This window comes from Castor canadensis, chromosome 8 (genome assembly GCF_047511655.1).
Source record: "Castor canadensis chromosome 8, mCasCan1.hap1v2, whole genome shotgun sequence".
NCBI lineage: Eukaryota > Metazoa > Chordata > Mammalia > Rodentia > Castoridae > Castor > Castor canadensis.
This window is the reverse complement of record NC_133393.1, coordinates 73,662,724-73,734,812: the sequence shown is the minus strand read 5'-3', so window position 1 is coordinate 73,734,812 and position 72,089 is coordinate 73,662,724. Positions and strand designations below refer to the sequence as shown.

General features: G+C 44.0%; 1 long non-coding RNA gene across 2 annotated transcripts; it reads right to left on the bottom strand.

Moving 5' to 3' along the window:
- Positions 1-15,225: 15,225 nt before the first annotated feature.
- LOC141425728 (uncharacterized) lies at positions 15,226-62,851 on the bottom strand. 2 transcript variants are annotated; one of them, XR_012450809.1, is made up of 4 exons: positions 62,511-62,851; positions 18,157-18,288; positions 15,624-15,731; positions 15,226-15,427 (listed from the first exon to the last, which is right to left on the bottom strand). It is a non-coding gene; the product is annotated as an uncharacterized lncRNA (long non-coding RNA). The 2 variants fall into 2 exon arrangements; XR_012450810.1 differs by lacking the exon at positions 18,157-18,288 and having other exon boundaries at positions 62,511-62,846.
- Between the last annotated feature and the right edge of the window lie 9,238 nt (positions 62,852-72,089).

The following is a 72,089-nucleotide window of genomic DNA, read 5'->3' as shown; positions in this document are numbered from 1 at the left end:
CAACCAAGACCAGGAGACCCAGAAGGAGGCAGAATGAAAAATGAAGAAAAAGGTAGATCTCCTGGCAGAGGCATTGAATAGACTGGGAGGGCACAGCTCCAGTCAGGGTAGAGGCTGAGGAAGAGGCAAAGGGGGAGGGGGCCCAGGAAACTCCCCACAGGCATGACTCCAGGGATCAGAGCCCCTAAAGAAAAATCAATGTGCTTTCTGTCACCAAGAGGGACACAGGAGAAATGAGTACCCACAATTCCAGTCCAGGAGTGGAGAGACAAGAGAGAAAGGGGACTTTATGGGGCTCACAAGCATAGAGCAGACCAATGATTAGGGCTGACTTGGCTCTATCCTCTTTGGCTCCCAAGAGCCCATGGTCTGTATGTCAGTAGGGGTCCAACCTATAGATTTCATGGTGGACACTGGGCCTGAACATTTGGTGGTGATGCAATGGGTGGTGGCAATTTCTACAAGACATCAATTGTGGGGGCTATGGGGACCCAGACCTGCCACCCATTTCTCCAGCCCTGAAAATGTACTCTGGGAGGGCATCTCATAACTCATGAGTTTCTCTGTATATCTGAATGTCCAGTGGCACTGATAGCCAAGACCTGATAAGCAAACTGTGGGCCCAAATCAGTTTTCAGGAGTATGGACAAGAGGCTTTTAGTTTTGGCTCAGGGCCCCCTATGGTCTTAGCCATCGTCATCCCCCAGGAAGAAGAATGAAGATTACATTCAGTAGAAACTGCCTTAAAGGGGCCAGAGATGCCTTTTAAGGTCCCAGGAGTATGGGCAGAAGACAACCTCCCAGGGCTAGCCACCAATGTTCCGCCAGTGGTAATATAGATGAAGCTGAGAGTCACCCCAATAAGGGTGATACAGTACCCAATCTTGATGAGGGCATGAGAAGGGATATCCCACCACCTCCAGAGGCTCTTAAACTACGGAATTCTGAGACCTTGTCAATCTCCCTGGAACACTCCCTTGCTTCCTGTTCAGAATCCAGGCACCAATGATTACCACCCAGTGCAGGACCTCTGGATAGTCAATCAAGCAGCAATAACTCTGCATCCAATGGTTCCAAACCTGTACACTTTGCTGGCCATGATACCAGCAGAAGCAACCTGTTTCTAACGATTGAACTTAAGAGATGCATTCTTCTGTATCCAGATGGCACCTGGGAGCCAACCCATCTTTGCTTTCCAATGTGAGGACCCCCAGTCAGAGGGGCAACAGCAATTGACCTGGACCTGTCTTCCACAGGGTTCCAAAAACTCCCCAACTATCTTTGAACTGCCCTGGCATCTGATTTGTGGGCATACCCAGCAGAAGAAGCTGGCTGCACTCTCTTACAATGTGTGGATGACCTCCTACTTATGGCAGCTAAACACCAGAACTGTCTTAAAGGGATAGAACTCTTACTCCATCTCTTATGGGAAGGTGGATACAAAGTATCCCAAAAGAAGGCTCAAATCTGCCAAGACCAAGTCAAATATTTGGGGTTCCACACCTCCCAATGCCAGTAGAACCTCAGTGCAGAAAGAAAATAAGCTGTCTGCTTGATCCTGACTCTGACTACAAGAAGACAGATCCATGAGTTCTTGGGAGTGGCTGGGTTCTGCTGGATTTGGATACCTAATTTCTCATTGCTAGCAAAGCCTTTGTATGAAGCCACAAAGTGGGGAGGTGAAAGGGAGCCCCTAATTTGGGAGTCTGAACCACAACAAGATTTTCATGCCATCAAGGAGGCATTAATCAGTGCCCCTTCTCTGGGACTCCCAGATGTGAGAAAGCCTTTCTTTATGTACATTAGAGAAGTGGCATGGCAAATGGAGTCCTGATCCAATACCTGGACTCATGGCATCAGCTGGTGGCTTATTTCTCCAAACAACTGGATTCAGTGGCAAAGGGATGGCCTCCCTGCTTGTGAGCTCTTGCAGCCACAGCCTTGCTGGTGTCAAAGGCAGAAAAATTAACACTGGGAGGGGAGATAACTGTTAGGGTCCCACATTCTGTAGTGACTCTAATGGAATACAAGGGACAGTATTGGCTGACAAATGCCAGGATGGTCAGGTACCAGAGTATACTCTGTGAAAATCCACAAGTGAAGGTAGAAGTTGTCTGGACTTTAAACCTGGCAACACTCCTCCCATCAGCTGTGGGTTCTCCAGACCATGACTGTGTTGAGGTGATTAATGAAGTCTTTTCAAAGAGACTGACCCCTGTGACCAGCCCTTAGTTCAGCCTGATCTTGAGCTGTTCACAGATGGGAGCAGCTTTCTTAAACAAGGAAGAAGATATGCTGGTTATGAAGTAGTGACAGGAGACAGTCTGAAAGGCTCAGACACTGGCTCCAGGCACATAAGCACAAAGGCAGAGCCCATTGTGCTGACACACGCCCTACACCTGGCAGCTAAAAGGACTGTTAACATATACAAAGACTCTAAATATGCTTTTACCACTCTTCATGTACATGCGGCTATTTACAAAGAAAGAGGACTGATTATTTCAGGAGGAAAAGATACAAAATATGGCTCGGAGATTCTCAAGCTCCTGGAGGCAGTACAGGCCCCCAAAAAGGTCTCTGTTATGCATTGTCTGGGGCATCAAAAGGGCAAGACTCCTGTGGCATTGGGAAATTGGAAAGCAGATCAGGACACTCATGCAGCAGCTCTCTGGGATACACCTGCTCAGCCCAGGGCTGTAACTGCTGCACTCTTTCCAACTCCACTGACAGAATGTGTTCTACATTACTCCAGTCATGACTGTGAGTGGTTTACTCAAGAGGAAGGAAAATATTACAAAGGAGGTTAGTATCATCTTGTAGATGAGCAAATAGTAATTCCAGAGACACTAGCCCCCACCTTCATCAAAAAATGCTCATCGGGACTCTCATATGGGGAAGTCAGCCTTGAGCACCTGCTGAGCCAGCATTTCTATGTCCCCCACCTCACCAGCCTAGCCAGCAATATTTGTAAGCAATGTGAAACATGTGCTAAAAATAACTCCAGACAGGGGTCACTGCCTAAACCGGGAGTCCAGTACATGGGTGGTTCCCCTTTTGAAGACTCGGAAACAGTCTTCAAACCAGGGGCTACAAATACTTTCTGGTGGTTGTGTGCACATTTTCTGGGTGGGTAGAGGCTTTCTCCACCTGAATAGAGAAGGCCAAAGAAGTGGTGTGTGCCTCAGTAAAGGAAATAATTCCTAGGTATGGGATCCCTATCTCCATTGGATCAGACAATGGACCAACTTTTGTGGCAGAAGTTGTTAAATGACTAACAAAGGGGCTAAAAATAACCTGGAACCTTCACACAGCATACCAGCCTCAGAGTTCAGGCAAAGGTGAGAAAATAAATCAGACACTAAAAACTCAGAAGAGTAGACTCTGTCAAGAGACATACCTGACTTGGGAACAGGTCTTGCCATTAGTTTTATTGGGTCAGGTATAGCCCCACCAAACAGACTGGGCTCTTGCCCTGTGAGATTCTCTATGGAAGTCTACCCCTACTAATAAGGAACATTAAGGGAAATTTAAAAGAAATAGGAAATCCAGCCATGCTCCAACAAATGTGCAGTTTGGGAGAAGTGCTCAATGACTTACACCACCATGTTTGAGAAAAACTCCCTATCAGCTTAACCACTGATGTACATTCCTTTAAGCCAGTGACCAGGTTTGGATAAAGGAGTGGAATCTTCAGCCTCTCCAGCCTCAGTGGAGAGGGCCCTATTCAGTGATCCTTACTACCTCAATAGCAATCAAGTTGGTGGAGATCACCCTGTGGATCCACCACACCTGAGTAAAGAAAGCAGCTCCTGAGTGGAAGAGTCAACTGGACTCCAGTGATCCACTCAAACTGACTCTGAGGAGGGGATCTTCAGCCTTGCCCTAGTCACAAACCAGAAGCTGACTAGTCAACGCATGGTGGAAGCTTGAAGAGTCAACTGGACAGACAGTTAATGGACTGTTGTTTCTCACAGACAGCGTTCTGTGGTGATGCTTGATTTCTGCCATCCCTTACCTATCTCTCTTTTTGGTATTGTAACCTTGCTTTGGTCAGTAAGGATAACAGTAACTTCCCCAGCAGGATGGAGCCAAATCAAAAGGCTCTTTCTGACAATCCTCCTCCTGCTGACAGGATGTGGTATTGTTTTTGGTTGTTTCTATCCTGGATTCCTCTTGCAAACCTAAACCCCTTGTCCTGCAAATTGTGCTTACTTACTTCTTGGACTAGGGATGCCATTACCAGAAACTTGCTGTTCCATAACAATTACTCTTGTGCAGGTACTGTTATTGGGTCATGTTTGCACAACAGTACAGCTTTCTCAGTGTGCTCTTACAGCAATCAGCATACCTGCTTTGACCCTGTGTATGCTCCCTTGTAAGAATGGCTAGAGGTCCAACATGAGAGGGCCCCTAATTACCTGAACCCAGATTACTAACCACCATCGACCAATGTCAGTCTATTTTGATGCCTGTGTAGTATCTAGGTATAATGGTGATGCCGATGTCTCCAGGTACACAACCCTCTCATGGGTAAGGGGCTATCAAGTACATATGCAAAGAACAGCCAACTGAACATAAATATGTCTATTATGGGAGCACACCTATGTGCCCTATTTGAGAATGTGCAACTTGGACCACATGGGCTGAAGCCCATGAAAACAATAAGTCTGCCATTCTACAAAAGGGAGTTGTCCCTCCTAACTCTTCCTGGGGAGCTTGCAGTTCTGTCAGTTTCACTATCCTTAACTCACCAACCCTAAGTGAAATTGGGAAAAAGGCCACATGATAGGCATCCATATAGATGGCCTATGGAATGACCCAAAGCAACTAGTTCTTAATTTTATTTTAATTAATTAATTTATTTTATTTTTTAAATTATATTCATATGTGCATACAATGTTTGGGTCATTTCTCCCCCCTTCCCCCAGCCCCCTCCCTTACCCTCCCCCCACTCCCTCCCTTGCCCCCCCAACCCCTTGCTACTAGGCAGAAACTATTTTGCCCTTATCTCTAATTTTGTTGAAGAGAGAGTATAAGCAATAATAGGAAGCACCAAGGGTTTTTGCTAGTTGAGATAAGGATAGTTATACAGGGAGTTGACTCGCATTGATTTCCTGTGCATGTGTATTACCTCTTAAGTTAATTCTTCTTGAACTAAACTTTTCTCTACTTCTTGGTCCTCTTCTCCTATTGGCCTCAGTTGCTTGAAAGTATCTGCTTTAGTTTCTCTGCATTGAGGACAACAAATGCTATCTAGTTTTTTTGGTGTCTTACCTATCCTCATCCCTCCCTTGTGTGTTCTCACTTTATCCTGTGATCAAAGTCCAATCCCCTTGTGTTTGCCCTTGATCTAATGTCTGCATATGAGAGAGAACATACGATTTTTGGTATTTTGGGCCAGGCTAACCTCACTCAGAATGATGTTCTCCAGTTCCATCCATTTACCTGCGAATGATAACAAATCATTCTTCTTCATGGCTGCATAAAATTCCATTGAAGCAACTCACACAAGACCACATTCTACTGGGTTTTTCATTCCTTCTATGAGGATCTGGAACAAGGCTTTGCTCCAATTTCCCCCATTACCAGAAATTTGTTCCTAACTTTAGTAGAGACAATAGCTCACTCTCTTAATGCTTCTTCTTGTTATGTGTGCAGGGGAGCATATATGGGAGATCAATGGCCTTCGAGGCCAAAAAGATTAGATCCCCCAACCCTCCCAATGGGATGGGACATCCTCACCTCAAGGCAGGAGCCTGGTTCCTAAAAACTTCCATTATTGGCAAAAACTGTCTTGCCCTGTGAGGAGGGAAGTTCAACAACCCCGTTGGGAGTCTGACATGCCTGGGTCAGAGATTTTATAATGCTACTGCCCAAGAAACCCAGTAGTAGGAGTCTTCGAACCATTCTGAGCCAAACCCTCACCCCATGTCCAGTTTCCACCGCCTTGGACAGGCATGGAACAAGGTTGACACAGACATAGAATGGTGGGTCCAGGAGGATTATACTGGGTATGTGGAAGGGTCACCCATACAAGGCTGCCCTAGTTCTGGGCCAGGGCCTGTGTGCTAGGGACAATACATCCCTCCTTTTTTCTCCTTCCCCTTCCTCAAGATGAACAGCTAGGAATTCCAGTCTATGAGGAAAAAGGGTACCCAATGAGTCAGAGGGCTATACAAAGATGTATACAAATTAGAAACTGGAAAGATCATGAATGGCCTCCAGAGTGCATTATTCAGTGTCATGGGCCAGCCACCTGGGCTGAGGATGGCTCTAGGAGCTACCAGACTCCAATATATATGCTCAACCATAGCATATGGCTCCAGGCAGTAGTAGAGATCATAACCAATGAAACTGCAAAAGCCCTCAATATATAGCTAAGCAAGGCACCAAAATGCGCAATGGAATTTATCAAAACTGCTTGGCTCTGGATTATTAGCCTCAGCAGGAGGAGTTTGTGGCAAATTCAATTTAAGTAACTGTTGTCTTTAGATTGATGATACAGGAAAGGTAACAGAAGAGATCACAGAAAGAATGAGAAAGATTGCTCATGTTCCAGTTCAGACTTGGAAAGGGTGGAATCCTGAGTCTGCTATCATAATAAAATCCCAGATTTCTGCAAAGTGGTCTTGGCGACTTTTTTTCCCTCACTGTTTCCCACAACACCACCATAAAGAATTCATGACAGGACACTTGAGTGGTGTGGTCTGTGATCAGAAGACCTCAAATTCTTCATATCCCACCTGAAAGATTTCATGGCAGGACACATGGGTGTAAAGGGAATTTATTAAAAGTTAGGGAAGAGAAATACAAAGGGAAGCATGTTGGTGCCCAGGTGGAAGGCGGAAGCCAAGAGCACTTGTTCCTGCTCTTCAGGTGTTTTTAAAACCTAACATAATGAGTGAGTGGGATTGGGCATAGGCAGTTCCTGATCGGGTGAGTGTGGTTTCTGAGCTAAAGCATAGTATCTATGAGTCCTGAACTTTCCTTATGTTAGCCTGCCTCAAATTTCCCAAGAGACATATTTAAAAAAAAATTCTTTTTTGGGGATTGTTGAAAGGGGGCAGTCCATCTTCAGTATCTATTTCAAGCTGACAAGGGACAGCAGACATTACCTACAAGGGGAAATTGCCTTTCTTATTCCTTTTCTTTGGAACTCATTTGGACACAAGGTATCTGAATTATTGCCCATTACAATTAGGGTTTCTCATGGAGATCTCATTCATTTGTAGAGATTGATGGCCTTGTTGTCTCATGACTTGGGTCCTAAAGTCTTTCATTCTGGAAGAGATAAATTTGATTTAGAAGGCATGACCTGAATGTTAACATGATAGGAACATCAAAAGGGGCCCTGCCAGGTGTAGCAGGAGGGATAAAGAATCTAACCTTTCATTTTGAAAAGTGACAAAGTCTTATGGTTACTTTGTCTATAGGCATTTATATCTGTAGTTATTTTTAACTCTTAAATGGCCCTCTATTCTGGACTGTCACTATAGTGGGCAATTAAGGACTAACTACATTAGGGAACAGATGTGCCAGGGGGCAGGTGTTAGCTAAATTAGAGGGTAAACATCAATGAGTCACTGTGAGAAAGAAGTCTCACAGTGTCCCTAGGCAGACATTAGATACCATTGAAAGTTATATTGCCTTTGCTTAAACAGAAGGCCTTGGCCAAAGATGTGACTTTGCCTTTTGCCAGAGGCCTGGAAGGCTTAACTATTAGGGCACCTCTGTAAGAACCCTTTTTAAAATCTCTTGGCTTTGGTTACTTTTAGAGGTCTGGCATAATTGACTCCATCTGGATCTGGAGAAGTTCCCTCATTTGTGCAGTCCTTTGGAACTACCTCGGGTGGCTGAACGCCACTTGTTCCTTTCAGAAGTTGGGGGATGCTGACCGCTCAGGGGACATGTCCTCTTAAACTATTTCTCTGAACAATTATCTCTGAAGATTTTGCCAGTTTGGCAGTTTTATCCATCAGTGTGGGAGTGGCTTCCCACAGAAAGTCCAGAAAGTCAGATTTTGTCCCATGGAGGAGAGGAGCAACACATCAAATAGATTAAAAGTCAGTGCCAATGTGACCATTTTAGCCAAATTAAACAATAAAGAGGCTTATTAAAAAGTGGCTCTTAGACTGGGTTTAATTAAATCTAATTGTCCCACAGAGGATGTATTGACACCTTTAAATTGTTGTCTGCAGACAACAGTTATAAAGCTTTGAAAGGAAAATACAAAATGACCCCAATACTTAAGAATATCTATTCTGGTTGACAAATAAACACTTGTCAGAGTCTTTTTCAATGGGCTTGTCTGTAAATGTTCCAGTACAATTAGAACTGTAATGACAAAACTTAAAGTAGCAGTGGTTAATAGTTTAGCAATTAATATAATAGTATAGTACTACTAAACCTCTCTTACTACAATTAGGAACATACACAAAAACTTGTGAAAGAAGCTAAGACCAATATGGTACCTTGTCTTTTTATAACTATTTTAGAAGGCTTATATATTTGAAGAAGACAAAGACACATAGCATACAAAGGAGCCAGCAGCAGCATCACAGTTTAAACCTTGAATTTTGGTTAGGTAAGTACTGTCAATATGGTACTGACAATTAAAAACCCTAAATTTTCCAATGGTTAATAGAAAGTAGTGTCAGTAATTTCAGATAGACCTTGTTTTGATGCTTGATTATATATTATATATACAAAACAATGTTTATCTAGCCAATGTCAGATAAACCAATGTTTAGCTGACAAACAGATGTCGGGCTTAAATGCCTGATAGAACTTTTGGCATTTGTCATAAAGACCAGAAACATCAAAGACCTTATTAGGAAGTACCTCAGATAAAAGAACTATAGCTGTTTATATGTATACCCTTTTAACTCTATAAATGATTTTATGACATTTAGATACACTGTGGGAGACTGATGTAGTGGAAGAAGGTGTTGACATGAGCATGGCTATGTCAAGGGCCTCTTGGCTGATGGACACAGACGCAGCCAAGGGGAGGCAAGGTTCAGCAAGGCTGCCTTACAAGAAAAACAAGACATGCTGACCTGGTTAGGACAGTCTGTACTAAATAACAACATACCACAGCTGCTGTTCCTGTCACCTACGTGACTGGACACATGAGAACTTAACTTGCATTTCGCCCTGCTTCCTCACACATGTTGTATAAATAAATGCACTTGGAGATGGAGGGGGCCAGCATCTCTCATCAAGAGTATCAGACCCACCCAATCCCAGCTTTTCTTTATGTCTGTCTTTGTGTCTTTTTTCTAATCCCCAGTCTCTCCCAGTTAGGTTAAAAGACTTGCTCACTCTGGACATGACACACATAAGGCACTAGGAGTATTAGAACCATTTAAAAGAAATTTTACTTAGTTTAAACTTAGTTCCTTCAATGTTATCAGAAAAATACCTTAGGGTTTTTGTGTCTGGCAAGAGACTAATTTAAGCAGGATGTAAATAATCTTAAATGAGCTATGAAAAGAACTAGTCATCTTATTTTTGCTTATCAGGATCAAAGCATCTCCCAGTACTTAAGGATACAGCCAAGTGAATATGTTGGCTTCCTCTATGCTGGCTGGTGGAAAGAGAGAGAGAGAGAGAAAGGGGAAGAGGAGAATCCTTTCACCCCTCCACTCCTGCACAAGGGCTCCCTATGCTGGCTGGTGGAGAGAGAGAGGGGAAAAAGTGTAGAGAGCAAGATTGATTCCAAGATCTTCAGGGTACTCCCCTTATACCTTGGGGTCCTCTAGACCTGGCTTGCCTTAAAGGCCTTCAGCAGACACCACTGTGAAACAAGCAGCAGGGTTCCCTGACTTCCTACTCTTCCAAAGGGCCAGTCTCTGGCACCCCTGCATGAAAGTTCCTAAATGGGATGCTGATCCTTAATGCCAACCCAACTATTAAAGCATCAGAACTATTATAACCAGTGCAGAATCCAAATTGCACCAAGGTAAGCTTGACTGGTACAAACCCATCACTTGTGGTCAGCTTTTATATCAGGCCATGGAGTTGTAGTCAGTTTGTAAACTGAGAGGAATAGGGAAACAGGTACATTTTTAAAAAAAAGATAATAAACCAACAAGATTCATGTCTCAAATGATTAAATACAGAAACAGAGATAATGTAGTAAGCATAAAGTTAAGAAACCCAATGACTGAGAGTCATGGCTTGGATATTGATAGGAAATAAAGTCCAATATCCCAACTGGAGGGTGAAGTTTCTTTGGTAAAATTTTGTATCAGCCTATAACCCCAAAAGATCTTAATAGTTATTTTAATAAAATAGAAACCCATTTTAAAATTGGTACCTTAACTTTTAATCTTAGAAAACTTTTAGGCAAACTTTAAATTATAAACTTATAAGCTTTAAGACCTTAATTTGTATATTGAAGTAACCTTTGTAAAAAACTAAATTTAGATAACATGTTTTAAATAAAACTCTTAGTTTAGTAACCTTACACTTTAAAAGACTTAGAAAGAAAATTAAATTAAACCATCTGTTAATAATCACAATCTATGAGAAGATATGGGTTAATAAACCTAATTGTAAAAGAGTTAAATGTAAATTACACTCATGATAGAATGAAACAGAGATTATTGTTTACAAATTTTCTTAGTTCTAAGGTGGAGAACAATTAGGCCTGATTGGGATTAGAACTTTAAATAACCTTTGAGATAATTGTGCATATTAATTTTATAAAAGTAGCTTAAGAACCATCCTAAAGACATCTAAACACACACACATATACAGAGATGTTTTGATATAGGGATGCCAAAGAATATAAGTATGTATAATAAGCTCAAAAAGTAAAAATTAAGTGGCCACAATTGGTATAGACAAAGATATACACAGAAAACACACAATGACACACAAAGCATTTACATTAATTCAGAGTGTACTCTTAAACAATTTCTTTGTCACTATCATTAGAAGATTAGTCAGCTAGATTCCTAAGTAATTTATAAAAGATTTTTAACATAAATACTCTATTCTTGGCCCAATCCTTAACAGATTGATAACAAATGTATCAAGAACAATATGTATAAAAATTATATTAATTTAGAGAATTTTAATCATAAGTTAGTTATATTTTTTTCTAGAAGATGGCAAGATGGCATCACCCATGAGTTTCCCATCCCTAGGGAGGGGCAAGATGGCGCTGGACACATGGTGGCTCTATTATGGTGGCAGCATTTCCTGTGACCGCATGGTCTTTCTAAAGGGTCTCTTCAATGGAACACAAAGACATGTTACATGCAATATACAGGCTCAAAATAGCAATCTGTTATAGGAGTAAAAGACCTTTCCCCCAGAGAGACAGGTGTCCATGAGTTAGTCATCCTAATGAAAAGACAAGATAAATTTTCTATTTAAAATACTCATATATAAAGACCCAATCTTTGTAACCTCTTGGCTGTAAGTAAGCCTCATTTTTCTCTCTGTAGGTAATGGGGCATTTTTAAAAAAATGCGTTATTTATGTTGTACTTTGTAAAATATCAACAGAGAATGTCAAAGTTTTGTAAGGAAAATACAAAAGAAAACCAATGATTAATTAGTACCATTAAGTTCTCCTTATCTCAAGTATATATTTAAAGCTCACATTCTAGTGTCCTGCCATGAATTCTTTCTAGTGGGATATGAAGAATTTGGAAATTGCTGATCACAGACGGCACCAGCGACATTAACAAACTGACCAGACACTTCTCAAATGAGGAAGTCCAAATGGCCAATAAATACATGAAAAAAATGGTCAACATTTTTACCCATAAAGGAAATGCAAATCAAAACTATACTGAAATTCAATCTTACCTCGGCCAGATTGGCAATCATCAATAAACAAATAACAACAAATGCTGATGAGGGTGCAGGGGAAAAGGAACTCTGCTGATGGGAATGTAAATTATTGCAGCCACTATGGAAATCAGTATGGAGGTTCCTCAAAAAACTAAAAACAGGGCCAGGCTCCACCCCTGTAATCCTAATTATTCAGAAGGCAGAGATCAGGAGGATCACAGTTCAAAACCAGCTCCAGGCAAATAGTTCAAGAGACCCTGTCTTGAAAAAAACCCATCACAAAAGGGACTGGTGGAGTGGCTCAACTTGTAGAGTGCCTACATAGCAAGCATGAGGCCCTGAGTTCAAACCCCACTACCAACAAATAAATAAATAAAGACAGAATTTACATGTGATCCAACCATAGCTTTTTTGGGTATATACACCAAAGTATCAAAGTCAATTTATTATAGTAATACCTGAATGTTCATGTTTATCACAGCACTACTCACAACAGCCAAATTGTGGACTCTGCCTAGGTGCCCATCCACAGATGAATGGATGAAGAAAATGTGATGTATGTACTCAATGGAGTTTTGCTCAGTTATTAAAAAGCATGATATTATGTCATTTGCTGGAAAATGGATGGAGATGGAGATCATCATGTTTAGTGAAATAACCAGTCCCACAAAGACAAATAGTGCATATTTTCTCTCATTTGTACAAGTTAGGGGAAAAACAAAAACAAAAACAAGGTCCTGAAAATAAAAAGGGGACTACATGAGAGGTGTAAGGGAAAAGGGGGAGAGGGAGGGCATAAAAGAGAGCAACAGAAGGCTGAAAATGATCAAAGCACATCACATACTTGTAGGAAAATGTCATAATGAAACCTCTTACTATGTACAATTAATATACACCAATCAATATTGCTTGCCCTTGCTTATCTATTTTTGAATTTTTTTGGCATGTTGTACTGTGGTTGAACCCAGGGTCTCAGTAGGTAGGGACTCTCTGGCTATACCCCCAACCAGTTTTTTGCCTTTGACACATTCTTGATTTCTCTTTTGAGCATCTTCACTGTCTCCAAATCCAAGTGAGATGGACAGATTGCTACTTACTTGCACAGTGTCTCCTAGGTAAACCCTCTCTCCCCCAAGTAAATACCTCTTCATTTTTTAATACTGAAACTCTTTTTGGGGGTAGTACTGAGGTTTGAACTCAGGACCTCATGCTTGCTAGGCATCATTTGAGCCACTCTGCCAGTCGTAATACCCAAACTCTATAGAACATGTGTATTTCTATACATAACATCTCCAGATAACATTTACACAAAAAATCTTATATTTACATTATAATCATAAGACAGTATTTTTTTACCAAATGAAATGCAAGAGAAGTCTTTCATTCCAAACACTATTGCTGTTTCTTCAGAATCTATTGAGGGTTGCACTTTATCTCTCTTCAAAAAGATCAGTTGAGGTCATAACCCCAGCTCCTGTGAATGTAACCTCATTTTGAAAAACAGTTTTTGCTGATGTGTTATGATGTAAATTAAGAGGCAATCATACTGGGGTAGTGTGGACCTTTAATCTAATAGGATCACTTAGCTGTGGTAAGTTCTTGTTCCCACCAGGGAAACAATTCAGAGATGGACACCCAAAGGAGTTTCACAAGCGAGGTTTATTAAGGAAAAGTGAAAGTACAGTTTCAAGAAGGCAGAGAGCAGGCAGTCAATCTAGTAATCAAGTGCTCCAAACTCTTGGAGTTTAGAGTTCTTAAGTTGATTGACCTATGGCTATGCTAAAGAGGTGTACCTAATTATGAGTTCTCCTGGAAGAGAGGCTGGCTTTTCCAGGAAGGGGCTGACTAGGGAGGAGACTTCTCATGGCCAGTGTGAGCAGGTCCGTTGACCTGACTGAGGGCAACTGAGGATTAAGAAAAAGACCCCCTCCACCTCCAAGTTCAATTATTTATATAGCATGAATGGGAAAGCAGGGTAGAATGCAGGTCAAGTTCTCATGGGTCCAAGTTGCCTAGGTGGCAAGTACAGAGCAGCTGTGGTATGTTGTTATTTAGTACAGCCTATCCTGACTAGGTCAGTGTGTCCTGTTTTTCTTGCAAGGCAGCATTGCTGAACCTTGCCTCCTCTTGGCTGGGTCTGTGCCTATCAGCCAGGAGGCCCTTGACATAGCTTTTTTTTTGTCAAGCACAGCTTGACAAAAGTGGTAGAGCTTTGCAAGTGCAAAGCACTGAGTTCAAACCCCACTCCCATGGGAAAAAAAAAAACAACAAAGAAATAAGACTAAGTATTGTTTCAGATGTGAGTATGTGTGTGCATGCATGCTTGTTCCCTGGGTCATAAGGTGTATTTTTTTTTTTTTTTGGTGGTACTGAAGTTTGAACTCAGCACTTCATGCTTGCAAAGCAGGCACTCTTCCACTTGTGCCATATCTCAAGTCATTTTGGAGATGGGAGTCTTGCAAACCATTTTCCTGGGCTGGTTTGAACTGTGATCTTCCCAGTCGCAGCCTCCCAAGTAGCTAGAGTTACAGGCATGAACCATCGGTGCCTAATAAGGTTTATTTCTTTGGGAACATTCCTAGGAAATGATAATAGTCACTTGAGGAGGAGGCAGAAAGAAGTCAGTTAATACCAACTGTCTTAGACATTAACAGGCCAGGTTTTCAGATCTAGTCCCCTCCCCTCAGTTCATCTACCAGTTGATATCACTGGCAGTCCAATCACGGGTGGAGTTTACAGCTGTCCCAAGTTTAGCATTTGAAATCCCAATCTGGCTGCATTCCCACTCTCTTGTTGTCTCTCACCTTCTAGAGAGTGGCCTCCCCTCATTTTAGGTAGGTCAGTATACTAATCCATTTCCTGTTATTTTAACAAAAACACTTGAGGCTTGTACTTTATAATAAAAAAGAGAAGATGTTTATTTACCTCATAGTTTGGGTGCCCAATGCTATAGGTGGCATTAGCTCAGCTCTGGGAAAGGCTCCATTGGTTGGATCACATTAGTGGAGGATCATGGTGGACGCATGTACAAGATAGGAAGCCAGATAGAGACTGGGGAGGGGCCAGGCTTGCTCTTTCATAACCCTGTCAGGAAACCTAACCAGGGCCCACAAGATTATATCAGTTCCTCTGGCAACACTTTCCATGACCTCATTACTTCCCACCAGCCCCAATGTTTAAAGGTCCCACAATCTCCCAGCATTACCGCATTAAGGACCAAGTTCCCAATCCATGAACCTGGATGGCACAATCAAGCCACATCCAAAACATAGAAGCCCTAAAGAATAAAGAGGGTAGATATGATGAGTAAAGAAAAACAACGCATCATCTTGTGTCTGTAAATAGATAGATGATATAAGAACAAACAAAAGTAATCTTGAGGGACTATAGCACAAAAAAATTTTTTTAAATTCTTTTATTTTCATTTTATCATTTTCATCTTTACTCACATGTGTCAAAAAATAAACCATGCTGCATCATTCTTACAAATGAAAGTTACTGCCATTGACATTTTGTGGTTTACATGAGATCATGGAGCAATTTAGTGACAGATTTAGAACAAGAAGCATGGTCTTCAGATTTCCAGGCCAGGGTTCTCCCTGGTGACTCCACTGCCCCTAAAAGGAAAAATGTTAGAAGTACTTAGCTGGGGATGTTTTTCCCTCAGTCTTGTTCATGTCTGCACACATTCTTTGAGGATATCTGGCTGTGGTGAGGGAAGCTGCTGTGCGTCCTGGATTTGCTGGTGCCATGGCATCCTGAGGGAGACGTGGGGAGCAATTTGACTTCAGTCATCCTGTAGCAGTTACCTACCTGTGGTTAGGGGCTGGTGACTCCCAGGGGTGTTCTCAGAAGAGCGTTTCCATATCTCCATATTACTGATATCTGGTGGAGATTTCATCTATAGTTTATTAAAATGCCCTGAAAGAAAACAAAGATCAAGTGGTTTGAAACTCAAGAATTTTGGGTAGGAGCCTTATGCCCCTTTGTGTTAGTAGCCTGGCATCATCTTTTAATGGTGTGCTCATAAATCTTTGTTCTCTGCTAAAAAAAATATATATATATTTGGCTGGGATGTAGCTCAGTTGGTAGACACTTGTCTAACATGTGCAAGGCCCTGGATTTGATCCCTAATACAGAAAAAAAAATTATTATTCCAAATTCCAAGGCAAATTATACCAGGGGAAAGGACTAATGAAGACTGGGAATGTTTTCACCTGCTCCATTGCAATGCATGCTCTTCATTGTTTGGTAGATGCAATCTTAACTCATTTGAGATGAGCTCCACACATCATTTCCAGTGCTTCTTTCTCTTGACCAAAGCTCTGCTAAGCTTCTCTTTCTCTCTCTTTCTTTTTTTTTTTTTTGGTGGTACTGGGGTTTGAACTCAGGGACTCATCTTTGCTAGGCAGGTGCTCTATGGCTTGAGCCACTCCACCAGCCCTGTTTTTTGTGTTGGATATTTTTCAAAGTAGGATCTCATGAACTTTGAACTATTTGCCCAGACTGGATTTGAACTTTGATCCTCTTGCCTCCTTAGTAGCTAGGATTACAGGTATGAGCCACTTTTATAATGAGGTATAAGCTTCTTTTTTATAATGAATATTTTGTGCACCAGAACTGGATACCATCGAATTCTTATGATTAAGCCAATGTGAAATTGGCAGGTGGCTCCTATCTTCTCATGCACTCAAGAATTAATATACATAGTGAGAGAGAGGACATGACTGTATTAGTGGGTGAATTTCAAACCAAGTGACACTGAAGCAGAAATCATCTCACAGAGCATCTCCTCCAAGCAGCACTTAAGGATGAAACTTTTAGTTTGGGAATGAGAACTTGAGCAGCTTCCTAAGAGGCAGGATAGATAGGGAAGTGAGGCGTGGGCAACAGGTGCCAGGAGTTCCAAGATCAACATTGTATTAGTGAAGAACTTGATTAAGAGGACACAAACACTACTTTCTTTGCTTTAAGCTTCATGAACTCCCTAAAAAAATGCAACATATAGTCCCCCTCCCAAAAAAGTCAGCTCTCTTCCTCTGACATTGCCTGCCTGCCCAAATGATAACTACACTCTGGGACGTAAGTAAGGATATCTTAAACAAAGATGCTTCACTTATTCTGGAAAAAAAAAAAAGTTTGGTACAATGACTTGAAAAATATTTACAAATCACAGAAGTATTTACAGAGAAGGAAAAATTTCTCTTAAGGAAGGACACCTGGCTTACAAGGAGCATCTGAGGAAATCCATCCTTTGTTTAAAGCAATGTTTGGGAGAGGCAGACATCCATGCACACTGACCCAGATTTACTAAACTGACCACACTTGGTATCTCCAGGCCCATTGATAATGTCAACACAGTGCAGCAGCCAGAATTATTGACCATAGCAGGTGTCCAGGACAAAGGGGAACATTTGTCCTAAGATGATTTAGTCAAACCCTTAACCTACTTTTTCACCATAAATACCCCTGATGCTAGAGCACTCTGCCTCTTATCAGAGGGGCCTGCACCCACTTCTGGCTGTGTGCTATCCTTTCCTTTGCTTTGCTTTACTAATAAACTCACTTGTTCTGTACCTCAATGTGTCCTAAAATTCTTTTTTTTACTACAATTTCATGAACCTGGTACCCAAAGACAAGGTAGAGACCTTCTCTCTTTCAGAGAAGAGACTTCCCTGGAGTCTCACTGATTCTGGTAACAATTGCCTTTCAGTCACCAATTCCCAATTATTCATTAAGTACCATCCTCATGCCAGACACTGTACTAGGTATTTGAAAGAAAACAAGACAGAGTTGGTCCCAGCCTCACCTAGCTTACAGTCCAGTGGGGAGAACAAACCACAAAAACAGAACAGAAAAATATAACAAATTGTATCAGATGGTATGAAAAAAGAACAGAGTTCTTTGAGAAAGAATAAAAGAGGAAAACTGCCCAAAACAAGCTGAGTGGTTTGGAAAATCCTCTTGGAAGAGGTAACATTTATGTAGAAAACTGCCAGTGGCTCATGTCTATAATCCTAGCTACTCTTGGAGATCAAGGTTTGAGCCAGCCTGGTCAAAAATCCTAGCAGATAAAAGGGCTGGTGAAATGGGTCAAGTGGTAGAGTACCTACCTACAAGTGTGAGGCCCTGAGTTCAAACCCCAGTGGCACCAAAAAAAAAAAAAATTTCATCTTTCAGGTGTCCCCTTAAAGGACTCCAAAAAACACAAAGAGTTCTAAGGAGCAGTTTGGTAATCATTGAATTATTGCTGCTACTGTAAGAGGTGCTTAAACTGCTTTTGCTGAAAAGCACTGACTGCTCACTTGAGCTGATGAATTAAAAACAGGAGAAAAGCTTGGCCTACCTGCTTGCATTTTGTATCTGTCTTTCCTCTAAGCCATTCTCTTTACAGCCACTTTGCAATCACTTTGCATTCCAGAAAGGACAGGGCTGATAAGGTCTTTAGGAGTGAAGAAGAAGATTATCTCAGGCAAGGCTGTAGGACATGAGAAATTGCTAATTAAAGCTAGAAAAGACAGTTCAGGGCAGAGACAAAGGGCACCATGTAGAGATAATTGCTCATTCCTGCCTTCCTTTGTCTCCTTCTGTAAATAAACTTCTGAATCAGACCTCCCCTGCTGCTCTTATCTAAACAACCCCAGGTCTCTAACCCAGCCTGGCTCACCTATTAACAACTAACACATTCCTTGTAACCTGATGCTCTGCACAGCCCTTTAAGTATCCTGTGAATTCTTTGTTTGGGGCCCAGAATTTTGAGTGTGAACTCATCTAGGACCACTGGTGTAAAATAAAATCTTTCCACTTCTCTGAGTGTTGCTTGGTTTCTCATCTGATAATATTTCCACATTTCTGGAGGCCCCAGTGAGATACCAACTGTTGTGGCCCCTTGAGCCACCAGCTGGTGGCTGGGCTGCACTTGAGTAGGGAGGGACTTGGGACTGAATGAGGTGGCATGCCATCCAATGGTATTCCAGGTCCTCCTTTGCCCCAGAGTTCCAACCCTCTGAGCAGTCTTGACTTGAATCAGACTCCAAGGAGAAGTAAACCAACTCACCTGGCAGTTTTGTCTGGACTCAGTAAGCCCTTCCCCCCAGCCCTGGGAAAGTCAGCCTCAGTCAGGTCCTGTCCCACTGGATGGAGGGGAGATTTGATCCACTCCCAGGAACCTCTGAGAGGAGTTCCACAGGTCAGGGACTTTCCCAAAAGTGGTGAAGGATAACTAATAACGTTGGTGTGAGTGTGTGTATGAATGAGCAGCCTGATTTGTCCTTGGTTCAGGCTCAAGTTTGTGACTCCATGGCTGAAAGGCTATGGAGTCTGAGGGGGTCTGTCTTGAGGTTCTGTCATGATCCTCATATGGCTTAAGGTGGCATCAGGAAAAACCAATCTAGAGTCACAAGTCTGACCCCACCATTGATGCTAAGAGGCACCAAAGTTCCTTCGGGGCATGGCCAGGCAGACATCTGATTGGTCCCTTCTCTTGAAGGGGCACCCACCCTTGTTTGTCTTTGCACCACTGACATGGGGAGGGAATACATAAGGTGGAAATAGTGGATATTTCTAATTGCCATGGGTGGAATTTCCTCAAAACCCACAGTCCTAGATTGTATGCTTAAACATTTTAAGAGGGATTCTCAGGAGATTATGGGATCAAAATGTCTCACAGAAGGCTGTGCATGCTGTATGAGTTAGAATGGCCCATTTTGGGGGTTAACTGGTCCCCTGAAGCTACCCTAGATTTGCCCACTGTCAGGGCAATTTATCAGATCGTAATGGGAAGCCCTGGGTACCCCAACCATTTTCCATACATTGACTCCTGTCTTCAGGTTGCTCAGACCATGCCCTCTTGGGTCAGATTCTGCACTAATAAAAAGGGACAGAGTAGAGTTTTCGTGGCCAAGGCAATAAAGCCTAAAGACCAGAAGCTGACCAAGCCTGTTCTGCAACGGGATCCAGAAGATGAGCTGCCAGTGCCCCTGCTGTACATTCCCAGTGCACCCCCACCATCAAAGCAGCCAGTGCCACCTTTCCCAGACAACTTGCCACTCTCAGTGAGTCTTCCTCAGTTCCATCAGTAACCTCTCAGTCCCAGCAACATCCCACACCCATCCCCAGCTTGGAGTCTGAGTCCATAGCCCTTGAGTTTCCGTCTTTGCTCATCCTGGGTGCCGGCCCCTCAGGCCAGGGCTCTGCAAATGCTGCTCTGTGAGATGCAAGGGCCCCAGCAGATTGGTGCTGATGGCATGGTCCAGCCTGGATGCTCTATCTTCTATTGCCACCCTTTCAGTACAACAGACCTCTTAAATTGGAGGAACCATACACCACCATATTCAGAAAAACCTCAGGCCATGGTTGACCTCCTAGAATCTATATTCCAGACCCATTGTCCCACTTGAGATGACTGCCAACAGATCCTCCTGATATTTTTTAATACAGAAGAGTGGCGGCTAATTTGGACAGAAGCTCACCACTGGCTCCAAGGGCAGGCCCCAGCAAGAACCCTAGACAGAAGCTTGGGCAGGAGAGGTGGACTCTGATGTGTGGCCTTCCTAGGACATCCGTACAGGCCTCCTACACAGGCTCAGGGCTGGAGCTAAGAGACCTACCAACATGTCCAAAATTGTGGCAGTTATCCAGAAGCCAGAGGAAATCCCAAATGATTTTTATGAGAGACTCTGTGTGGCCTTCCAGGTATACACTCCCTTTGATCTGGAAGTGCCAGAAAACAAGTGAATAGTCAATACAGCACTTGTGGCCCAGTCATACGCTGACATTCACCAGAAACTTCAGATACTTGAAGGTTTTGCTGGAATGAATGATACCCAGCTGTTAGAAGTGGCAAATACAGTCTTTGTAAACCAGGAGCATGAGGAAAAATGGGAAGTTGATAAAAGAATGAAAGCCAAGATGTCTTTATTGACTGCAACACTGGGGAAGCCAGACCCAACCCAACAGTCAGCTCTGCCACAGAAGGGGAGAACAAATGGCAGAACCCCACTCCAATGAGACTAATGTGCCTATTGCAAAGAGATTGGCCACTGGAAAAAAGAATGCCCCCACCACCACAAGGGAACAGCATTGGAAAGAAGATAGGATGGCAATCTGAACTGGAGGCCCAGGACCTCATTGGCATAGCAGGAATTGAGTCAGACCAGGGAAGACCAGGTTTCTTACTATAAGGCCCCCAAGAGCCCATGATTGAAATGAAAGCAGGGGGCCAACCAATGATTTTTGTGGTGGACTCAGGCACTGAGCATTCCATGGTCACTAGGCATGTGGCCCCACTCACTCAGCACAGGGCCACAATAGTTGGAGCCACCTGCACACAAACTGCCTGGCAGTTCTGCTGACCCCAAACATGCCAACTAGGAGGGCATAAGGTGACTTCTGAATTCCTGTACCTACCAGAATGCCCAAATCCTCTTCTGGGAAGGGACTTACTAACAAAACTTGGAGCCCAAATCACTTTCAACCAGGGAGGGCCTACAAGACTTACCATGGGAGGATCAAATGCCTCATCATGGCAGTGACCATGCCTATGAATGGCAACTTCATTGCCAGGAAAAGTGGGACCTGGAAAAGCCCATCTGGCTGCTGGAAAAGTTTCCTGATGTCTGGGCTGAAAAGGGGCCTCTTGGCCTGGCTCACAACCATGTGCTCATAATGGTGGATCTCAAATGTGGAGCTGTCCCTGACAGACAGAGGCAATATCCAGTACCATGAGAAGCACGCCTAGGAATTCAGACCCACCTATAGCAGCTGAAGGATGCAGGGATATTAATCGACTGCCAATCACCATGGAACACCCCACTGTTGCCTGTTAAGAAGGCATGGGAAGATGATTACCAGCCTGTCCAGGACCTGCAGGCAGTCAACAACACCATTATCACACTGTACCCAGTAGTCCCTAATCCCTACATTCTCCTGAACCTTCTACCACCACAAGAAAGCTGGTTCACCTAACTGGACCTAAATGATGCTTTCTCTTGCCTCTGCCTGGCCCTGGTTAGCCAACCTTTGTTTGCCTTTGAATGGGAAGACCCACCCCATACTGGAAGAAAAACATGAATGACCTGGACTAGGCTGTGGGAAACCCTCAGGACCCCCAGAGCCTCTTGGAAAAGAGAGGGGTCACTGTAGCTTTTGTGCAACAGCCCTAAGAGAGATAAGAAGTCCCAAAGGGCTTCTGGAAACTTCCTATTCTCCCTCTTTGTGGAACCAGGAACACCCAGTTCTGCTTCTGGGCTCATAGCCATAGCGACATGACAGCCAATCGTATTTCAGAGGCCAAGGGAGAACTGGGGACTGCCACGTACTCCTTCCTGCTTTTCTGCACTGCTTAAATACGCCCTTCAGAAAATAAACTGAGCCATTGCTGCCTGGCACTTCCTAGTGTTCATGTCGTTATTCGTCATGCAATCCCCTAAGACCAGAGGACCCCAGCTGTAGCTGGTCTGTGGTAAATTGGCACCCAATGTGGGGCCCCCTATGAACATCTTGGCAGTTCAAGAAAAAAAAGAAAACAAGAAAACAAGAGAGGAAAAGGTTCGACACAGAGTCCCAACCCAAGGAGTCATGAACCATAAGTTGGGGAACAAAATGGGAAATGCTCAAAGTTCAGAGCATAGACACTTCCTACAGCTACTTTGCTGTTTACTAAAAACCAAAGGAATATCTTACAGCCAAGGACAAATTGAATATTTTATAGAGACAGTTATCCAATTTAATCCTTGGTTTCCTGAGCACAGAACTTTAGACCCTGATAGCTAGAAGCAGATAGGAGAAAATGTAAACAGAGCTCACCAAAGAGAGGAAAATACTCCTATCCATTTTTTTGGCATGTGGTCCTCTATTCATTGTTGCTTGCCACCTCTAGCAGATCCTTCTAAAGAGGCTCCTGAATCAAGTCTTCTGGAGGACAATAAGGAGGAGGAAAAGCCTCTCCCACAAGAACTTATAAAATTTAAGTTTTCCTCTATGGAGGATTCTTCACCATCTTATGCTGATCTTTACCCATCTTTGGCTCCATTTAAGGCTATCCATCAAACAAGTACCATTCCTAAGAAAGGGACAAAACTGGGAGAAGAAAATAAGGAAGTCTCTCTAGACAAAACTTTCAGGCAGCTATTATTAGAGGAGGGGAATGATGACCCTTCTCCTCTGTCTTTGGCTCCTTTGCCTTCGGAGAATCCTCTGGTCTTTCTAGTCATCCTGGGGCCTCAGGGACTATGACAGCATGAGCCCATTTCTCTTGAAGTGCTAAGAAGGTTTAGAGGTTCAGTTAGGGAGAATGGAGCTAATGGCCCATACACCCTTACTCTGTTGGAACATCTGAGTCGAGAAATTTGTACACCATGGGACTATAAGCAATTGGCTCGAGCCTGTCTTAGCCCTGGTGATTTCCTTATATGGAAAACAAAATATTATGATGAATGTGATGAACAAGGGCACAGAAATAAGGATGTAGTTGTGCCCTTAATGAAGGATCAACTACAAGGAGTAGGATAATATGCTGATGCCCAAAAACAGATACTTGGTATGCCCCAATATTTTGATCAGGTGAGATTATGTGCAAAAAGAACTTGGAGCAGTCTTCCTGACTTGAGTAAGGAAGCTACTGAAGGATTTCTAAATCAAAATCAGAAGGCCAATGAGCCATGGGCTGAATTATTGGCCCATGTAAAATGTGCTCTAAGTCGCAAAGTTCAACATACAGATGTACAAAGGTTCTTGGTCTGTCAGATTGCATATGAGGAGGCTATCAAAGAATGTAAACAAGCTATCAGACCAGTAAAGAATGGAGATCTTTCTAATTGGGTTTCTGCTACCCAGGATATTGGCACTCAATCATTTATGGCTGCTGCTCTTGCAGATGCAATAACTTCCTCAAAAGGAGCCACCTCCCCCACCCAGACACCATGTTTTGGGTGTGGACAATTAGAACACTGGAAAAAGATTGCCTACAAAGAAAAAAGAGCTCTCCACCAAAAGGGAATGCCCAGGATGCAATAAAGGCTATCATGGTGCTAGACTATAAATCCAAATATCATGCTGATGGGAGACCTTTAAACAGGACTGGGGGCAGCCTTCAGCCCCACCCCAAGAAGGAACAATTTCCTGTGTCCAGTGGGAAAACTCCTGGAGTTCAGGATTTGATCTCCTGGTCTTAGAGGCATTAACCATCTCCCCGGGTAACACACCAGTCCCGGTGACATGTCATTTCCAGAATTCTAGAAAGGAACTAACAGGAATAATCATGAGAAATGAAAAATATGTTCTTCAAGGACTTACTGTGCATCCTTATAATACTATGTTAAAATCCAAGCCTCCAACTATAGTCTATGTTTCTAGCTCTAGGCAATGGATAGGATTAAAGAAGAATGCCAAAATTGCAATATTTTTTGCCTTTACCATCTGAGACTTCTCTTCAAGTGTATTGGACTCAACCCATTTTAGATCAAAGGCCCTTAGCTACAATCTATATTTGGGGAATAGCTTTTTGAGGTCTTCTAGACACAGGAGCAGATCAGAGTGTTATCCCTGAATCATTATGGCCTAAACTTTGGGGAACAAAAAGAGGAACCACAGTACAAGGAGTAAGGGGACAACAATTGGACAAGGTTAGTACAGAATTACTCAAATGGGAAGAGGAAGAAGGCAATTTGGGGACCTTCCAACCTTTCATAATTGCAGGACTACAATTAAGCTTATGGGGAAGAGATGTTATGCAACAATTGCACATGACTCTTACCACACACAAAGCTCAACAAGATAAGACAATCATAAGACATTGGGAAGAGGCTCTTTCCCAAGCTCAACAAGATAAGACAATCCTGAGACCTTTGGAGGAGGCCATTTCCCAATGTCTTTCCTGTCACTGTGGCCCTGGTTATTCTTGTAACCACCTCCCCTCCAAGAGGCCACTGATATGAAGTCTCAACCTGTGGGTAACTCTCAGGACTCCCAAAACCTCTTGGAAAAGAGTGGAGTCACTGTAGCTTTTGTGCAACAGCCCTAAGAGAGATTGCAACAGTTCAAAATGATTGATAGTTGATGAACTCCCCTGTTCTCTCTCTGCATGGGACTGGGAAAACCCAGTCCCAAAAACATGATGTTCTGCACTTGGGCTCCTAGCCATAGCACCATGACAGTCAATCCTAGTACAGAGGTCAAGGGAAACCTGGGGACTGCCACGTACTCCTTCCTGCTTGTCTGCACTGCTTAAATACGCTCTTCAGAAAATAAACTATGCCATTGCTGCATGGCACAACGCTGAGTTCATGTCATTATTCACCCTCAAGCACCCAAGACCAGAGTTGGAGCCCCCACTGCAGCTGGACCGCAGCACCAACCACAGCTATACCACTTAAATGATTAACAAATGAGCCTATATGAGTTGATCAGTGGCCACTTTTGGGACATAAATTGCAATAGGATAATATTTTGGTACAAAAACAAATAAAAGCTGGACATGTAGAGCCTTCCAATAGTCCAAGTAATAGTCCTATTTTTATAATAGAAAAAAAGGCAAAGGACAATATAGATTATTACATGAACTTCAAGCCATTAACAAAGCCATGCAAACCATGGGAACTTTGCTAACTGGCCTCCCTTCTCCTGCCATGATTCCAGCAGGATTTGCAATTATAATTATAGATTTAAAGGATTGCTTTTTACTATCCCATTAAATGACAATGAGAAGGAAAAATTTGCCTTTACATTGCCATCCATTAATAATGAAAAACCGATCTCGATTCCAAGATGGTGACTAGAGGGAGGAAGCAGAAAGCATGCTTCCTGAAATGAAGTCTTGGAGAGATGCTGGAGATACACCTTACAGGAAAAACCACAGAGAAGAGGCAAAACTTTGACTCCTCCACACCACCAGCCCACGCATAGCATCCCCACTTCACATTAAACAGAGAAACCAGGAGGGCTCCCATGCCACCACAAGATGGCAGTGCCCAGACCGCTTGGGAAGATGCAGACCACAAGGTGAGCTAAGTGGCATGCAGTACTCCCACAGACAACCCCAGGCCAGATCAGCATAGCCCCCTGGACAGACCGACTCCCACTCAGGGAAAAAAGAAAAAAAAAAACTGAATAATAAGCAACAACAACAAAAAGACACATAGCAAAGAGGGCACAGTGCCCTGAGTGCCAAAGGTGGGGAGGGGAAATCCCCCACAGAACTGTAAATAAACAAGCTGGCCAGAGAAGGCAGGAGCGGCAGCACCCACCCAGCAAGCAGGAACAGGAAAGCTTATAAAAGTGGCGGTGGGAGGAAAACTCCACAGGAGAGGGGGGAAGGCCCACTTCCCACATGAACTGTAAATAAACACGCCAGCCTGAGAAAGTGGGTGTGGCATCACCTCCCCCAGTGTGCTTGGAAAGGGGAAAGCTTGTAAAGGAGAACTCTTAATAAACAAAGCCTGAGGGGCTAGGTGAGTGTTAAGCTCACTCCTGAGATCTGCATAAATAAAGCCTCTAGCAACAGCAGGCTGACAGCAGCAGACAGGTGAGCCACAGCTCAGACAGACATTCACAGAACTGTCTCCAGACTCTTTTTTTTTTTCTCTCTTCCTGTGATGAAAAAAACTGAACTACATCTGCATGCAGGAAAACTTACTGAAACTGTATTGCATTTGAACTTGGGACACTTTGTAGTGTTTTGGTTTTTTAGTTTTTTGGGTTTTTTCCCCTTTGATGAGACAATGACAGAACTACTTCTGAGACACCATCTCCAGGATTGGAGGCTGAGGACTAACACCAAAATTATGACTGAAACTTTATTGCATTTGAACTTGGAGATTTTTTTTTAATTTTTCAATCCTCTCTCTGTTTCTCTAATGCCTGTTTAGCTTTCTGTTGATTAGTACACTATCTCTCCCTGTTTATTTCTTTGGCACTGGTTTTATTTTCTGTTGTTTGTTTGGTTTGTTTTCTTTTAGTTGTTTGTTTTTCTCTTTTTCTTTACCTTCTTTGCTTTCCCTCTCCTCTCACCCTCCCATTCTAAATATCACCAATGTTATTATTACAAGCTAGAAAATACTTAATTGCACACAGTACAGGGACAATAACAATACGAAGGGAAAAGATGGGAAGACAGAAAAAGCCAGGGAAACCAGTTTCCCCACAGCAAAAAAATAGTACAGTAACCAGAGGGAAATGAAGAAAACAGATACTCAGATCCAGACCTCAACAAAATGAAGATAAACTATGCCAAAGAACCCAAATGAAACCCACAAAAATAATCTAAAAGAAGAAATCCTACAGGTAATCAAAGAGAATTTTATAGAGATGATACTGGATATGGTCAACTAAAATGTACAGGAGACACTCAAGAAATTCCAAGACAACAAAAATGGAGAACTTGAGAAAGCACATGAAGAAATAAAAGAAACCACAGAAGCACTGTATAAACACCAAAGTGAAACAAAAAACACGATTAATAAAGAGATAAACGAACTCAGGACAAAAATAGACAACATAAAAGAGGAAAAGACTCAGGATATGGAAAACCTCAGAAAAAAGAATGAAACAGAATTGCGAAACAAAATGGAAGGCCAATCTAGCAGAATAGAACAAACAGAAGACAGAATCTCAGAACTCGAAGATGAAATGGTAATTAAAGGAAAAACCAAAGAACTATTAGTTAAACAACTCAAGACCTGTGAAAAGAAAATGCAAGAACACACTGACTCCATCAAAAGTCCAAACCTGAGAACCATGGGCATCGAAGAAGGAGAAGAGGTGCAGGCAAAGGGAATGTGTAACATATTCAACAAAATAATAACAGAAAATTTCCCAAATCTAGAGAAAGCTATTCCCATACAGATGCAAGAGGCCTCCAGAATACCAAACAGACCAAACCAAAATAGAACTACCCCATGGCATATTGTCATTAAAACAACAAGTACAGAGACTCAAGAAAGAATATTGAAGGCTGTAAAAGAGAAAGCAAATAACATACAAAGATAAACTCATCAAAATCACAGCAGATTTCTCAACAGAAACTTAAAAGCAAGAAGAGCTTGGGGTGAGATCTTCCGGGCACGGAATGAAAATAATTTCAACCCTAGGATACTCTACCCAGCAAAACTATCATTCAAAATAGATGGAACAATAAAAGTCTTCCATGATAAGCAGAAACTAAAATAATTTGTGACCACAAAATCACAACTACAAAAGATTCTTCAAGAGATTCTGCACAGAGAAGGTGAAACCCAACATAACCATGAAAGGGCAGGCAGCACCAAACTATAGTAAAAGAAAAAGCAAGAAAGTAGAGAGTAAACTAAATTTAGGTACACATACTCAAACCTTCAAACAACTCAGAAAACTAAATGATAGGAATCACCACATACCTATCAGTACTAACACTTAATGTTAATGGACTTAATTAATTAATCAAAAGGCACTGTTTGACAAACTGGATTAAAAAAGAAGATCCAACAATTTGTTGCTTACAGGAGACCCATCTCACTGACAGAAATAAGCATAGGCTTAGGATGAAAGGCTGGAAGAAGATTTACAAAGCCAATGGCCCCCGAAAACAGGCAGGAGTAGCAATACTTATCTCTGACAAAGTAGACTTCAAACCTACATTGATCAAACGAGATAAAGAAAGACATTCCATACTAATAAAAGGGAAAATAAACCAAAAGGAAATAGCAATTATCAGCCTATATGCACCCAATGTCAATGCATCCATTTTCATCAAACATACCCTGAAGGACCTAAAAGCAGACATTAACTCCAACACAGTGGTCGTGGGAGACTTTAACACCCCATTATCATCAATAGGTAGGTCATCCAAACAAAAAATCAATAAAGAAATCCTAGATCTAAAATATACCATAGATCAAATGGATCTATTTGATGTCTACAGAACATTTCATCCAACTTCTACACAATATACATTCTTCTCAACAGCCCCTGGAACCTTCTCCAAAATAGATCATATCCTAGGGCACAAAGCAAGCCTCAGCAAATAAAAAAAATAGAAATTATACCATGCATTCTATCTGATCACAATGCAATAAAACTAGAACTCAACAACAAAAATAAACACAAAAAACATGCAAACAGCTGGAAACTGAATAACTCATTACTTAATGAACAATGGATAATTGATGAAATAAAAGAGGAAATTAAAAAGTTCCTGGAAGTCAATGAAAATGAAAACACAACCTACCAGAACCTATGGGACACAGCAAAGGCAGTCCTGAGAGGAAAGTTTATAGCCATGAGTGCATATATTAAAAAGACTGAAAGATCGAAAACCAATGACCTAATGATACATCTCAAACTCCTAGAAAAACAAGAACAAGAAAATCCCAAAACAAATAGAAGGAGAGAAATAATAAAATAAGAGCTGAAATCAATGAAATAGAAACCAAAAAAAACATACAAAGAGTTAATGAAACAAAAAGTTGGTTCTTTGAAAAAATAAAGAAAATCGACACACCCTTGGCAAACCTGACTAAAATGAGAAGAGAAAAAACCCAAATTAGTAGAATCAGGAATGCAAAAGGGGACATAACAACAAACACCATGGAAGTCCAGGAAATCATCAGAGACTACTTTGAGAACCTATATTCAAACAAATTCTATAATCTTAAAGACATGGACAGATTTCTAGATACATATGATCATCCAAAACTGAACCAAGAGGATATTAATCACCCAAATAGATCTATAACACAAAAGGAAATTGAAGCAGCAATCAAGAGTCTCCCCAAAAAGAAAAGTCCAGGACCTGATGAATTCTCTGCTGAATTCTATCAACCTTTAAAGAAGAACTGATACCAACCCTCCTTAAACTGTTCCATGAAATAGAAAGGGAAGGAAAACTGCCTAACACATTTTATGAAGCCAGTACTACACTTATCCCAAAACCAGGCAAAGACACCTCCAAAAAGGAGAACTATTGGCCAATCTTCTTAATGAACATTGATGCAAAAATCCTCAACAAAATAATGGCAAACCAAATTCAACAACACATCAAAAAGATCATTCACCACGTCCAAGTAAGCTTCATCCCAGGAATGCATGGGTGGTTCAACATACAAAAATCAATAAACATAATAATCCACATTAACAGAAGCAAAGATGAAAACCACTTGATCATTTCAATAGATGCCAAAAAAGCCTTTGATAAGATCCAACACCATTTCATGATAAAACTCTAAGAAAACTAGGAATAGAAGGAAAGTACCTCAACATTATAAAAGCTATATATGACAAACCTACAGCCAGCATTATACTTAACAGAGAAAAACTGAAACCATTCCCTCTGAAATCAGGAACTAGACAAGGATGCCCACTATCTCCACTCCTATTCAACACAGTACTGGAATTCCTAGCCAGAGAAATTAGGCAAGATGAAGAATAAAAGAAATACAAATAGGTAAAGAAATTGTCAAAATTTCCCTATTTGCAGACCATATGATCCTGTACCTTAAAGACCCAAAAAACTCTACTCAAAAGCTCCTAGACACCATCAATAGCTATAGCAAGGTAGCAGGATATAAAATCAACATAGAAAAATCATTAGCATTTCTATACACAAATAATGAACAAACTGAGAAAGAATATATGAAAACAATTCCATTTACAATAGCCTCAAAAAAAAAATCAAATACCTAGGTGTAAACCTAACAAAGGATGTGAATGACCTCTACAAGGAAAACTATAAACTTCTGAAGAAAGAGATTGAGGAAGACTATAGAAAGTGGAGAGATCTCCCATGCTCATGGATTGGTAGAATCAACATAGTAAAAATGTCTATACTCCCAAAAGTAATCTACATGCTTAATGCAATTCCCACCAAAATCCCAATGACATTCATCAAAGAGATTGAAAAATCTACCGTTAAATTTATATGGAAACACAAGAGGCCACGAATAGCCAAGGCAATACTCAGTCAAAAGAACAATGCAGGAGGTATCACAATACCTGACTTCAAACTATATTACAAAGCAATAACAATAAAAACAGCATGGTACTGGCACAAAAACAGACATGAAGACCAGTGGAACAGAATAGAGGACCCAGATATGAAGCTACACAACCATAACCAACTTGTCTTTGATAAAGGTGCTAAAAATATATGATGGAGAAAAGACACCCTCTTCAACAAAAACTGCTGGCAAAAACTGGTTAGCAGTCTGCAAAAAACTGAAACTAGATCCATGTATATCCCTATACCAAGATTAACTCAAAATGGATCAAGGATCTTAATATCAGACCACAAACTCTAAAGTTGGTACAGGAAAGAGTAGGAAATGCTCTAGAATTAATAGGTACAGGCAAGAACTTTCTTAATGGAACCCCAGCAGTGCAGCAACTAAGAGATAGCATAGATAAATGGGACTTCATAAAACTAAAAAGCTTCTGCTCAACAAAAGAAATGGTCTCTAAACTGAAGAGACCACCCAGAGAGTGGGAGAAAATATTTGCCAGCTACACATCAGACAAAGGACTGATAACCACAATATATAGGGAACTTAAAAAATGAAATCTCCCAAAATTAATGAACCAATAAAGAAATGAGCAAGTGAACTCAACAGAACTTTTTCAAAAGTAGAATTTCAAATGGCCAAAAAACAGATGAAAAAATGCTCATCATCTCTAGCAATAAAGGAAATACAAATTAAAACCACACTAAGATTCCACCTCACCCCTGTTAGAATAGCCATCATTAGCAACACCACTAACAACAGGTGTTGGTGAGGATGTGGGGAAAAGGAACCCTCTTACACTGCTGGTGGGAATGTAAACTAGGACAACCACTCTGGAAAAAAATTTGGAGGCTACTTAAAAATCTAAACATTGATCTACCATATGATCCAGCAATACCACTCTTGGGGTTATACCCAAAAGAATGTGACTCAGGTTACTCCAATGGCACCTGCACACCCATGTTTATTGCAGCACTATTCACAATAGCCAAGTTATGGAAACAGCCACTGACGAATGGATTAAGAAAATGTGGCATTTATACACAATGGAATTTTATGCAGACATGAAGAAGAACGAAATGTTATCATTTGCTGGTAAATGGATGGAATTGGAGAACATCATTCTGAGTGAGGTTAACCTGACCCAAAAGACCAAAAATCGTATGTTCTCCCTCATATGAGACATTAGATCTAGGGCAAACACAAGGGGATTGGACTTTGATCATATAATAAAGTGAGAGCACACAAGGAAGGTATGAGGATAGATAAGACACCCAAAAATCTAGATAGCATTTGTTGCCCTCAACACAGAGAAACTAAAGCAGATACTTTAAAGCAACTGAGGCCAATAGGAGAAGGGGACCAGGAAGGTAACACACACTCACAGGAAATTAACGTGAGTCAACTCCCTGTATAGCTATCCTTATCTCAACTAGCAAAAACCCTTGGTCCTTCCTATTATTGCTTATACTCTCTCTCCAACAAAATTAGAGATAAGGTCAGAATAGTTTCTGCCGGATAGCAAGGGGTAAGGGGTGGGGAGGCAGAAAGGGGGGGGGAACAAGGGAGGGCAGGGGGAAGGGGGGAGACATGACCCAAACATTGTTTGCACACATGAATAAAATAAAAATTAAAAAAAAAAAGAAAAACCAGCTCAATGATATCAATGGAAAGTATTACCACAAGGCATGAAAAACAGTTCCACCATATGTCAGGCCTATGTCCACACTGCTCTCATACCCATCTATAAAACTTGGCCAGAAATTAAATGTTTTCATTATATGGATGATCTTTTAATTGCTCATCCCTCATTTATGCTATTACAACAGGCCCTCAGAAACTTAGAAAGATGCCTAGCCAAAGAAGGTTTAATTATAGTCCTGACAAAACACAGTTCTGCCCACCATTCAAATATCTGGGACACACTATAGCTGGAAATATAGTCAAACCTCCTAAACTAAATTTAGATATAAAAGAGGTTATGACATTAAATGAATTACAGACGCTATTAGGAAACATTAATTGGATTTGGCCTTTTCTCAAGATCCCCTTGGACTCTTTAAAACCTGTATTTGAACTATTAAAAGGAGATTCACAATTAAACTCATTAAGAAAATTAACTCCAGAAGCACAACAGGCCATACAACTTATTGAAACCACTCTTCAACATAGTTTCATCAACCGTATAGACCTCAGCCAGCCCCTCCAGCTGATCATATGGGGTACTCCAACTTCTCCAACAGGAACTATTATACAATGGCCAAATAAGATGATAGAGATACTCTTTACCCATAACACACCCCCTAGGTCTCTTATGCCCTATATACAAGATGTAATAAATCTAATTATGAGGGGAAGGCAAAAATGCAAACAATTATCTGGCAATGATCCATCACTCATAGTTACTTCCTTCAACAATATTCTGATAGACTATCTTTATCAACAAAACTATTTATGGCAAGTTGCAATTAGTAATTACTCAGGACAATTTGGCAATCACTATCCCAAAGACCCTACCATAAAATTTTTAACTTCTTAGGCCTGGATTCTACCTCACATCACAGCCACCAAACCCCTAGCCAATGCAATCACGATATGTACTGATGGCACCAGTAAAGGGAGGGCTGGATACATCATTTACTCCTCCTTGGGGACATGTACAGAACAAATAAACATTACAACCCCAGGATTAACTGCACAACATGCTGAAATCTTAGTGGTTCTTGCAGCCCTGTGAGCTCTCCCTGGTCCAGTTAATTTGGTTTCAGACACCCAATATGTGGTAAAGCCATTAACTCTATTGAGACAGCTAGACTAAAAGGAGATCTTAATTCTACCATTTTTCAGTTATTCACACAGGCTCAATTGGTCATTCAGGCTTGTACTTCTCCGTTTTCTATTACTCATATCCATTCACATACAGGCCTGCCTAGCCCTATGACTGAAGGCAACCAAAAGGTAGACCAATTTATTTCCTTTGCAAGCACTAAAGAGCCTCTCTCCACTTTGCAACAGGCTCAACAGAGTCATGCTATCTTACATCAGAATGCTTCTATGGTACAGTTTCCATCTTTAACCCATGAACAAACTAAACAACTCATCAGGGCATGCCCTATCTACAGCACCCTCCTGCCTTTGGGACCTAATACGGGCATAAATCCTCACAGACTAAAAGCTAATCATATTTGGCAAACTGACATTACACATGTTGCTCAATTTGGAACATTAAAATATGTTCAAATAATGGTTGACATCTACTCAGGTGCCATATTTGCTACTGCACATACTGGAGAAGCAACTAAACATGTAACTCAACATTTGCCTGCTGCATTTGCAACCCTAGGAATTCCTAAATCCACGTATACAAGTAAAAAATTTCAAGAATTCTGTAATTTATGGTACATGACTCACAATGCTGGGATTTCCTATAATACCCAAGGCCAAGCCATTGTTGAACGCCAGCATCAAAGAATTAAAAATCAACTTATTAAAATAACAAAGGGGGACTACACCCCCAGGTCTCCACATACACAATTACATCTTGTATTACTAACTTTAAATTTCTTCTCAATTGATAATCAAAGCATTACACCCATGGAAAAACACTTTCATGCATGGAACACATGCCCTCCTGTGCGTGTTCTTTGGAAGAATTTAGAAACAAACACATGGCAGGGACCTGACTCTTTACTAACTACAGGTCAAGGGTATGCTTGTGTCTTTCCATAACATGAACAACAACCAAGATGGCTGCCTCTCCAATGCATCAAATCAGTCGCAGCTGTTGACAGGACCCATGAAGAGATTTTGGCTGGACAATCGACCATGACCCTGTCACTCCCCCAAAAAGAAGAAGGAGAAATCCCCACTAGTGACCTGGGGAGCCCTTAAAGCTTTGGTTCAGCAGGCCCAAAATTGGGGTGCTACTAATGGGCAGGATGTCACTTGACCTGAGTTACTTCTTTTCTGTCTGTTGGCTGTCCTTACCATTAATTTCTAGGGGGCCAAAGTAGAGGATAATTACATACACTGGTCATTTGTGCCTCATCCTCCAATCCTTTGTCCCAAAGTTTGGGGAGAACCATTGCCTGTATTTTGGAATAATGCTTCTCCTGCCTTAGGAGGTAGATCTTTGCCTGAAGGTTATAACATCTCTGAACAACTACAATTATCTCAGTATGATGGTTCCTTTGTAGGACACTCTATATGCTTCTGTCCTCCTAGAGGTGTTAACATGACTTGCCTCATACCTTGTTTGCAGGCTCAACTTAATTATAGATATACTTGGGACAATTCTATTGGAGTAGGGCTCCTACTCTCCACAGTCATCCCTATTAATAATTGTACTGATGCTAACTGCACTAGACCCCCTACACCACCTCCTTTTCTCCCCCACTGCCCTAAGGTACAAGACATATGCACAAGGCCTCGGTATGATCACGTGCCTCTAAGGTACAAGACATATGCACAAGGCCTCGGTATGATCACGTGCCTTGGACATCTTGCATAGGACTTTACCCTACACCTAAACATTCTTGGGTGCCTTTAATGTCTTGGACCTTTCTCCCTACTTGGAATGAGTCTAATCCCTCTGAATTGGTTTACCCCCAACAGTCTCTAATATTAACTGGGGACCTAGATCCAAAATGTGGCATGGCCCCACCCTCTGCCACTCTGTTATTCAATATCAATCTCAAGTGTACACCACCATGGATACACTCCCTGGTTCTTTAAAACCTTATAACAGTTCCTCTTGCAACGTCACTGTTTTTCCTAATAATCTACCTTCTCTTGGGAATCCTCTAATTGTAATCATTCACTTAACTTTTCTGCCAGTTGTGTCAGACCTCCTCATGCCTTTTTTATTGGTAATCTAAACTTTTCTGTTACTGAAAGCCAGATGTTAGGACATGTACAATGTAAAAACTGTACCTGTGCTCTTGCGTTGATTCCTCAGTTACCTCTCCTTTTTGAATCATGCACCATCTTCCCTTTGCTTAGCTAGCAGTTACCTTAAATCATACTTGGACTGGTGACAATGGGTTGGCATTACTACATCTAGCTTTAGATCAGATTCATCACCCCAAGAGATTTTTAGGTGTTCTCATCTTTGTAATTGCCTCCCTTATAACTCTCATTGTCAGCACAACAACTGCTGTGGTGGCATTGACCCAGCAAATTCAAACAGCTCATTTGTAAATACTGTCACCAAAAATGTTTCTAACATATTTCATTCTCAAAATGACCTTAACAGGGATCTTCAAGAAGGGATTCTCAAACTACAAGAAGAATTGAACCTTACAGAAGAAACCCTCACTGGAATAGTCCAATACATACAGCTCACCTGTGATTCTTGGTATAGTAATATCTGCATTACTGCTGCTCAATGGAATGGAACTTACCACAATTGGACTTTGATACACTATATTCAGGGAGCTTGGACTCAAAATTCAATCATACACATCCAGCATCTGACTAAAGACATTCTTGACTTGCAAGCTGCCCATCTATGTCTCTACTATCTCTCTGGACTCCATGAAGAGTTGGCTAGAGAAACTTAATCCTAATCATTGGTTTAATTTTGGACTTAAAGGACTAATAGGGATAGGTGAACTCATGCTTCTGGGTCTACTTAGTGTTATATGGCTAAAAAGACTAATCACTGGAGAAAGTAACCACCGCAAAAAAGAAAAATTTCTAAACATTTTTTTTTCATAAAAAATAAAAAAGGAGAAGATATGGGAAACTCTCAGGACCCCCAGAGCTTCTTGGAAAAGAGAGGGGTCACTGTAGCTTTTGTGCAACAGCCCTAAGAGAGATAAGAAGTCCCATAGGGCTTCTGCGAACTTCCCGTACTCTCTCTTTGTGGAACCGGGAACACCCAGTTCTGCTTCTGGGCTCATAGCCATAGCGACATGACAGCCAATCGTATTTCAGAGGCCAAGGGAGAACTGGGGACTGCCACGTACTCCTTCCTGCTTTTCTGCACTGCTTAAATACGCCCTTCGCCCTTCAGAAAATAAACTGTGCTGCTGCCTGGCACTTCCTTGTGTTGGTGTTGTTATTCGCTGCGCGTTCTCCCAAGAGCAGAGGACTCCCAACTGCAGCTGGTCTGAGGTACTAGGCTGCCTCAGGGATTAAAAAATCACCCACCTTGTTCCAGGAAGCCCTAGCAGTGGATTTGTCAACTTTCCCAGAAGAAAATCCAAGCTGTACTTTGCTCCAATATGTGGATGATCTGCTCCTGGCAAGCCACGACTTGGAGAAATGCTGGGAGGGGACAAAGGCATTGCTAGCCTGACTCTCTGAGACAGGCTACAAAGCCTCCTGGATAAAGGCCCAAGTTTGCCAACAAGAGGTCTGATACCTCGGATCTGTCATCTCAGAGGGATGATGCATTCTGGGTCCAGAGAGGAAACAGGTTATCTGCTCCATCCTTCAGCTGAAGACCAAAAGGGAGGTCTGAGAATTCTTGGGAGCAGCAGGATTCAGTCTCATCTGGATACCCAGATATTCAAGCCTGGCCAAAACACTTTATGAGGCCACATCAGGCTCCAGAAATGACCCTCTGAACTGGGGACAAGACCAAGAAAAGGCTTTCCAGGAAATAAAGAGACTGTTAACCAGTGCCCCTGCACTAGGGTTGCCAAATGTGACACAACCATTCAATCTCTTCATCTATGAGATAAATTCACAGCTGTGGGGGTCCTCACTGAAACAGTGGGATCATGGCAGTGTCTTACCTGTCAAAATGCTTAAACACAGTGGCCTCAGGGTGGCCTCCATGTCTCTGAGCCCTGACTGCTATGGTAACCCTAACCAGGGAAGCCAACAGGTTCACCCTGGGAAAGGACATTAATGTTAAGGTCCCTCAGGCAATCATGGCTCTAATGAATAGACAGGGTCATAAGTGGCAGACCAGTTCCAGAATGGCCCATTACCAAGGACTACTATGTGGAAATCCTTGAGTCAGCTTTGAAACTGTATGAACTTTAAATCCTGCCACCTTCCTGCCAACAGAGGAAGGGCTCCCAGATCATTATTGCAAAGAGGTGATGGATGAAGTGTACTCCAGCAGGCCAGACTTGATGGATGTCCCCCCTCTTAGATCCAGAGCTTGAACTCTTCATGGATGGAAGCAGCTTTGTCCAGGGTGGACAGCAAAAGGCCAGGTTCACAGTCACCACTGCTAATGACATCATACAGGCTGAAGCCCTACCACAAGGCTGGTCTGCACAACAAGCTGAACTTTGGGCATTGGTCCAGGCATTATGATATGCAAAGGGAAAGTGGGTGAATATCTACACAGATTCTAAGTATGCCTTTGCCAGCCTAAACATGTGTGGAGCAATATACAAAGAGAGAGGATTGCTGATATCAGAGGGAAATGAGATTAAAAACAAAGAAGAAGCCCTCCAATTGCTGGAAGCAGTCTGGGAATTGTCTTGAGTGGCCGTCATGCACTGCAGAGGCCACAAAAGGGGCATGGATGATGTCAAACCACCTGGCTGACCAGGTGGCAAGAAGGGCAGCAGAAGAGCTAAATTCCTCTGAAGCGCCGAAGCAAACCATCAAACTTCTGTTGGCTCCAGAGCTGCCTCCCACTCTGAATTACACCAAGGAGGAACAATGGGCAAAACATGAAAAGAAATAAAAGAAAAGGGAGGCTGGTTTAAATTGCCTGACTGGAGACTCTTTGTCCCCAGCGCTGTAGCAGCCTCTCTGGTAAAACAACAACACGAGCTAACATACTTGGGGAAAGTGGCCCTGAAAAATCTATTGAACAGATACTATTTCATTCCCAAGCTCCCCACCCTGTGTGTCCAAGTAAGTGCTGGTTGCATTACATGTGTGAGAAAAATTGCAAGTCAAGGGCCTAATCCAAGCCCCGAGGTACAAACAACAGGCACCATGCCTTTTGAAGACCTGGAAGTGGACTTCACAGAGATCAAGCCCTGTTGAGGATACCAGTACTTCTTGGTTCTTGTCTGTGCTTACTCAGAGTGAGTTGAAGCTTATTCCCTACACACAGAAAAAGCATGAGAGCTAGTAAAGGCCTTTTTAAGAGAAATTATCCCCAGATACGGGCTTCCCCTTTCTAGTGGATGAGAAAATGGACCAGCCTTTGTAGCGGAAATTGTCCATGGCCTGGCTAAAATTTTGAAAATAAAATGGAAGCTCCATACAGCGTACAGTCCTCAGAGTTCAGAGAAAGTAGAGTGCATGAATCTAACCCTTAAAATTACCTTAGCTAAATTCTGCCAAGAGACACAATCTCCCTGGATAGATATGCTGCCATTAGCCCTGCTTAGGGCATGCTGTACTCCTAGACCCTCTGGCTACTCATCCTTTGAGATTCTGTATGGCAGACCCCTTCCCATAATAAACAGGTTCAGAGAGGACCTCTGGAAAATTGGAAATCTAGACATGTCCTGACATCTCCAGGCCTTAGGAAAAGCCCTATGCCACATTTCCCAGGAAGTCTTAAAAATGACCCCAATTCCCATGGGTAAGTGGGCCCATCCCCACCAACACAGGGATGTGGTATGGGTGAAAGATTGGAAAAGGAACCACTCCAACACAGCTGGATGGGTCCCCATCTAGTAATGTTAGCAACTCCTATGGCATGGAAACAGGGGGAGGAAATAAGCCTTGTTATGTCTGGGCACCCTATCCGTCCACCCCATCTCCATTTCAGTTTACTAAGGGGAGAGCTGAAAATCTAGAGAGGCCATCAGGAGGTAATTGCTTAGGTGGATACAACCCTATAAAATACATTGATCTGCCACCATCATGACCCCCATTAAGGCTTCCTTCTGGGACAGGGAACATTAACCCCAACTGTACAACCTGTTAAATGCAATTCACCACCTCCTTAATCTTATGAACCCACCATTGGTGGGTGATTGTTGGTTCTGCCTGTCCTCAGGCCCCTTCCATTATGTACAAACCCTGGTGAACCTCCTCAACCAGAGCATGCCTGACATTACTTCCAACTCTACCAGCACAAAACCCAAAGTAAAAAACGTAACTATCTCAGAGAGTCCCTAATTCCTAATTGTATCTACAATTCAAGAGGATACTATCCAGTGCTGGGAAGTGTGCCCAGATCTAAAACTGTACAGCTACCACCATTAGATATACAGTTGACAGACCATGGTACAGCAGCCCAGGAACCTTCTTTGTTTGCAGGACCCTTGCTTATCAGTGCTTGCTAGCTAACTGGAAGGGCATTTGCATGTTAGCACTCCTCACTCCTCAAATAAACATAGTGCCTAACAATCAGAGCCTCCCTGTACCTTTGATGGTCCACACATGGTCAAAGAGAGCTGTCCAACTCTTATCTTTATTAATCGGATTAGGGATAATGGCTGGAATAGGAACAGGCATAGGAGGAATCACCTCATCAGCCTTCTATTATAATCAATTATCTGTGGACCTTACAAATGACATAGAATGAGTGGCTAGGTCCATAATGACCATGCAGGACCAGCTGGATTCCCTAGCATCAGTGGTCCTCCAAAATTGGAGAGGGTTGGACTTACTCACTGCTGAGAAGGGGGAGTGGGGCTCTGCCTTTTCCTAAATGAAGAATGTTGTTTTTATGTGAATCAGTTGGGAAATAGTCAGAGATATGGCTCAGCAATTGCCTCACCCAGTCACATGTAGGAGGCAGGAATTAGAGAATTCCTGGAACAGATGGTGCAACATCTGGAATTGGGCCTCATGGCTACTCCCCTTGTCTGGGCCTCTTTTCATGATCCTACTGGCATTGGTATTTGGTCCTTGCAATCTTAATGCCATTACTCACTTCACGAGCTCACAAATGGAAGCAATAAAGTTGCAGCTCTTGGTGACCCAATATAGGCCTTTGGGACAGGAGGAGCCTTATGGAACCCCTGAAATTTAGTGTTGATGCTTATCCACAAGTAGGAAAAGCATCAAAAAGGGGGGAAATGAAGAAGAAGAAGATTATCTCAGGCAAGGCCATAGGACATGAGAAATTGCTAATTAATGCTATAAAAGACAGTTCAGGGCCAAGACAAAAGGCACCATGTAGAGATAATTGCCCATTCCTGCCTTCCTTTGTCTCCTTCTGTAAATAAACTTTCCAAAGCAGATCTCCACTGCTGTTCTTATCTAAACAACCCCAGGTCTCTAACCCAGCACCAGCTCACCTATTAATCCTAACACATTCCTTGTAACCTGATGCTCTGCACTGCCCTTTAAGTATCCTGTGAATTCTTCATTTGGGGCCCCAGAATTTTGAGTGCAAACTCATCTGGGACCACCAGCATACAATAAAATCTGAGTTTTCCATTTCTCTGAGTGTTCCTTGTGTCTCATCTGACAATATTTCCACAACATGACAAGAAGATCCTCCTCAGGATGGACAAGATGCCAGGTGACAATGACTCTGGATAACAACTTCTCTGGAATAAGGACTGAGATAATGACCAAACAGGCACCTGTGACTGGAACTGTTTAGTATTAATACCTTTTGTTTCCTGCTCCCCCGTTCTCTGTCTATTTAAAACTACTGCTCATGTCTGTACCCCAAGATGACTGAAGATGAGCTGAGTGCTTACTCTGCCTCTTCCCACCATGTGTTCCCAGCCCCATAATAAATCTTTCTCTGCCCTTCACCATGTCTCTTTATTTGGCCTATAGGGGTGAGTAGCTGGACCTCTTTTTTTTTTTTTTGGTGGAACTAGGGTTTGAACTCAGGGCTTCATACCTTGCAAAGCAGGTGCTCTATTGCTTGAGCCACATCTCCAGTTCATTTTATGCAGTGGTTATTTTGGGAGATAGAGTTTCATAAACTATTTGCCTGGGCCAGCCTGGAACTGTGATGCTCTTGTCTCAGCCTCCCACATAGCTCAGTGTGAGCCACTTGTGCCTGACCTGAATGAATTTCTAAGATTGTGGTATTTGAAAAATCTATTTAATACAGAGTCTCTCTGGATGAAGGAGACTTGATTAGTGAGGATTTTTGATTTGTTTTTGAATCAGTTTCTCATTCTGTAGTCCAAGGCTGGCCTCAAACAGTTTCTTGGTCCTTGCCAGGTGCCGGTGGCTCACGCCTGTAATCTTATCTACTTGGGAGGCACAGATCAGGAGGATTGTGGTTCAAAGCCAGCCCAGGTAAATAGTATGTGAGACCCTATCTCAAAAAAGCCCATCACAAAAAAGGGCTGATGGAGTGGCTCAAGGTCAAGGCCTGAGTTCAAACCCCAGTACCATGAAAAAAAACTCAAAAAACCAAAACTGCTGGTGACATGGTGGTACATGCCCATAATCCTAGCAATAGGAAGGATGAAGTAGGAAAGTTGTGAATTCAAGTCCATCCTGGACTACATTGTGAGACCCTGTCTCAAAAGAAACAAACAAACCAAAACAATAAACTAAAAACAACAGCAAAAAACAGTCCCTGGCTGGCACCAGTGGCTCACACCTGTAATCCTAGCTACTCAAGAAGCCAGCCTGGAAAAATAATTTGTGAGACCCTATCTTGAAAATATTCAACACAAAAAACGCTGGTGGAGTGGATCAGTGGTAGAGTGCTTGCCTAACAAGGGTGAGGTCATGAGTTCAAAGCCCAAAGCTGCCAGAAAAAAGAAGAAGAAAAAAAAGAAACGTTAACCCCCAATGTGAAGCTGTTAGGAGGTGGGCTCTTGGAGTAACTAGGCCATGAGGGTACAACCCTCTTGAATGGGATTAGTGACCTTATAAGCCCTAGTGTGTTGTCTGGTCCTCTTTCTGCCACTGTGGACACAATGAGAACTCAGAAGTCTGTAGCCTGGAAGAGTTGCCACAACCTGACAGTACAGACCACCAGATATCAGACTTTCCAGCCTCTCAAACTATGAGAAATCAATACTTGTTGTTTACAAGCCACCCAGGTCTGTAGCATTTCGTTATAGCATCTTAAAAGGACTGAGACAGTGGCCTGAGGATTTTAAGATCTCTTAAAATTTTTTGATCAAACTCTGTTTCAGAGGCTTCAGTCCATGGTCACTTGGCCCCCTTGCTTTGGGGCCAGTGTTGAAGTAAAACATCAAGGTGAGGAGAGCATGGCAAAACAAAGTTGCTCACCTCATGGTGGCCAGGAAGCACAGAAAGAGAAGAGAGGAAAGGGGTCAGGGGCAAAATATCCCCTCCCAAGGTATGTCTCCAGTGTCTACTTTTTCCAACCAGGCCCACCTCCTAAATTTCCACCACCTCCCAATATTGCCAACAGCTGGGGACCAAGCCTGCAACACATGGGCTTAAGGTGATGCTCCAGGTTTAAAACACAACAGTTAGATTGCAATTGGTGGCTGTTGTTCTTCCTTCCTCTGCACTTTGTCCTCCCTGCCCTTCCCTTCTGAGACATCTTCTTTTAATAACTTATGATGTGATTTGTCTCTGCTATTTTCAGTGCTTTATCCAGGGCTAGTTAGACAGAAGCCAGAGTATGCATCTGTGAATAGAGAGGATTATCATTAATTTATCTTCCAAACAGTACAATTAGGAGATTAAAAGATATATCAAAACTTATCACAAGTCTACAATTTTTAGAACCTTTTCTTTTTCTTTTTGGTGGTACTGGGGTTTGAACTCTGGGCCTCATGCTTGTATGAAGCAGGCGCTCTACCACTTGAGTCACTCTACCAGTCCTGCAAGTCTATAATTTTTAAATTTTTGCTTCTTGATCAACAAGTTGATTTTAGTATTTTAGTTGATCTATAAAATAAGTTAATGCCAAAACCACTTTCAAAGTAATTATTCTTTTTAAGAAAGTAAAAAATAAGATGTATTTGTGTAGATTAAAGGAAAATTTATAAACTTGATGTTGATTACAGGAACATTTAAAAATAACAAAGCAGAATGATTAAATACACTGTTATGCACCTTCATCAATGTCTTAACCATATCTGAGGCAATACAACATCAATGGCATAAGGAATCCTTCTGTTGGTATGACATCATTTTTCTGAAATATCTTTCTGCTAGTATAACATCATTTTTTAAAACTTTTGTTTTACAGCCAGCCACCAGTGGCTCATGCCTATAATCCTGGCTAATCAGGAGGCAGAGATCAGGAGGATTGTGGTTTGAAGCCTGCCCAGGCAAATAGTTCAAGAGACACTATCTCAAAAAAAAAAAAAAAAAAACCCTCAAAAAACAGGGTTGGAGGAGTGTCTCAAGGTATAGGCCCTGAGTTCAAACCTCAGTGCTGAAAAAAACCTTTTGTTTATTTGTTTAATTTGAACTCAAGGCCTTGAGCTTGCTAGGCTAGCTGGTGCTCTACAACTTGAACTATGCCTACAGTCCCATTTCTTCTTCGTTTTTTTTTTAATATTGCTAAATTTGATTCTGAATCTTTATTGTACTTTGTATGCTGAAAATTCTTTTTTTTTCTTTTATTATTCATATGTGCATACAAGGCTTGGGTCATTTCTCCCCCCTGCCCCCACCCCCTCCCTTACCACCCACTCCGCCCCCCCTACCCCCCACTCCCTCAATACCCAGCAGAAACTATTTTGTCCTTATTTCTAATTTTGTTGTAGAGAGAGTATAAGCAATAATAGGAAGGAACAAGGGTTTTTGCTGGTTGAGATAAGGATAGCTATACAGGGCATTGACTCATATTGATTTCCTGTGTGTGTGTGTTACCTTCTAGGTTAATTCTTTTTGCTCTCACCTTTTCTCTAGTTCCTGGTCCCCTTTTCCTATTGGCCTCAGTTGCTTTTAAGGTATCTGCTTTAGTTTCTCTGCATTAAGGGCAACACATGCTAGCTAATTTTTTAGGTGTCTTACCTATCCTCAGCCCTCCCTTCTGTGCTCTCGCTTTTATCATGTGCTCAAAGTCCAATCCCACTGTTGTGTTTGCCCTTGATGTAATGTCCTCATACGAGGGAGAACATATGATTTTTGGTCTTTTGGGCCAAGCTAACCTCACTCAGAATGATGTTCTCCAATTCTATCCATTTACCAGCGAATGATAACATTTCATTCTTCATGGCTGCATAAAATTCCATTGTGTATAGATACCACATTTTCAGCCCCATTTCTTAAAATTAAAAAAAAAAAAAAAACTTTATGCCGGGATCCAGTGGCTCATGCCTGTAATCATAGCTACTCAGGAGGCAGAGATCAGGAGGATTGCAGTTCAAAGCCAGCCCAAAGCAAGTAGTTCACATGATCCTATCTCGAAAAACCTTCCACAAAAATAGGCCTGGTGGAATGGCTTAAGGTGAAGGCCCTGAGTTCAAGCCTCAGTACTGAAAAAACAAAGAAACAAACAGAAGCTAAATTAAAAGATTATTCCTACAAGGAATTTTACATCAAATTCATAGAATCTCAAAATTAAATCTTGTGTACATTTCAAAATTGTTAGAATTGTTTAGTTTTGACAAGTGTGGGAGGCTGAGGCTGGAGGATCTCAAATTCAAGATTAACCTGGGCTACATAGAGAGACCTGTCTCAAAAAAAAAAACAACAAAACCATTGTCATAGCCATGTGCTAGTGGCTCACGCCTGTAATCCTAGCTACTCAGGAGGCAGAGATCAGGAAGATTGTGATTCAAAGTCAGCCAGGACAAATAGTTTGAGAGACCCTATCTCAAAAAAACAACAACAAAAAAACCCCATCACAACAAAAGATCTAGTGGAATGGTTCAAGGTGTAGACCCTGAGTTCAAACACCAGTATTGGAAAAAAAAAAACTAACTTTTAAAAAATGCTTACCTCTTTTTTAAAGACACAGTCTTTCTGTTTCCCAGGCTGGCCTCTAACTTCTGTGCTCAAGAGATGCCTCAGCCGCCCAAGCACCTGGGACTATAAGATACATACTGCCATGCCCACTAAAAGCTTATTCTTTCTTTTTGTGGTGGTACTGGGTTTTGACCTCAGGGCCTCCAGCTTGCTAGGAGCCACTCCAGCAGTCCCTAAAATCTTATTCTTGCTAACAGAACTTATGGGAAGTATTAGTATAATAAATAAATGTTTGAAACTTATACAACACACATATTTGTTTGGCCGGTGGGCAGCCACCCCATGGCGATCAGGGACTCTCTGCTCATTTTCCACTCCATCCCCTCCTTCCCTTCATGGTTACCACGGCAACTCCGGTGCACAGCGATTATGGCTGGCAGCAATTAGAGGCTTCATGATTACCATGGCAACTCCTGCTGGCAGGCAGGAGGTCCTGACCTATCCTACAGATCCATATTACCCTGAGCTCCTCCCCACCAAACCTCGACCTATCCCAATGCCCCATAATACCTTAAGCTCTTGACTTCACCCAGGCTATAAAAACTGGGCTGCCATTTCTCTGGTGCAACTTCTCCGGCCCTATTCTTTGGGGACGGTGAAACTCGCCCAAGAGTGCGCTCTCAATAAAGCCTGCTTGCTTTGTTATTTGGCTCCAATTTGGCCTTCCCATCAGCGTTGACCTAATATTTGGTGCCGAAAGCTGGGAGGAAGTGAGCCTCACCTGACTCCAGGCAGTTGGGGCCCTGGGCCAGGCCCTGGCTTGAGGCCCTTCCTCCTGTCTGGATAGACGCTCTGGCTCTGGCTTGGGTGAGTCTCCTCCCCCATTTTATTCCTCCTCGAGCCCCTGTCCTAGTCGTGGCCACGCCAGGATCAGCCCCTCCACTTCTCCTTGCACCTGGGCATTTGGAGAGACGTCTCCCCTGTCCAGGCTGCCTCCTCCGAACTGGGTCTCCTCTTTTAGTGAGGGATGCTTCTCTAAAGGTTGAGACCTCCGACAATTTGGGGGTGGGGTCCTCCCAATCCAAGCCAGACTCAGGGACTCCCTTGTCCTGTCTCCTCTCAAACTTCAAAATTTGGGACTCTCTCCAGACCTCCGCCATGAGCAGCTCATTTTCTACTGCACCATGGGATGGCCACAATACACCTTAAACAACAACTCAAAATGGCCTCCACAGGGCACTTTTGATTTTAATATCCACACTGATCTTGACAATTTTTGCCATCAAACCCATAAATGGTCTGAGGTCCCATATGTACAGGCCTTTTGGGAACTGTGCTCTTGCCCCTCTCTGTGCCTCCAATGTTCCCCTTCCCAGATCCTTCTAACACCCAATTCTTCTGGGTCCCCTCCTCCATACCCCAACCCTTCTCCTTTATCTGAATCCACTGAATTCCTCAACCCTCCCCCCCACCAACCACAGCCACCCTCACTGTCACATCTGGCTTCCCCTCCCCCTCCCCCACCCACAGAACCTTCCCCACCCAAGCAGCCATCTCCTTTGGACTTGCCTCCCACACCCTCTGCTCCACCTACTCCCTGCCCTCCTACATCCCCAATAGCCTCCCACACTCACTCACACCACCCTTCCCCACCCCCTCTCCTTTGTCCTCTCCAAGAGGTGAGGACCTGTCCATGTCCAAGTTCATGTTCCTTTCTCCCTCTAGGACCTATCACAGATAGAAAAGTGCCCGGGGTCCTTCTCCACCAACCCCTCTGCTTATGTCAAAGAGTTCCACTACCTATCTCAGGCCTATGACTTAACTTGACATGACATATTCATCATTATGGCCTCCACCCTCACCCCTTGGAGGTGGGAATGCATTAAGGAGTCTGCCCGACACTATGCCCACTTAGCTCACCCCACAGTCCCAGTTGGGGAAGACACAATTCCTGACCATAACCCTAACTGGGACTATCAACCTGAAGCTCCAGGACAGCACCGGAGAGACATAATGATTTGATGCCTCCTACAGGGCATGAACACAGTGTCCAACAAAATTGTAAATTTTGACAAACTCCATGAGATAACCCAGGGAGCTGATGAAAATCAGGCCCTTTTTCTTAACCACCTCTAGGAGGCCCTCACCCAATATACCCAATTAGACCCCACCTCCCTTGCTGGGGCAGCAATCCTGGCTGGACATTTTATATCTCAGTCCACACCAGATATTAGAGCTAAACTAAAAAAGGCCAAAGATGGCCCTCAAACCTCTATACAGGATCTGATGAAAATGGCATTTAAAGTTTTAATGCCCCAAAAGAGGCAGCAAAATCAACTCACCAAAAACACCTCCAACAAAAGGTGGCCCTCCAAACCCAAGCCTTGGTGGCAGCCCTGCGGCCAGCTGGATTACAGCCTAGAGCCAAAGGAGGAACCCGAAACCTCCCATCAGCCCCTCTGGGGGCCTACTTCAAATGTGGCAAGAAAGGCCACTGGCCTCGCCAGTGCCCAAACCCAAGACCTCCAAAATGCAAACAGATGGGTCACTGGGGATCAGATTGTCCTGGATAGGGCTTACCCCCTACAGCTCCTCGTGGAGGGTCAGCCCCACCAGACATCAAGATCCCCGACTTTCTTGGACTGGCAGAAGATTGATGACGCCTTGACTCGGGGACCCCAATCACCCTCGCCGAGCCCAGGGTCATGCTCCAGGTAGCAGGTAAGTCCATCTCCTTCCTCTTGGACATGGGGACTACCTATTCTCTGCTGCCTGCCCACTCAGGTTTAACAGTTCCTTCATCAGTCTCTGTTATGGGAATTGACGGCTTTCCCTCCTGCCCATATAAAACTCTGCCCCTTCCTTGCTCTGCTAGAGGTATAATATTTCCACACTCTTTCCTTGTCATCCCATCCTGCCGTGCCCCACTTCTAGGTCAAGATATTGTAACAAAGCTTGGGGCCTCCATAACCATCCCTCCCAACCTACCAGAACCTCTAGCTTCCCACTCACTCCTTCTGGCCTCTGCCAGCCACCTAACCCCTTTGCCTCCTGGACTAGCTCCACCCACCTTTCCTCTTCCAGTCAACCCCATTGTCTGGGACATCTCAGTCCTGGTTGTGGCTACACACCACTTGCCCATCCACATTTCTCTTAAGGACCCTAACCAATATCCCTGTAGACCCCAATTTCTTATTTCAGAAACCCAGTACACTTCTACAATATGTCGATGACCTCCTCCTGTGCCCCCCCTTCCAGCAGGACTCTGAAACGGGAACAGCCAACCTCCTTAACTTTCTAGCCTCTAAGGGATACCAGGTCTCCCCAGCCAAGGCCCAACTCTGCTTACAAGCTGTTACTTTCCTGGGCTTCTGTCTGACCCCCATCTCAAAGGCACTTATCACGGACTGGGTCCAAACCTTGAAGGACCTCCCTCTTCCTAATGATGCCCCAAAAGTTTTATCCTTCTTGGGCTTCATTGGGTTTTTTAGACACTGGATTCCTAATTTTGCCTTGTTGGCCCGCCCACTGTACCAGGCTGCCAAGGAGACTCCCACTGGTCCACTCACCTCTCTAACCATGGTCCATTGCTGTTTTTCTTTCAGGGACACCCTCCTTCAGGCTCCAGCTTTGGCCCTCCCAAAGCCTTCCAAACCATACCACCTATTTACAGATAAAACTTCTGGAATAGCCAAAGGGGTCCTTACCCAACTATCAGGCCCTATTCACTGACCAATCTCTTACCTCTCCAGGCAGCTGGATCCCACTGTCAGGGACTGGCAGCCATGACTCCAAGCTCTTGTGGCTGTGGCTACCCTCACCAGGTAGGCTCTTAAGCTATCCCAACTACAACCAATAACTGTATATTCCCCACACAGACTCACTGACCTCCTCACCCATTCCTCTCTCTCTCTCATTGGAGCTTCATGCCTACAGACATTTCACCTCCTATTCATCGACAATCCTGATATAACTCTCACTACTTGTTCCCCACTCAACCCCACTACACTGATTCCCACCCCCCCCACCAATAGCCTCTAACCCAACCCATTCCTTTTCTGAAACAGTAGAGTGTCTCATGATCCCCAGGCAGGATCTTACTGACTCTCCCTTACCTTCTCCTAACCTCACTATGTTTGTTGATGGGAGCTCCATCCTAGATGACCAAGGAGGCTGCTGAGTCACCTATGCCGTAGTCACCATTGATCTCCTCGGGTACTGACAGCAAGTTGCCTCCCCCTGTAAACATCTCAAAAGGGTGAACTCACGGCTTTAACCCAGGCTCTTACCATTGCCAAAGATAAAACTGCTAATATATATACTGACTCTAAATATGCTTTCCTTATAGCACACTCTCATGCAGCCATCTGGAAGGAGAGGGTCTTCTTGACCACACAGGGCACCCCGGTGTCAATGGACCCCTCATTGTGAAACTATTACAAGCTCTACAGCTCCCAAAGGGGGTCGCCATCATCCATTGCAGGGGACACCAGACCTCAAATGACCCAGTGGCACGAGGAAACGCCTTTGTGAACCTAACGGCCCAAAAGACAGCCAAACAGTCAATTCCCCCACCTATCCTTTTGCTCTCTTCTAGCTTTACTCCAAACTATGAGCCAAAAGAACAAACTGCTCTCCTCAAAGAAGGGGGAATCCAATGGGTGGATTTTCAAAGACAACCGTCTAATCCTCCCCTTGGGCCACACAACAGAGGTCATCACTGCCATCCACAACTCACTACACATAGGCCCCAAGGCCCTTCTCTCCTTCCTGGAACCCTTGTTTCACCCCAGGGGCCTCCAATCCATCATCCGTCGGGTCCAGAAGTCCTGCTCTGTTTGCTGTCAAGCAAACCCCCAAGGCGGACTCCATCTCCGCTAATCCCTCCACCAACTCTGCAGTAGCCAGCTCCATAAAGATTGGCAGATTGATTTCATTCATATGCCAATTAACTCGGGTAACCTTCAACCAGATGATGCTCCAGGTTCATGACTACCAGCTCCTTCCCATGGGGTCCAGCTGTACTGGTCAAGTGGCCCAAGACATCCCTAGCCCCTAACTTTGCCCCCTTTCAGCAGGAAGTAGCTAGAACTGATTCTGCGCTCCTATACCAAAGAGTCTGGGATGTTTGGCTGGTGGGCAGCCACCCCATAGTGATCAGGGACTCTCTGCTCACTTTCCACTCCATCCCCTCCTTCCTTTCATGGTTACCATGGCAACTCTGGTGCACAGTGATTACAGTGCGCAGCGATTAGAGGCTTCATGGTTACCACAGCAACTCCGGCACAGAGTGATTACGGTGCACAGCAATTAGAGGCTTCATGATTACCATGGCAACTCCCACTGGCAGGCAATGGGTCCTGACCTATCTTACAGATCCATATTACCCTGAGCTCCTCCCCACCAAACCTCGACCTATCCCAATGCCCCATAATACCTTAAGCTCTTGACTTCACCCAGGCTATAAAAACTGGGCTGCCATTTCTCTGGCATGACTTCTCCGGCCCTATTCTTTGGGGACGGTGAAACTCGCCCAAGAGCACGCTCTCAATAAAGCCTGCTTAAAGCCTGCTTGCTTTGTTATTTGGCTCCAATTTGGCCTTCCCATCAGCGTCAACCTAACAATATTTATCCAATGTATAATAAAGTCACTAAAGGGTTGGAATGTAGCTCAATAGTAGGGCACTTGCTTAGCATGTGCAAGGATCTAGGTTCAATCCCCAGAATCACCAAATCCCCCCATCCCCAAAGCCTACCCATTGGCCCCTCTTCAGGAGGCTCAACAGATACACTCCACTTATTTTGCATACAACTGATCTATAATTAGGCAGCAGGGAGGCTTGCGCCACCCTTGGGTGAAAGCATGGGTCGTTGGCATGTGTATTACGTGGCAAGCAGTCATCATTTGAGAGCTGAATGGGTTCATGGGCCCCAGCCAGTGTGGTCTCACACTTTATCAACAGCAAGCACTCTGCCTCTGCCTACAGTCCTCAAAGAGGGAGTGTCTGGCAAAGACTGGGAAAAGGGAGGCGATCTTCTCTCCCCTTTAATGAGAGATTTGTGCCCAGCACAAGCATCCCACACACGACCTTGAGGCCTTGTCAGAAACCACCAGTGCAAAGTGCAAGTCTCCCAAACTCATTCCAGTGGATTTTAACATAACTGTTAATATGAAAACTTTAGGTATATATTTTTAAACAGACAAGGGTAAGGGGTGGCTGTCCAAAGCAAACTTCCAGGGACCTAGAGATACAAGGGATCATGGAATAAACTATTTATCAGATGTCTTTGGGATGTTGTATGAGTGTTAGAAGGGATTTTTTTGGGGTGGAGGCAGTACTGGGGTTTGAACTCAGGACCTCATATCTGCTAGGCAGTTGCTGTACCCTTGCACCATTCTACCAGCCCTGTTTTGTGTTGGGTACTTTTGAGATAGGGTCTTGAGAACTATTTGCTTGGGACTGCCTTTCTCATCTCTGCCTCCTGAGTAGCTAGGATTGCAGTCATGAGCCACTATTGCCCAGAAAGAAGGGGTCCTTATTGAATTGTTCCAGATGATAGGGTGAGGAGATCCCCAAGTGACAATCACCAGTCTCCAAGGATTGAAGATTTGCTAACTGTGAGCCATCTGTTTGGCTAGGTGGGTTTGGGCTCTCTCTGTAAGGCTTAGCATCTGTGCTAAGCAATGTTGAGTCATATTTAAGCAATATTGATTTGAAGGGAGACCAAATAGCCAGTTCTTTTCTCCATTCCTGCTATTAACATTATGCTGCTTTTCAAAGTAGTCACCTCTCCCCTTGGCTTCTCCAGTGATTTCCTCTTATATTGTTGTAGGAGGGCTCAAACAGAGACAGAGAGGGCACCAAAATTTTCAGGAAGCAAGTTTATTTAGCAGACCAGCAGTGACCCAGTGGACTCATTCCAAAGGCTGAGCCTCAAGAACAAAGGGGGCCTTCCTTACATACCATTTAGAGCAGGTTACAGAAATGGGGAGGGAGGTACAGCTTGTCCCATACATAATCACATGTTATTTCATTGGCTGCTCTAACCTCTGGGGCAAGGTGACCCTTCTCTGGTCTCCAGGTAACATTCTGCAACTCCAATTTTTCTTTGTTTCACTGTAGCACTCATTCTCTCCCTTCCTCCTCCCTGCCTTCCTGCTACAATACTACCTCAGTGTGAAAGGAAGATAGCTGATTTTCACAAGGGTTGTTGAGTTTTTGTTTATTTTGTGGTTAAGTGGTTAGAGTGCAGGCCCTAGCATGCTAGGCAGCACTCTACCACTGAGCTACACACCTAGCATGTTTTTTTTTCTTCTTCTTCTTCTTTTTTTGTAGGACTGAAGTTTGAACTCAGAACTTTACTTTTGCAAAGCAGGGCTCTACTGCATTTAACCACACCCACACTCACCCCCCCCCCCCAGGAGTTCACAACCTGTGACTAAAGTGGTTGCTGGTGCTATCCCAGCTCCCTCACCCATCCGGCAGGATGACTCTGAGGTCTGCTTTCTATGCTGGCTCTCTGAGTTCCCTGGCAGAATGAAGCTACAGCGCCTCAAGGTTGTAGCTGGCTAGATTGATGTCTCTCCCTGTCCTTTTCTGCCTTCCCTTTCTGTCTTTGCTTCACTTGGCCATTTTCCACCAGTGTTTCCTGAGATCTTATTAGGGAAAGCCCAATAAATCCTCCTGTTAGGGGAGTCTCGAAGAGAGACTCAAGACACCAAGGTTTTTCAGGAAGCAATGTTTGTTAGTGTGCTGACAACAGCTCAGGGGATTCATTATCCAATGGCTGAGCACTGAGAGCAAATGGGTCTTATCTTATATACCCTTGCAATCAGGTTACAGAAGCAAAAAACAATGTTTAACCCATACGTGGTTACATGTAACTCTATTGTCTACTTCACCCACAGTGCTACATGACTTTCCTCACGTTTAGATTTTTAAGTTTTATCTCTGCTATGCCATCCCCTCCCCACTGCTACATTATCAGAACACAGACTTGTTTTTTTTTTTTTTTTTTTGGCCATCCTCCCTACTGCTGCACTCCAGTTTTGCTTGTCCTTAGTTGACTTAAAGCCAGGCACCAGTGGCTCATGCCTGTCATCCTAGCTATTCAGGAGGCAGAGATTAAGAGGATCATGGTTTGAAGCCAGCCCAGGCAAATAGTTTGAGAGACCCTATCTGGAAAATACCCAATGCCAAAAAGGGCTGTTGGACAATTAAAAACAAAATAAACAGCAACAAAAACAAAACAAAAACAGACTTGCAGAGTGGCTCAAGTGGTAGATTGCCTGCCTAAGGCCTTAAGTTCAAACCCCAGTACTGCCCCCAAAAAGAAAGAAATAAACAAACAAACAACCGCCCCCCTAAAAAACACATTAATTTTTTAGGTCACATACTTGGGCAAATTAATGAGACTATGTCTCAAAATAAAAAATTTTAAGAGATTAGACATGCAGTTCAGTGTAGAGTGCTTGCCTAGCATGTGCTGTATGCCTGGTTTGAACACCAGTATCCCAAAATGGGGGGGATGGAAGAATATAATCTCTGTACATGGAACAGAAGAAAACAGAACATTACTGGGAAAAAGAAGCAGATGTTGTCTTCATAGCAGTTTTCAGATATTTTGGGCTCAGAACAAATTCTATACTTTTAAAATTCTGTGAGGTACAAATTAAGACTAAGAATTCTAAAATACTTATTACTTCACTCTTAAAATTGCAACAGTAAACACACATTTTTATTACTAAACAAGACAAACAAACAAAAACACAACTATGCATTCCCGATCACTCCCATTTGAAATTTCAGTGCAAATAGAGGCATAGTTTTACGTTTTTTCAAATCCCTCTTTGATGTCTAGCCAACTAGAAGACATGTCTGTTACAGGTTCAGTCTGTTGATACATAACTACATTACCTATGTAGTCTCTGGAAAACTCCACTTACATTCATGAGAATGAAAGTGGACAGAGCAAGTAATAATTTATATTATTAGGAAACCAGCTGGACTTTCTGGAACCCTTGAAAGGATCCTGGGAACTCTCACGGTCCTGAGATTATACTGGAAGAACTGTGATGTTAAAGGACACACATTTGTGCCCCACCAAGGCATGGCCTTTTAGATCTTCTAACCTGGAGAGCCCTATCTTTGTGTCCTCATATGGAAGTATCACCCTGTTGTTAATTGACAAGCCACCAGCACCTGTTGCTCATATTCTTCCTGTTGCTATTTATTGCAACTGCATGATGTACCCTGTGCCTAAGGACAGGGACTTTCCAGCCTCTGAGGCACATGGCCTTGGGAAAAGCTGGCTTTAGTGCATCTGCTCAACCATGTTCCCACCTTGGCCTCCTTTTAGTGCGGACAAAAATTGTGTCCCCACCCATAGTGTGCCTGTAATCCCAGCAGTCAGGAAGCTGAGAAAGGAGGATCAAGAGTTTGAGGCTAGGCTGGGATTACATAGTCAGACTCTGTCTCAAAACTAAAACTATCCAAACCCCAGTCTCACCAAAATAAAACCTGAAACAAAATTTAAAAAACTAAAACTGTCACCAGATGAGGAAGATGAGGGGTTTCCCTCAGATTCCCAGTTTCTGAAACCTGAGTTTTGGACCCCAGAGCCAAAACTGAGCTTCCATATGCCAGGTCCAGCCATTTGCCCCTAAATGCCAAATAAAAAGGCATAGATGATGAAAGCAGAAAAAGAGTTATTACACAGGACATGCCATGGGAAGAGGCAGAATAAGCAACCAGTCCACCTTCAGCTATCTTCAGGATACAGTTTTAAGTAGACAAAGAACTGGGCAGGGCACAAAAGGTATATGTTAGCTAAATAGATCCATCCAGTCACAGGTGTGGTCTTATTCTTCAGGGGTACCACAGAAGTTGTTATCCAGAGTCATGGTCACCTGGCAGCTGGTTCATCCTGAGGAGGTTGTACTCTTAGGTGCTGTTTCCTTCTCTTGTCATAAAAACCTTATCAGTTCTATCCTTTCTGGAATCCAAGGTGATTGCAAAGTTGTTGTGGAAATATTGACAGATGGAAACCAAGTGACACTCAGAGAAGTGGAGAACTCAGATTTTATTTACTCCAGTGGACCCAGACGTGCTCACACATCTTATCTGGGCATTGTCCTATGGATTCACAGGATATTTAAAAGGCAGTGCAGGGCATCAGGTTACAAGGAATGTGCTAGGATTGATTGGGGAGCTAGTGGTGAGTTAGAGACCTAAGGTTGTTTAGATAATAAAGCAGGGGAGATCTGCTTTGGAAAGTTTATTTACAAGAGGTGACATAGGAAGGTGGGAATGGGCAATCATCTCTGCATGGTGCACTTTTCTCAGCTCTGAACTTTCTTTTATAGATTTAATTGGCAATTTCTCATGCCCTGTCTGAGGTAACTTCTTTTACAGCTTTAATTGGCAACTTCCCAATTTTATGGCCCTGTTTTAAGGCAATCCTCTTCATTTCCCCCTTTGCGATGCTTTCTCCACTTGTGAACAAGCATCGACACTAAATTTCAGAAATTCCATAAGGTTCCTCTTGTCCCAAGGCCTATATTGCATTTCCAAGAGCTGTAGATTTTTTGCCTCCATTTGTGAACTAATAAAGTGAGTTATGGCATTAAGAATGCATGGACCAAACACCAGTGGCAATAGAAGCATGAGAAGGGGTCCAGACAATGGAACAAGCCATGATGCCCAGTTCTAGATGCTGCTCCATCTGTTCCAGGAATTTGCTAATTCCAGCCTCCTATGTGCAACTTGGTCCTGCAATTGCTGAGCCATATCTCTGAATATTCCTCACTGATTCACACAAAAACAACATTCTTCATTTAAGAAAAGTCAAAGCCCTCCCTCTAAGCAGTAAATCCTACCCTCTCTGGTTTTGGAGGACCACTGATGCTAGGGAGTCTAGTTGGTCCTGCATGTCACTATGGATCTAGCCCTTGTTCTATGTCACTTGTTAGGTCTGTAGATAATTGATTATAGTAGGTAGCTGATGAGGCAGTCCCTCCTATGCCTATTCCTATCCCAGCCATTATCCCTAGTGCAATTAATAAAGATATGAATTTGATAGCTCTTTTTGACTGCATGTGAGCCACTAAAGGCACGGGGAGGGTCTGATTGTTAGGCACTGTGCTTATTTGGGGAGGGAGGAATGATAATGTGCAAATGCCCTTCCAGTAGCTGGCAAGCATTGACAAGAAAGGGGCCCACAAAGAAGGTCCCCAAGCTGCTGCACCATAGTCTGTCAACTGTACACCTAATGGTGGTAGCTATACAGTTTTGGATCTGAGCACACTGGTCAGCAGCCATTTCCCCCACTGGATAGTATCCTTTTGAATTGTAGATACAATTAGGGGCCCTCTGAAATAGCTGTATATTTTTTACTTTGGGTTTTGTACTGGTAGAGTTGAGAGGAACTTCATGCCCACTCTGGTTGAGGAGGCTTAGCAGGGTTGCTACATATTGAAGAGCACCTGAGGACAGGCAGAGCCAGCAATTGCCACCAATGGTGGGTTCATAAGATTATGAGGCAGTGAGTTGCATTTAACAGGTTGTACAGTTGGGGTTCCAAGTTAAGGTTCCCTGTCCTGGAAAGAAGCCTTAACAGGGGTCGTGGTGGTAGCAGATCAATGTTTTTTACAGGCTCATGTCCACCTAGGTGATCACCTTTGGGTCGCCCCTCTAGATCTGCAATTCGCCCCTTAGGAAATTGATATGCGGATGGGGTGGAAGAGTAGGTGCCCAGACATAATGAAGTTTATTTCCTCCCCCTGTCATTTCATCGTTCCATGCCTTTAAGGGGTCCCCATCTTTCTGCCAGCAAACCATCTGCCCTATAGTGCCTTTGTTCTTACAGGACCCAGTTAGGCCTGTCACCTTTCCTTTACAGTAAATTGTCCCTCCCCTGATGTACTCAAAAATTGATATGCTGCATACAGGTGACAGATAGTGACAAAGATGAAGTCATACCTCAGTTTTCCCTGGAAGGAAAGCAGTTTTACACAGACTGAGCAGTCATCCTGGTCTCTGGATTGAACAACCTTAAAATATAGTAGAGTTAGAAGGCAATAACACATCAGAGACCTCATGCCTGAGACTGGGGTCTGGGCTACAGACAATACTGAACAGCAGTAAGGCTTCCAATTATGAGGAGATAACAGAAGGACAGCAATAATCTCTGGCCTAGGTTCCAATCCTGGGAGCAGTGACAGCCAGTCCTAGTGCAAACAGATTGCAACAATGCTAATCAGCAGGATAAGGTAAGGGTGGCAGAAAAGGGGATATATTTGTGTCCTGGTGGACGAATTCTCAGGCTTCCGCCATGTGTTGACCATCCAGCTTCTGGCAGGTGGCTGGAGCAGGGCTGGAGCTCTCTTGGGCTGCTATAGTGTGGGGGACAAAGAGTCTCAGGTCAAGCAACTTCCACCAGCCCCCCTGTTCTTTTATTCCTTTCTCATCTTTTGCTGATAGTAGTTTTTCCTCCTTGATATAATTTGGATTGGGAGGCAGCTCCAGAGCCAGCAGAAGTTTGGTGGTTTGCTTTGGCACTTCAGGGAGAAATTCTTCTGCTGCCCTTCTTGCCGTCTGGTCAGCCAGGTGGCTTCCTCTACTAACATAGTCCGTGCCCCTTTGGTGGTCTCTGCAGTGCATGACAACCACTTGAGATGCTTCCCAGACTGCTTCCAGCAGTTGGAGGATTTCTTTTTTTTTTTTTTTCCTAATCTCTTTTCCCCTTGCTGTCAGTAATCCTCTCTTTTTGTGTTTTGCCCCATGCATGAGCAGGGTGGCAAAGGCATACTTAGAATCTGTGTAGATATTCACCCACTTTCCCTTTGCATATCATAATGCCTGGACCAATACCCAAAGTTCAGCTCATTGTGCAGACCAACCTTGTGGTAGGGCTTCAGCCTGTGTGATGTCGTTAGCAGGGGTGACTGTGAATCTGGCTTTTTGTCATCTGTTCCAGACAAAGCTGCTTCCACTGTGAAGAGTTTGCGCTCCGGATCTGTGAGGGGGACATCCATAAGGACTGGCCTGCTAGGATACAGTCCATCCATCACTTCTTTGCAATCATGATCTGGAAGCCCTTCCTCTGTTAGCAAGAAGGTGGCAGTATTTAAAGTTTGTAAAGTTTCAAGCCTGACTCGAGGATTTTACATAGTAGTCCTTGGTAATGGGCCATTCTAAAGCTGGTCTGCCATTTATTACCTGCCCATTCATTAGAGCTATGGCTGCATGAGGGACTTTAACATGAATGTCCTGTCCTGGGGTGAGCTTGTCAGGTTCTCTGATTAGGGTTACTATAGCAGCAAGGGCCTGGAGACATGGGACCACCTTTAGGCCACTGGGTCCAAGAACCTTGATAGATAAGTCACTGGCTACTGCCCTGGACCCACCATTTGGGTGAGGACCCCCAGAGCTGTGTGATCTTTCTCACAAATGAAAAGATTGAATGGTCAAGTTACATCTGGCAACCCTAGTCCAGGGGCACTGGTTAACAGTCTCTTTATTTCCTGGAAAGCCTTTTCTTGGTCAGGTCCCCAGTTTAGAGGGTCCTTTCTGGAGCCTGCTGTGGCCTTATAAAGTGATTTTGCCAGGCTTGAATATCCAGGTATACAGATGCGACAGAATCTTGCTGCTGATAGGAATCTCGGACCTCCTTTTTGGTCTTCAGCTGAGGGATGGAGCAGACAACTCGCTTCCTCTCTGGTCCCAGGCACATTTTCCCTCTGAGATGATGAACCCAAGGTATCGGGCCTCTTTCTGGCAAACTTGAGCCTTTTTCCAGGAGACTTTGTAGCCTGCCTTGGAGAGTCAGGCTAGCAATGCCTTTGTCCCCTCCCAGCATTTCTCCAAGTCACAGCTTGCTAGGAGCAGATCATCCACTTATTGAAGCAAAGTGCAGCTGGGATTTTCTTTCAGGAAATTGAAATATCTGCAGCCAGCCCTTCCCTGAAAAGGGTGGGTGAGTTTTTGAATCCCTGAGACAGCCTAGTTTAGGTTATTTGTGTTTTTCTTTCAGTATGGTGGTCTTCCCATTCAAAGGCAAACAGAGGGTGGCTAACTGGGGCCAGGCAAAGGCAGAACAAAACATCCTTTGGTCCAGGCAAATGAACCAGCTTGCTTGTGGCAGTAGAAGGTTCAGGAGAGTGTAGGGATTAGGGACTACCGGGTGCAGTGTGATAATGGCACTGTTGACTGCCCACAGGTCCTGGATGGACCAGTAATCACCTCCCCCTGCCTTCTTGACAGGCAACAGTAGGGCATGGCGATTGGTATTTGATTAATATCCCTGCATCCTTTAGCTGCAGTAGGTGGGTCTGAATTCCTAGGTGTGCTTCCCGTAGTAATGGATAGTGCCTCTGTCTGACAGGGAGAGCCCCAGGTTTGAGATCTACCATTATGGGTGCATTACTGTGAGCCGGGCAGGAGGCCTGTTCTCAGCCCAGACATCAGGAAACTCCTCCAGCAGCCACATGGGCTTTTCCAGGTCCCACTTTTCCTGGCAATAAAGTTGCCATTCATCTTCTGTAGGCATGGTCACTGCCATGATGAGGGCATTTGGTCCTCTCACGGTAAGGCTTGTAGGCCCTCCCTGGGTGAAGGTGATTTAGGCTCTAAGCTTTGTTAGTAAATCTCTTCTCAGCAGAGGAATTGGGCATTCTGGTAAACACAGGAATTCATGAATCACCTCATGCTGTCCTAGTTGGCATGTCCAGGTTGGAAGAATGGCCAGGTGGTTTGGGTGCCAGTGGTACCAACTATTGTGGCTCTGTGCCAAGTGAGTGGTGCCACAGGCTTAGTGACCACAGAATGCTCAGCACCTGAATCCACCATGAAAATCATTGGTTGCCCCCCCCCACTTTCATTTTGACCATGGACTCCTGGGGCCTAGTAGTAAGGAGCCCAGTCTTCCCTAGTTTGATCAATTCCTGCTAGGCCAATGAAATTCAGATTGCCATCCTGTCTTCTTTCCTGGAGCAATTTTGTTAGGCTCCAATGCTGTTCCCTTGTGTGGGAGGCATTCACTTTTCCAGTGGCCAATCTCCTTGCAATAGGCACATTGGTCTTCCTGGAGTGGGTTCCTCCCATTGGGTCTCCCCTTCTGTGGCAAAGCTGACTGCTGAATTGGGGCTGGCTTCCCCAGTGCTGCATCCAATAAGGACACCTTGGCCTTCATTCTTTTATCAGCTTCCTGTTTTTCCTCATGCTTGTGGTTTACAAAGACTGTATTTGCCACTTCTAACAGCTGGGTGGCATTCATCCCAGCGAAACCTTCAAGTTTTTGAAGTTTTCTGCAAGTATCAGTGAATGACTGAGTCACAAACCCCATATAGACCATTCCCTGGTTTTCTGGCTCTTCTGGGTGGAAGGGAGTGTATACTTGGAAGGCCTCACAGAGTCTGTCATAAAAATCAGTCAGGGTCTTTTGGCTTCTGGATAACTGCCACAGTTTTGGACATGTTGGTAGGTCTCTTAGCTCTAGCCCTGAGCCTGTGTAGGAGGGCCACACAATATTGAGTAAGGTCTCCTCGTCCTTCTGTTGTGTTGAAGTCCCAAGTAGGTCATGCATCAGGGACTGCCTCTCTTGCCCATGCTTCTGTATCTAGGGTCCCTGATGGGGCTTACCCTTGGAGCCAGTGGCAAGCCTCTGTCTGAATTCACCACCGCTCTTCTGTATTGAAAAATGTCAAGAGGATATATCGGAAGTCATTCCAAGTGGGTTGATGGGTCTGGAATATGGGTTTTAGGAGGTCGACCATGGCCTGAGGTTTTTCTGAATATGGCAGTGTATGATTCCTCCATCTTAAGAGGTCTGTTGTACTGAAAGGCTGGTAATAGAGGATAAAGTGTCCGGGCTAGACTGTGCCGTCAGCATCAATCTGCTGGGGCCCTTGCATCTCATGGAAAGTCATTTGCAGGGCCCTGGCCTGAGGAGCTGGTGCCTGGGATGAGCGAAGGTGGCAGCCCAGGGGCTGTGGACTCGGACTCCAAGCCAGGGATGGGTGAGGGACATTGTTGGGACTGGGAGGCTGCTGATGGGGCTGAAAAGGGTTCACTGAGAGTGGTGGGCTGTCTGGAAATGGTGGCACTGGCTGGGGGTGCACTGGGAATGTACAGCGGGGGCACAGGTGGTTCATCTTCTGGATCCCCTGGCAGAACAGGCTTGGTCAGCTTCGGTCTTTAGGCTTTATTGCCTGGCCCATGAAAACTCTGCTGTGTCCCTTTTTATTAGTGCAAAATTGGACTCAAGAGGGCATGGTCTGAGCCACCTGAAGCCAGGAGTCAATATATGGGAACTGGTTGGGGTACCCTGGGCTTCCCATTATGATCAGATAAATTGCCCTGACAGTGGGCAAATCTAGAGTGCCTTCAAGGGGCCAGCTCTTTCCAAAATTGGGCCATTCTAACTCATACAGCATGCTCAGCCATCTGGGAGACATTTTGATCCCATAATCTCCTAAGAATCCCTTCTTAAAATGTTTAAGCATATACTCTAGGACTGTGGGTTTTGAAGAAATTCCACTCATGGCAATTAGAAATATCCCCTATTTCCACCCTATGTATTCCCTCCCCATGTCAGTGGTGCAAAGAAAAACAAGGGTGGGTGCCCCTTCAAGAGAAGACACCAATCAGATGTCTGCCTGGCCATGTCCTGAAGGAACATTGGTGCCTCTTAGCATTGATGGTGGGGTCAGCCTTGTGACTGTGGATTGGGTTCCCCTGATGCCACCCTAAGCCATATCAGGATCACCACGGAGCTGTAGGATAGACACACTAGGACCCCCTAGCCTTTCAGCTGTTGGACCACAAACTCGAGCCTGAAGCAAGGATGAATCAGGCTGCTCATTCACACACACACTCACACTGAAGTTATTACAGTTATCCTTCCTCCAATCTTGGAGAAGTCCCTGACCTGTGGAACTCCTCTCAGAGGTTCCTGGGAATGGATCAGCAGCCCTTCTGCCCAGTGGGATGGGACCTGACTGAGGACTGATTTTCCCAGGGGTGGCACTTACCAAGTCTGGATAAGACTGCCAAGTGAGTTGATCCACTTCTTTTTGGAGTCCAAGTCGGGTCAAGACTGCTCAGAGGTTTGGAACTCCAGGGTGAAGGAGGACCCAGAATACCATCTGGTGAGCACAACCTTGTTCAGTCCTGTGTCCTTCCCTACTCCAGTGCAGCCCTGCCGCTGGCTGGTGGCTCAAGGGGCCAGGTGGTTGGAATCTCATGGGGGGCCTCCAGATATGTTGTGGAAATGTTGACAGATGAGAAACCAAGCTACACTCAGAGAAGTGGGGAACTCAGATTTTATTTACTCCAGTGGACCCAGACGTGCTCACACACCTTATCTGGGCATTGTCCCAAGGATTCACAGGATATTTGAAAAGCAGTGCAGGGCATCAGGTTACAAGGAATGTGCTGGGATTAATTGGGGAGCTAGTGGTGAGTTAGAGACCTAAGGTTGTTTAGATAATAAAGCAGGGGAGATCTGCTTTGGAAAGTTTATTTACAAGCGGAGACAAAGGAGGTGGGAATGGGCTATTACCTCTGCATGGTGCCCTTTATCTCAGCCCTGAACTGTCTTTTATAGTTTTAATTGGCAATTTCTCATGCTTTACAGCCCTACTTAAGGTAACTCTTTTACAGCTTTAATTGGTAACTGCCCATGTTTTATGGGCCTGTTTTAAAGCAATCTTCTTCTTCAAAGTGACTGTAAAGAGAATGGCTTAGAACAAAGACAGATACAAAACTGAAGCAGGGAGGCCAAGCTTTTCTCCAGCTTTTAGTTAACTCATGGGCCCAAATAAGGACTGATACTTTTCAGCAAAAGCAGTTTAAGTACCTCTTACATTTCCACACTAAATCACAGGTACTGGAGATCCACAAACATGAAAAGCATTTCTAGGTGTCTCATTGTTACGGGAAACTTGAACAGAGATGTGAGACACTGAGGCAAGGAAACATTTTATTGTGCCAGCACAGACTCAGCAGAATTGTATCCAAAGGTTGAGCCCCCAAAACAAGGGGTCTTACCTTATAACCTTGCAAGCAGGTTACGGAGGCAATAAAATAATAATAATAATTGTAGGCAAATGTAGGCCCCAAAGTGACCACGTGGAAAGGAGTGATCTGGCCAAGAGATTCTTTATTGCTGGGTGGGAGAGGGAGAGAGCTGAGAGAGAGAGAGAGAGAGAGAAAGAGAGAGAGAGAGGCTTAAATACCCTTCAGTGAGACTCAGCATGATCTGATTGGTTAGGATCTTATGGTTCATGCTGATTGGAGGTTGGGGCAGAAGGAGGATTCAAGCTAGACTTGAGGCAGGACTGTTACCCTGGAAAACAGAAGCTTAAGGGTGCAGTAAGAACTGAAACCTTTCGGCGCTATTATTGCCAACAATAATAAAGGTTTAACCCATATATGGTTATATGTAATTGTATAGGCTACCTCATCCTGGTGCTAAGTGCTTGTCTACCCCTAGTGCTAGGTGACCTTCTTCTTTGAATTTTTTAGGTTTTATCTCTCTGCTATGCCATCCCTTCCCCCCTGCTACTTTATCAGAACACAGGCCTGTCTGTTTTTCTTATGGTTCTCCTCCCTGCTACATCACAACAAAGAGTCTCACAGGAGAAAGTTTTATCAAGGGTTTATTTTACTATGACAGGATAAAGTAGGGAGAAGTTGAGAAAAAAGATACATTTCTTGCACCCCATGCAGAAAATGGGAGTAAAACTCAAAATGGTGATTCTTATCTGTAGTTTCTATACTTTTGGAGCTTAGGGAATATATTTTCTGTCATTTTGTCTAGAACCCCCTAGTCATTAGGGGAAAACATGGGAGGGGGTTACCTGATCTGGCTTTTTTGGTTTTAATACTTATTAAAAATATAATTTACCTGTCTCCTAATCTATCTATTCTGCCTCAAAACCAATCAAACAAATAAATACAGCTGGAAGGTAGCCAAGTTCAGGAGAGTGGTGGCTCTGAAGGAGGAAGTGAGTAAGATTGAGACTGGAGAGGATACAAGAGGAATTTGAACTTCAACACTTGTATTTAAAAAAGTAAAGAAGTACAACAAAGTGTTAGATTTTGTAATTCTGGATGGTAGCTTTGCAAATATGTAAGGTAAATAAAAATTAAAAATAAGAGGCTTGTTTCTCCCTGCTTTGTTTACAATGAGAGAAGAGACTATCTGCTCTGTTTTCTTTGTTTTCTTAAAGCATTTTGTTTAGAAAACTTGTCATTATCAATTCTTTCTCTTCTGCTTTGAGATGTCTGTAAACCTTCTTAAAAGCCTCTTGGCAGTTTTATACCCCAGGGATGTCTTTCTCAAGGTCCCAAGATAAATGTTCCCAAGGAAAAACCTAAATAAACCCTCTAGACTTGCAGGGGCTCCCTGCATCTACTTTCTTCTTTGAGATGTTTACAGACTGACAAATAAACAAACAAAAGAGAGAGATAGAGGAGGAAGCTCAACATCAGCACAGAAGAAATCTGTGGAAAGGTTCTCCAGCAGATGCTAGAGCCAACTCCCCCTACAGAGTGGGGGATTTATAGGAGAGAAAATGCTATCAGCAAATAGTGTTTTCAGAAGATCTTGGTTCTTGTATTCCAGCGTGGAAGAATCCAAGCATAATTCATGTGTGTAAAAGTTAGGAAAGGAAATATAAAGGGAGCATGGTAGGGTGCAGGTGGAGTCTGCTGGCAGAGAGAGTGTGCTTTTAAAACCTATCCTGACCCATGGAGAGGACAGACCCAGGAGATTCCCACCCAACAATGAACAAGTGGGGATGGGAATGAGTGGTTCCCAGCCAGATGTGAGTAATTTGAGCCATCCCAGGGCAACCTATGTGAGCCCCAAAGTTTTCCTACTTTTAGCCTGCCTCAGAAGGACCTGGTAGAGGGTGGGGAAATTTTTTTATCATGGCTTATCCATTGTCCATTGCTATGGGTAGTCCAGGAACTGGGTCTTGTGTTCTGGCACTGGTGCTGGGAAACAGGATGTTTCCTTTGGGGAGCCATCTCTACTGAAGCCAAACAACTCTAGGGTCAAGCAGAGTTTAAGATGGCCTACGTGATGTCAAGTTGAGGTCTAACATTAACAAGCTGCAAGGCTCCTTGAATGGATACAGGAAAAGGCTCCTGTGGCAAAGGGAAGTTCTAAAACCCACCTATTATCCCTGTGTTTTGGGTGGGCCTGAGGCAAGCTAGAATAGGGAAAGTTCAGGACTCATAGAAAAATATTGCATTTCAGGTTGATAATGCTCAGGCTCAGGGACAGCATTTACCTGGCCCAGGAACCACCCATGCCCTTCCCCACTCATTAATTACTGGATGGGAGTCACCTGGATCCTCCCTTCCCGTAGATTAGCATAAGTTTTAAAAGCACCTGGAGAAGAGATGCACACTCTCTCTGCCTGCAGATTACACCTGCATGTATCATGCTCCTTTTTATTGTTGTTTATTTTTTTGTAGGTCTAGAGTTTGAACTTGGGGCATCATGCTGGCAAAGTAGGCACTCTACCACTTGAGCCACATAACTAGTTCCCTTCCTTTTGTATGCTCCCTTTTGTATTTCCCTTCCTCAATTTTTTTTTTTTGTGGCCTGGGGCTTGAACTCAGGGCCTTCACCTTGAACCATCCACCAGCCCTATTTTTGTGAAGGGTTTTTCATGATAGGGTTTCCTGAACTATTTGCTGGCTTCAAACTGTGATTCTCTTGATCTCTGACTCCTGAATAGCTAGGATTACAGGCATGAGCCACTGGTGCCCAGCTCCCTTTTCTAACTTTTAATAAATTCCGTTTATACCCATGAGTCCTGCAATGGATTCTTCCCAGTGGGACACAAAGAATTTGGAAGTTTTCTGTTCAGAGAGTGCACTGGAGCTGTTAACAGGCCTAGATGACATCTCCATATTTTACCCATCTTGGGCATCCAGAGCTATTGTCTAATGATTAGGGTGACTAGACTTCTGGTGGTGTGGATTCTCCCATTCCAGGAAAGTATAAGACCACAGATGCTGAACCACCATTTTGAGTCTTTGCTCCCATTTCCTGCATGGGGAGCAGAGAATGTTTCTCTTTCTCCCACTTCTCCCTACTTTATCCTGCTACACTAAAATAAATCCTTGTTAAAACTTCTGCCTTGTGAGACTCCTTGTTGTGAGACACCTTGAAATGCTTTTCAGGTCTGTGGAGTTCAAGGATCTGTGATTTTTGCATGGGAACTGGGAAGCTATGGGAACCTCCTCACCCTCCTCTGGTAACAGAACAAGAATTATTTTTACCTTGGCACCAGTTTTTATTGAAGTGGAAGGGACCTGGAGCACTAAGTCCCTCTGTTGTAGTCACTGATAAGCAGAACGCCCAGATTCTTAATCCTATGTGGATGCATTCAGTCAGGATATGCAGAATAGTGAGGGTGGTAATATAAGGTTATTAAAGATTAGGGGAAAAAAGTTAAAATAAGGCCATGATGGGTCAGGGAGCCAGAAGCAGAGAGAGAGAGAGAGAGAGAGAGAGAGAGAGAGAGAGAGAGAAATTGAGAGAGAGAGAGAGAGAGAGAACATGCAATCTGAAATATGATATACAATGTTGAGTCACAAATGTTTAAGAGTCTGGAACTTTTCTAGTCCTGGTCTGCCTCTCCCCCCTAGGAAGTTCCAGAGGCTAGGGTAGATCTACAGATTTACAATGTACCAACTCTTATTGGGTCCACCTAACCCCTAGGACATGGTTTACAGGCCTGGGTCTTTGTCTTGTTAAGATCTATTGTTTTGCCAGGAATCTCTGGCTCACATCCCTGCTAGGGGAGGATAGAGTTTCAAGGCCAGGCAGGGCAAATAGTTAACAAGGCTCCCTTCTCCAAAATAACTAATGCAAAATGGATTGAAGGTGTGGCACCTGCTGTGCAAGTCAGAAGCCCAATCACACTAAAAAAGAAAAAAATCTGTTTCAGTACCTGAAGGTGACCCAGTTTAAGGTGGGTGACTCAAAATATCTTCTGACATCCTATGACCTCAGTGGGCTATTTTGAGTCCAATAGGGGCCGTTAAGTGTTTCTCTCTCACAGCCCTTGAAGAATCCTCCAGTTTAGGTTTCCGTTGCATATGCCCATCACCCATGTCTAACCTAATACCAGGAGGCAAGAACCATCATTTTGAGTGTTCACGCCTATCTCTTGGGTGGGAAGCAGAGTTTTTTTTGTTTTTGTTTTTGGTGGTACTGGGCTTTGAACCCCTAGACCTCACAGTTCATAGGCAGGTGCTCTACCATTTCAGCCATTCTGCCAACCCTCTCCTGTTTTACTAAAATAAATCCGCATTAATCTTCTACCTTGTGAGACTCATCTTTTCTGAGGCCCCTCAAGATGCTTTTTTTTGTGGTACTGGGGTGGAACTCAGGGCCTACACTGAGCAACTCCACCACCCCTTCTTTTGTGATTTTTTTTTTGAGATAGGGTCTCCTGAACTATTTGTCCAGGTCTGGCATCTAACCAGGGGATATTTTGTCCCTGACCCCTTTCCTCTTTCTGTGCTGCCCCAAAGCAAGGGGGCCAAGTGACTACAGACTGAAGCCTCTTAAATGTAGTGTAAATGGACCTCTGCCTTCTGAGTAGCTCAGGTTACAGTGAAAGGGATAAGAAGGAATGAGATGTCTCAATGGACCCACCCCCTTTTGGAGAAACTGGTACCAGATGACCCATGTAGATAAGATAAGCAGGGCAGCAGGGCTCAGCTTGGGGATATAGAATGTGAGGAATGTGAGAAGGTTGCAAAAGGTGACGGGATGTACGTGCAAGATGTGCTCTGCCTGCTTGCTCAATGTTGATAACGAAAATACGCACCCAACTGCTGACCTTTTACTCTGTGTTACAAAATCATTGGTTAAGTGCTGCGCGGCTTTTGCTGTAATGGCAGGTAGTGGTCTATATAAGATTTCCCCTAAAGAGGCTCAGGGTCGTGTTTTCCTAACCGGTCCTGCGTGTCCATGTGGGAGCTCGACCCTGGCTAGTCAGCCCAATAAACTCTGCTTTGTTGATTGCATTCACGCCTGGCTCTCTGTCTCTTGGGGGAATAGGATTCCCGTTCCTAACATTTGGAGGTCCCACCGAGATTCCATTTTCTCGAGAGACAGAACTTGCCTGAGAGAAAGCAGGGGCGATCCCAAGTCCTAGGCGTTGGGAGGGGATCCAAGACCCTCATTTGGAGGAACTTGAGTGTTCCATTTGGGCCACGGCGGGGATTCGGCCAATCCCCAGGGAGTTCTATTCTGAGAATTTCATTAGGAGGACCACAGGGTCCTGCCGGGAAAGGTTCTCCTCTCATTTGGGCTCGAGCATTTTAGGAATCCTGGCGCCAGGTGAAGAACTAATTGAGCTAGTCGACCAACCACCCGTCAAGTGGACGCCTTTTGGCCTGATATCCAAGTCGGACGGTGAGGAGGTTGAATGGGGTGCGCACCAGTGTGAGAGAAGGACCGGTCCAAGCGAGTGCTGGAGAGTGTTGTGTGTGTGTGGAATTGTTGTCTTCACCCTTTTTGTTCTATCTCTCTTGGTGTTTGATTCTCCTTCCACAATGGGACAGGGACAAACAACCCCAAAGTCTCTGATCCTTTCTCACTTTTCAGAAGTTAAAGAAAGGGCCTTAAATGCGGGTCTGGTCATCAAGAAAGGTAAGCTTTTTTTTTTTTTGTTCTGCAGAGTGGCCCACCTTCGGAGACAGATGGCCCATTCAAGGTTCCCTCTCCCTAGACATGATCACTAAGGTTAAAGCAGTCATTTTTCGGCCAGGCAATCAAGGCCATACAGACCAAGTCCCTTACATTATGGTCTGGGAGGATCTGGTGAGGAACCCCCCCCCCCTTGGTTAACAGCTTTTCTGACTCACCCCTCCAGTTTGGCTCCCGGGGCTAAAACCCCAGTCACGCCCGCCTTGGTCATAAAGGAGGAGGAGAAACTTCCTCTTCCCACCCTGACCGGTCCTCAGAATAGGGCACCTCCCTTACCATCTCTGGTCTTACCAGAGAGTTCCCCCCTTTACCCATCCCTCGCAGGGGCAGAGGAAGATCAGCCACCTCCATACGTGACTCCCCCTGGCCAAGCCAGTGCCCCGGAGGAGGAAATTTCCTCATCCTCCTCAACAGGACTGGCAGCAGGAGGAGGAATGGGTCGAAGACTTCGCCCCCGAGGGGTTCGGGAAAGGGAGGGGGAAGACGGGCCCTCCTCATCAACACAGGGGGAGGAAACTGTCCCTACACTTCCAGTCCGGATGGTAGGCCAAGGGGGACCGGGAGGGGGGCAACAGTTTCAGTACTGGCCATTCTCCTCCAGTGATCTATATAACTGGAGGACGCAGAACCCACCCTTTTCGGAAGACCCCAAGTGTCTCATAGATCTCTTGAAGTCCATCATGCATACACACCGTCCCACTTGGGATGACTGTCATCAGCTGCTCAATACCCTTTTTACGACGGAGGAATGAGAGCGCATCCTCAATGAAGCAAGGAAGAACGTCTTGGGGGATAATGGGAGACCCACAACTCTCCAACCAGCCATAGATGAGGCCTTCCCCCTACGCTGCCCTGATTGGGATTTCGGGACCACAGAAGGTAGGGAGCGTCTCCTAATCTACCGCCAGACTCTTATGGCCGGTCTCTGAGCGGCCGCTAGAAGGCCCACCAACTTTGCAAAAGTAAAAGCAGTCATCCAAGGGGAAAACGAAAGCCCGGCCGGTTTCTTAGAGCGCCTCTACGAGGCATACCGTCAGTACACCCCTATTGACCCTGAGGTGGAGTTCCACCAGTCTGCTGTGGTGCTCTCATTCATTAATCAGGCAGCTCCAGACATTAGGAGAAAACTCAATAAACAGGAAAACTTAGGGGAAATGACCATTAGGGAAATGCTACAAATAGCAGAGAAGGTCTTTACTGCTAGGGAAACTCCAGAAGAAAGGGAGGAAAGGCAGAGGAAGGAAGACAGGGAGGTCCAGGAGAAATTGAGAAAGGAGGACAGGGAGTTCCAGGCTAAGGAGAACCGAAAGCAACAAAGAGAAATGGCCCGTATCTTCCTAGCGGGTGTCCGGGACCAGCCCACGGGAGGGGGCCACGCCAGGACCCCGGATAAGGAACACTGTTTTTACTGTAAGGGGACTGGGCATTGGAAGAGAGAATGCCCTAAGTTAAAGGGAAGAAGAGGGTTTGGAAGGAGACCGGGGGGTAAAAGGGAAAGGGAACGAGCAGTAGAGCAGGCCAGAGTCCTCCTAGCCGGAGAAGAGGACTGAAGGAGACGGGGCTCGGACCCCCTCCCCGAGTCTTGAGTAACAGTACATGTGGAGGGGAAGCCGATGGGGTTCATGGTGGATACCGGTGCCCAGTATTCAGTCTTAAACAAGGCACATGGACCTTTGAACAAGGAACGGACAAGTGTCGTTCAGGGGGCCACCGGTACACAGTTATGTACATGGACTACCAAAAGAAGGGTAAACTTAGGAAAACATCAGGTCACACACTCCTTCCTGGTCGTTCCTGAGAGCCCCGCTCCCCTGCTCGGACAGGACCTACTCACCAAAATAGGGGCCCATATCCATTTTGAGCCAGATGGAATAATTGTGACTGATCGAGAGGGGAGCCCGATACACGTCCTGTCCCTATCATTGGCTGACGAGTATCGGCTGTTTGAGGACCGGCAGGAGCCAGAAGGGGACATAGCCCAATGGATAAAAATGTTCCCCACGGCCTGGGCAGAGACTGCGGGAATTGGGCTCGCCAAACACCTCCCTCCCGTAGTTATACAATTGAAGGCTTCCGCTCTTCCCATTCGGGTGAAACAGTATCCTATGCCCGAGGAGGCTCGAAGAGGCATAGCCCCTCATATCCACAGGCTATTAAAGGAAGGAGTACTGCGGCCTTGTCGGTCCGCCTGGAATACACCTCTGCTCCCCGTCCAAAAGCCAGGAAGCAAGGACTATAGGCCTGTGCAAGACCTGCAGAAGGTAAACGAGCGGACGGAGGACATTCATCCCACCGTTCCAAATCCCTATACCTTGCTCAGCCACCTACCCCCCTCGCAAGTGTGGTATACAACCCTTGATTTGAAAGATGCTTTCTTCAGCATTCCATTGTCAGAAATTAGCCAGCTGCTATTTGCTTTTGAGTGGCACGAGGATGGGGGCCAATCTGGACAGCTTACTTGGACCAGACTGCCGCAAGGATTTAAAAACTCTCCCACCCTGTTTAACGAGGCCCTGAGCCAGGACCTGGAACCCTTTCGCCGGAGCCACCCGCGAGTCACTCTATTACAGTATGTTGATGATTTACTGTTAGCGGCAGAAACCCGAGAGGAATGCAACGAGGCTACTGAACACTTGCTAACGGAACTAGGTGAGCTGGGATATCGGGCGAGTGCCAAGAAAACCCACATCTGTAAAAGGTCAGTGACATATCTGGGTTATCGGATCGCAGATGGGGCAAGATGGCTGACTGATGCCATGAAACAGACTATTTTGGCTATCCCATCCCCCACATCCACTAGGGGAGTGAGAGACTTCCTGGGCTCCGCAGGATTCTGTAGACTCTAGATTCCGGGATTTGCGGAGAT